The 72,089-nt window shown below is 40.0% G+C and overlaps 1 protein-coding gene across 1 annotated transcript; it reads right to left on the bottom strand.

The window, feature by feature from the left end:
* Positions 1 to 22,233: 22,233 nt before the first annotated feature.
* DEUP1 (deuterosome assembly protein 1) lies at positions 22,234 to 69,761 on the bottom strand. Its single transcript, XM_086473674.1, has 14 exons — positions 69,687 to 69,761; positions 69,109 to 69,173; positions 58,936 to 59,107; positions 57,482 to 57,577; positions 52,033 to 52,167; positions 49,327 to 49,440; positions 46,437 to 46,649; positions 41,427 to 41,572; positions 40,695 to 40,800; positions 38,944 to 39,141; positions 37,837 to 37,923; positions 35,116 to 35,315; positions 28,962 to 29,262; positions 22,234 to 22,404 (listed from the first exon to the last, which is right to left on the bottom strand). The coding sequence occupies exons 1-14, from the start codon at positions 69,759 to 69,761 to the stop codon at positions 22,234 to 22,236; spliced, it is 2,079 nt and encodes a 692-aa protein (XP_086329800.1).
* Between the last annotated feature and the right edge of the window lie 2,328 nt (positions 69,762 to 72,089).

The raw sequence follows: 72,089 nt of genomic DNA, 5'->3' as shown, positions 1-72,089 counted from the left end.
CTGCATCACAATTTAAAATTTTTTTTTTCTTTCCCCCCACTGCATTAAACTTCCTATCTGTGGTCTTGTTAAATGAAATAACAGCAAGAGCGATTGGTGTTGATGTTGTAGATACCAGGATGCCCACAGCCCAGGGTGCAGCCATTAATATTCTGTCTGTAAGCTGTGGAAGACAGACTCTGAAGAGATGCCTAAGGACATGATTCCTCAGCCCCTCTGAAAGGTCAGACGTAGGACTTAACTTCTGTACTGTGCAGTCTTAGCTGTCACTTGGTGTTCACAGGCACTTTGATAAGATTAAAAACTAATATATCCCCATTTTGAGAGAAGGTCAAATAATACGTGATCCAAACCCTACGTCTTCTGGATCATGGGCAGGCGAGTGCCTGGTGTTGCATTGACAAGAGAGATCTACTGAATATGCCAGAAGACATACTATCGGATGTGGCTGGTGTGAACAGTGAAGCAAAATGAGTTGTATTTTTAAGAGCTGGTCAGCAGCATCTTAATAAAAATGGGGAGTGGCAGGAGAACCAAGTGCACCACAAAACCAACAAAAAACCCACCAAACTCCTAAAGACAAAAAAACCCACCCTAAAACCCAAAGACAAAAAACCCCAACCAAACCACCGAACGGCTTGGGGCAATGTTTCTTGAAATTGCTCTAAAATATGAAACTATTAAGACTAATCTGAATTAGTCTATACAAAGCAAGGAAAGATACTTGCTTAGATCTCAGCAGCAGCAGGTGCTTTCAGTATTATAAATAGAAAGAAATACAAACTGAGGTGCTTATTAAATTTGCCTTTATGATGCTTTGAAGAATTGCAGCAAAAGAGAGAAGAGAAATTACCACAGGCTCTGGATTAGAAGGGTGACTTAAATAGCTGTGCTGCCAAAGGAAACAGAACATAAACTAGAATAAGTGATAGACTTGTTCAGAAAAGGTTATCTAACAGCAGTTTGTCTCTGGCATGGAGAGTTTGGCCAAAAGCTTTGGAGGGATGTGATTGAACATGGGAGGGCTTGATTTTTTTGGTCAGTTTTAATACAGTATTGAGTTTTAATATATTTTATAGGAGATTGCACTGTAATCCTTTCTAGCATTTATGTTTCTCAAGTTTTTCCTTGTTTCCCTTTTCCCCTTTCCCCAGCTGACAAAAGCTAACTCTGCAGGAAATGTTCATGTTCGGGAAATGGACTTGTTCAGAATTTTTGCTCCCTTTTTGGATGAGGCTCTCTTGAGGATCCTGTATGTTGTTCAGCATTTTCTAAAATTCTTGAAACACTCTGGGGCCTCTGCAGAGAGGTGGCTGAGCAGAGCAGCTAACAAGTCGTCGAGTAAACCAGATCAGAGCAGTAGGCTCAACTGGCAGAGAGACTATTAAAAATGAATCAAAATCTGCAATGTTTTTTTCTTTAATGAGATACTCAAATTGATTTAATTTGGCAGGGAGCATACCAGGAAATTGTGGCATGGGAAAATCGGTGCTTTGGGGAGCAGTGAATTGCCCTGCATGAGATCCGAGATCCTGCTTTTTAATGTAGCGAAGCACAAGCACTCTTGCTGGGGAAGAGGAGGGCTGTGGTGGCACAGTGTCGCTCCTGCACCCTTCTCATCTCAGTTATTCTCTTGGAAAATGCCTGGCGTTCAGTGGAGGTGTCTAGGGTAGAAATGGTGATAACACACGTGCACACACAGAACAGGTAGAGTCATTATCGCAGAGCGAAGGGGGTAAGGGAATGCATGCGGACAACAGAACTCCTGGCGTCCATGCCCAGATCTCCCTGGCACTGCATGTATGGGCTCACATGAGCTGAAGTGGACTGTGTGCCACACCAAGCCTTTAGCGTATTTTACCTGTGGTTAGGAACTCAGTTGCATCCATATGCTTATGAGTTGCATGAAAAAGATGACTTAGGCAGTGCATGAGCATGGCTAGCTACCCTTGGAAAAGTTTGGATCTATTCAGTGGGGAATGAAGCTGGTATCTTGTGTGAAGTTTATTGGGGTTAATGCACACCTTTATATCATTGGTGACTCAGAGACCACTGTGAATATACCAGATTGCTTTAAAAACAACTCAAGTGGAAAGGGAGGCTGTATAGGAATAAATGAGAAAGGAGAATATGAATGCTGTTACGTAGGAGGATGTAATGTTTTGGTCTTGGTAAGTGCTTTAGAAGAAGGTCACTTGTACTTTACAGTGGTTGAACTATGGATAGCTGTTTGTTGAATGGCGTAGAGGAACTTCTGAGACATCCTTCTCTGACTGCCTGGGCTCGTGATGGACTTTGTTACACAGACGACTCCAGAGCATTTGCTTTTGCTTCTGAGTTTTTGAGCTGGTGCAAAGTCCTGGCAGTAGGGCTGTAAGTAGCAGTACATAAACAGGTGGTGCAAGAACCAGTTGCAGAACTGATTAGGCAAAACAGCGTGTGTTTAGAGGGTGGCTTTCCTGGGAAACTCCCTTTGGTTAGACTGCAAAACTTTTTTTCTTTCTCTCTCTAATTTTATTAAGTCTTAATTAAACTTTCTGCATTTAAATTAGTTTACATTAATGTCACACTGTCTTATTATGTATATATTGACAGACACTAACAGGGATTTGATCAGCCTAATCCAGCTGTATGTAATTGTGTACCTTCTTAAATAATTGCAAACAGTCTATCAATCATGTGAGGAAAGCCTTCTGCTTTATTATAAGGTGGGATTGTTTAGTGAAATGTAGTAGCTGGGGAGTAAACAGAATGAGATTTTAATGAGACCAGTGATAGGAAGAAAAAACTGTCCACCCATCCTATGTCTCAGTTCTTATCTTCACTTGCCTCCCTACAAAGGTGTCCTGATTGCATTGTTATCGCACTGGTGTTTACATTGCTGTAATTTGAAAGGAATTTGGAAAAGGTGCCCATTTCTTGCTGCCACAGGAAGAGTTCTAGCCTAAACTTGTGGTGCTGTTCCAATGTAAGGTGGAGGTTTTTATTTCATTCATTGATATCTTGGTTACGTGGATCAAATGAGAGCGTGTAGAAGGCAACAGAGGTGGGAATGAGAGCTGCCAAATGGCGGCACTGCATAAGCTCTAAAACACCTGCCCCCCTTGAAAAACAAGGGAGTTACACAGGCACCCACTTCAGTGATTGTATTTGGGTTCATTTCTGTGTGATTTAGTCACTCACCAGTGTCATGCAGTCCTCCCCTGGCATGTGTATAAGCAGGGAGAGATAGGCAAAGTGCCAGCAGTCTTTCCTCAGCCCTCCTACTGGAAAACTATCTGTGCCAAGAAAAGCTTGAAAAACCAGAACTTCAGACAAGCCCTGAAGTGGGTAGTTTGCGATCTGAACCCCTTGTTCAGCGTGCTCTGGCATTGCATCCAGCTTGCTTTAAATCTGTGAGTACCTCCAAGTTACTTCATAAAATAAAATGGTAGTTGCAACTGTCGGTGCAGTGCTGTCCGTTTTCCCCTGCAGGACTGTCTCAGGAGGGATTCAGGAGTCCACATTCCAGATCTGTCTTGCTTTCTCCTGTGGCAGATAGTTCTGTATCTTGAGCTGGAAGAGGGAGATTTCCCTTTGTGCCTTCTTGAGAACCAAACTGTTTTACAAGTAGTATGAGTCCAGCATGCGCAGGTTGTCTTGTGGTCCCGAAGTACACTGTCGTTTCTAGATGTTGCCCTGGTATCTTGGAAGCTGTTCTTTCAGCTTTTCCCTTCTGTGAGTCACCCGCCATCGTTGCCCTCGCTGGTGCACACGCACACATACACACGCACCCCTGCTGCCCCAGGCTCATCCCCTGCCTTTGCGGTTTTTGTGAGTTTAGATTTAACAATCCGTTCTCGCTGTGGGCATGGATTTTTTTTTTGCCTGCCAAGCTTTAGCCTGGACTGAATTTTCAGAGCCAGATTTTTAATGACAGTAGAATTATAATGAAAAGCAGTGACAGTCCCTCAGCTCTCCTGTACCTTACAAAACTGTAACATCAGGCTTCTGACTCGCTGGCATTCTGCCTGGCGTGTGTCTCGGGGATCTGTTTCAAACACGTTTATAGTGGTGCTGTCTCACAGAGTGACTGTGTTGGGAACCTGGTAATTTGAATGGGAGAAGTAACAAACAGACCCCATGCTGGATGGTAGGAAAAGTGTGTTTCCCATCTAGGTCATCACCAGCTCGGAGGATGAGCGCTGCTCCCCTCTGGTGACAGTTCAGCTTGTGGTGTGAATTAGCAGCGACAGTCCAGGTCTCGGTGGGCTTGTGACCCTGACGCAGCTGTACTGGAAAACAGAAATGATATTTTCACACTGGATTCCTATTGCTGCACCTTCTTGCAGATGTCAGACACTTGGGATTGGTCTGGGAAAGCACCACATAAATTTTGAAGAGCACAGGCACCAGTGACTCACTGGTTTATTTTTATTTACTTATTTAGCATTGCTACTTAGAAACTGACTGAATTTCGGTAAATACAATGGAAAGATAATGTTTTGTTTCCAAAGAAATCTTGTCAGGAATGGCTGAGGAAATTACTTTTTGAGAAAACAGCTGAGCAAACACATAATGTCAAGTCATATGCTAGGTGGTGTGGTTTACTGCATTTATGCGCAAGATCATCTGTAGCTGTATAGATGGGGAATGGGAAGCTCTTCTTTTACAGCCTCCCCTAGGAACTGAATTCATGTGGTGACAGAAATTATGTGTTTGTTTTTCTTGTGTTTTCCATAAACATTAGTTGTATTTCTTCACTGGACTGCCTGTTGCAAAAGTTGTCTTGATGCTGGTTCTTTATCTTCTAAGAAAAATAAGGGTTATTTATCCACCTGTTCATGGAGCAAAAGTGCTGGCCTTTTTATTTATTGGGTTGTTTTTTTTTAATTGAAATCCATTCTGTTTCTTCGCTGCATTCAGGGCAGACAGGATTGCACTGCAGCGCCATATGCACCAAAAGTCTGTCGCCTCTTCTCTGTTTAACAATGCCTTCCCAGATGTAGAGATCTGTGGCTTTTTGTTTCTAATACAGATTACTCGCTGTATCCAAGTCCTCAAAATTGTGAAAATCGGATTGAAATAGCTTTCTGCTTTGGCGGCCTTGCTCCCTCTGACTTTCTGGCAGCGTTCAAAGCTGGCTTTCATTTTCCAAATGCTGTGAGTAGTTTGGAGACTCACAGTAAATGTGATATTACGGTAATGATGGGTCAATTCAGATTTAGGTCTGTAATTTGAAAAAAAGCCACCATCCCTTACTGAAAAATAATGTTGAACCGACCTTCAAACAACATCTTAGTAATTCCATATTGTTATGTGTGTAATTAAAAGCTTTTACCCTTGAAAACAGGGTTGTTTTGATTTGCTAGTCATAATTCCTTGCTACAGTCAAATAGACTGAGGTAAATTGTTATGATACTAAGAATTGGCCTCGTGCTGTAACGTGAAAATCCATTTTTCACAGAGCAAAAAAATTTCTCTTAATACTTTTCTTTGTTTTTAGCACAGTCTGAAATCATGACAGTGTCACTGACATGGATGATCTCAAATTTAGCATTGGAAGCATTATCTTCAGCTATGCATCAATTCTGCTGTGCAGCTTCGGTTTAAAAGTAATGAGCTGGGTGACCCCGAGCCTTTGACAGTGCAGAAGTTACTTGTGTGGCTGTTCCTGCAGAGCCCTTGCTCGCTTGGGTTGTTCTTGTTCTGTTAGGGGTATGGCTTGTGCAAATTCAGTTTCTGTTGTAAGCAGGTGATAACCATTTCCCCTTGTTAGTGGCTGGGCTGGGCTGTGTTTCGGTACCAAAAGGAACTGTCCTGCAACTGGAATATTGGCTTCATCGTGAAGGCCGCTTTTGTGTTGGTGAAAGTGGGTTGGCTGGGGAGGTTTGGGTGGAGGGAGGGAGGGAGGATGTGACTGAGATTAAAGTGTTTTGTTAATCCTCTGGGCAGGGTTCAGCTCTCTTAGTCAAATTGGCAAATCTCTGCTCTATCCGTCTTTGTCATCCACACAAGTGATTACACAGAACATTTTGCTCCTTTAGAGCCTGTCGTGTAAAGATTTTTTTAAACTATCATTTTACATTTAGTGTTTAAAATAGAGAGTAATAATTGTGCTTGAATGTGATGGAAATAGTGCTGGACAATCACTGCAGTTGATAAAAACTTGGTCAAGCTTTTTTTTTTTTTTTTTTTTAAAAAAGCCCCCTCCTCAGAGTCAGGTTTGCAAGGCCTTGGATGCCCGATGTGTCTGACACAAACACAGGAGCAGGTTAGCTTCTGTCTTGGCGTGGGAGTTGGGTGCACACTGGTCTAAGTGCTCCTGCAAATCCTACCCAGGTAGCAGCCACCTCAAGGTATGAAGGTTTTCTTCAGAGAAGATGGAAGGATTGTCATTTTTCTCTTACACCTGCCAGAACTGAAACACAAATTAAAAAACAAGGGACAGAGTTGGACCCGTGTGGGTGGAAAGGCTGCGTGCAGAACCGAGGTCTCTGGAGATCCCGTCTAGAGCTCTGTGCACAAGTATTGCTGTTTGTCAATCTGACCCAAGCTCCCACTGAAATTCTTTTTAAAATTCCCATTTAGCTGCATCTTGAAGCTGGCCACATCTCCTGTTTTAATGATGGCTCAGTGCTGAGCAGTGGTTCCCTGCTAACCAGGCTTCCTCTTGCCCCTGGGGTCCTCACTGCTTGCTCCTTCCATCTCTTGGACTCGACTCTTCTTCCAGCCTCCATACAGTAGCTCTGGCTGCAGTACCCTGAAGTAATCAGCCCAGCAGCAAAAATAAGCAACAAGCTGATAAGCTTGATGGTTTTAGTTCTTGACTCTGATGCTGCTGTGTCCTGGGGATTGGAAACTACTGATTTTGGGGCTTTTTAACACTAAAATAATCTGAGCAGTATTGTCTGCTTAGGTGCTTGTGTCCTTTTTCCCTACTGCTTGCAGGCAGTTTGAATACAGTGTGTCCTGATTGTCTGCTGGTTTGTTGTTTGTTTTTATTTTTAATGTCTCAGTAACATCCATGGCCCTAGGGGAAAATTTAAATTATAAAAATTAATTCTTGTCAGATTGTTTGTATGAATTTCAAGATGTTTTGCTGTTCCAGGAATGTTACAGTGTTAGTAGAGGGATCATGAGGCCGGGTTAATCCAAATTGGCTTGCAAACACTTGTAATTTTGGATTTGGAGAAAAATTATTCATCTTAACATGGCTGATAGGTTCGTGCTGTAAGGTTGGCGATAATAAGTTCTTTAGACGTCTAGACGTGTGATTACACTAAGTGCAGATGAACGAAATCTGTGCATATGTTGCATATAGGAGATGCAGAATTGGAATATTCGGCAAGCTCTGGTGTAGCACGAGTCAAGGCTGCTGTTCCTGGCTTGCAGGAATAGTCATGTGTGGTGTGAGGAGCTTTTAATTGCAGGTTACTAATGGTCAGGGTGAATTTAAAAAAAAAAAAAGAGAGACAAGAGGGTTGCCGTAAATTCTGGTTGGAAGATTGTTGATATGTTGTGAAGGATAGCAGTCACCGCAAGTTTAACTACAGCCTTCTGATACAAAATTATCCCTGCTTAACTGCGGTTGGCTTGCTTTAAGATGCTGGCAAATGCATCAGCATTGGTCTGAGTGACTTCAGCAAGTCCACTGTTTGGTGCTTTTAGATTTTGAGGTTAGCTCTGCAAAAATGATTCAGAGTAACTTAACCCGGAAGTAGAATGAAGAGCACTTTTAGATATAAAAAGCAATTTGGATGATGGGCAAGGAGGAATGTAATTGCTCTAGACATCAAGCCAGGGTACTAAATTTGTGAATTTTTATTATGTTGAAGAGTTACATCTTTAGGTTTGTCTTCAGTAGCTCGAACTTTTTAATTTTGTTAATAACTTTTTGTTACACTTGAAACCTTGGCTTTTCAGTGTCGAGTTGGAGCACTGTGGTGTCAGAGAATAAGTAGGCTCTGTGAAATGGATGTTTCAAACAAATACACCAAGTCCACACTCATTTTCTTGAGTTGGCAATTGAGATGGTTTCTTTCTAGTCAGCAGGTTCCTCCTGCTTTAGGGGGAAAGTTTGCTGTAGTGAACTTAAAATTAATATCATCACCCCATGCAATTTTATTATCTAATTTTAAATTGCAAAATTAATAAAAGGAAAGTGAAGTTACAGTCTCTGGCTAGTGCCAGACTCCTGTTATGCTGTTGTGGACTACGGATATTGCACTTTGGCTAGAGTCTCTTAATCCTTTCTGTTGCTGTTCCTACAAAAGTCCTCCCAGTTGTGGGGGTTGCTGACTTTCCAGTAAAAGCAGTAGTTGAACTAGTTTGGTGATCATTTTCAGCCTTGGCAGATGCTTGGGCCAGGTTGAGAAATGGGAAGCAGTTAGGAGGACGCGCCGGAGAGCGCGCAGCAGGGGCCATGGTGACAAGTTCCTGCCCAGCGCCGCAGGCACGTCTCCCCTGTGACTACCCCACCTTCCCGGGTGCCCTTGCAGGGTAGGCATGAGGCTCTGCAACTAGAACCGAACAATAACAAGGACGATGGTTCATCTAGCTTGGAGGTGTCACTGAGGTTACATTGGTCTACGTCCTACGTCAAAACTGCTTCCATAAAGAAAAAGAAGATGGGTCATTGTCATAGGAGAGTCCGTTCGAAGGGAACAGAAGGCCCAATATGCAGAATGGACCCACTTCTTGGGGAAGTCTGCTGCCTCCCTGGGGTCTGGGTTAAAGATGTGAAGAGGTTTCCCTGGGATGGGCATGCTCTTTACTGGGTAAAAACCAAGCTGGATGGCCAGGCCCAGAGAGTGGCGCTGAATGGAGTTGAATCCAGATGGTGGCCGGTCACAAATGGTGTTCCCCAGGGCTCAATACTGGCGCCAGTTCTGTTTAATATCATTATCGATGATCTGGATGAGGGGATTGAGCGCTCCCTCAGTAAGTTTGAAGATGACACCAAGTTGGGTGGGAGTGTTGATCTGCTCAAGCGTAGGAAGGCTCTGCAGAGAGACCTGGACAAGCTGGATCGATGGGCCAAGGCCAATTGTATGAAGTTTAATAAGGCCAAGTGCCGGGTCCTACGCTTGGGTCACAACAACCCCATGGAGCACTACAGGCTTGGGGAGGAGTGGCTGGAAAGCTGCCCAGCAGAAAAGGACCTGGGGGTGCTGGTCGACAGCCAGCTGAACGTGAGCCGGCAGTGTGCCCAGGTGGCCAAGAAGGCCAACAGCATCCTGGCCTGTATCAGAAATAGTGTGGCCAGCAGGACCAGGGAAGGGATCGTGCCCCTGTACTCGGCACTGGTGAGGCTGCATCTCGAACCCTGTGTGCAGTTTTGGGCCCCTCACTACAAGGAGGATATTGAGGTGCTGGAGCGTGTCCAGGGAAGGGCAACGAAGCTGGTGAAGGGTCTGGAGAACAGGTCTGATGAGGAGCGGCTGAGGGAACTGGGTTGTTTAGCCTGGAGAAGAGGAGGCTGAGGGGAGACCTGATCACTCTCTACAAGTACCTGAAAGGAAGTTGAAATGAGGTGGGGGTCGATCTCTTTTCCCAAGGAACAAGTGATGGGACAAGAGGAAATGGCTTCAAGTTGCACCAGGGGAGGTTTAGATTGGACATTAGGAAAAATTTCTTCACTGAAAGGGCTGTCAAGCCTTGGAACAGGCTGCCCAGGGAAGTGGTGGAGTCACCATCCCTCGAGGTGTTCAAAAGACATGTAGATGTGGTGCTTAGGGACGTGGTTTAGTGGTGGAGTTGGCAGTGCTTGGTTAATGGTTGGACTTGATGTTCTTAAAGGTCTTTTCCAACCTAAATGATTCTATGATTCTGTGATGTGTCCAGTGTCCTGCAGTGAGCCCTCCTGTTCGGAGACTAGGAATGGAAAGGAAACTCTCAGCTTCCATTTGAGGAGAAAACGTGAGTTTCCAGTTCTTCTGCAGCATGAGGTCAGCTGGTCATGAAGGACAGAGTTTTGCACAAGATTGAAGTACCCGTGGGACATCGCTTCCTCATTGCCCTTCTGACAGCGACTTGCTCTGAGATGGTTTAAATGGGTGGTGCTAACTAGACTGTTAATTATGCCCATCCCAATGCTATGTTATTTCCTCCCTTTTTTTGCTTGAGTCAGCCTTCCCAGTGCACAGGCAGGGTGGTTACTGGCTGAAGGAGGATGTAGCTCAGTAATGTGAGATAATTTGGTCTCGTGGGCCGTGCACGCCACAGGGAGCGAGACCCTAACGTTGTAATCCCGGCCCTGGCACTGACTTGCTGTACCTTCTGTATCTGGTTTTCCTTTCCATAATTGTCAGTAGTCACCTGCCTTCCAGTGAAGTCCACGGGTGGCTGGTAAGAGGCTTGGCAGTGGAAGGGGATGGCTGTGGCTCTTCTGACTCTGCTTACACAACATGGCCCATAGAATTTTGTCTTATACAACCGAGCCCTGGTTTTTAAGGGCTGCTTCATACCAACATGAACATAGCAGCATGTACAACATCCCAGACCTTTCCTGTGGGGGAGCGTTGTCTCTTGCCATAACTGTCTGATGCTGGCAGTCGTGTCCAGGCTCCTAGCGACAGCAGGAGCCTGGCAGCAACTTGCAGAGGTTCACTGCTTCCATTTTATGCTTCAGTGAAGATGAACCCTAAGGCTCATCTCTGAAAACTGTGGGCCAGTTTCTGTGCAAGTCCATCTTTGCCAAGTAACCCAATCTACTGGAAACGGGTTTGGAGATTGATGCCAGATTCCCAAACTGGAGAGCATCGCCTTGCAATTCAAGTGGTGCTGACATTTGCAGGAAGGCTTTCTGTTCTAAGCCGTCGGATGTTAACTAGTGTATGTAATTAACTTGGTATAATTTTGCTTCAGAATGAAATATTCAAAAGAGACTTTAAAAATCATCCTGATGTTTTTAATGTCTGGGCAGCAAGTGATGCCACGTAGAGCAAGGCATACATTTATTGTCAGAGAGATTGGTTTCATGGCAACTCCTGTTTGTTACTATGGTACACAGAAAGTCCCAAAGGCTTTCACTGTCCATCACTTCTTGGCTCTTGTGAGTGATCGAGATACAAACCCCACTGACGTACATTAACAGTGGAGACTGAAAACAATATGAAAATACTGTAGCCTAAAATGCTCTGGTTGTCTAATTATCCCAAAGGGCAGATGTTAAACTTTATTTTGCATAGTAGATTTCTAGAGTTTGGTAATAAAGCTTGTGACCAGAGCAGGAGGAGAGGGAACAGAAATGGAAGGCGTAAACCAGAGGTTTCTTTTACCTCAGGAAATTCAAGAGTTAGAGAAAAGATAAAACAACAAAACCAAACCAGAAACCCGTAGCTTGCAGAAGGTGGAGTACCAAAGAGTCTGCCCTGAATCAGCAAGAGAGGTGAGGATTTGCTGAGAAGAAACAGTTACAAAAGTTTAGAAATGAAGTAGTCCCATTTGATTAAAAGACTGGAACAGGGTGTAGTTGCTCCATCCAGTTCCTCTTTACCTCCCCGTTATGAAGTTCACTGACCACTTCTGGTCCCTCTAAATCTGTTACATATTTTGATTCTAATGCTCCAGCTTGCTTCTAGGAATCGGTTCTTTCTAAGACTTGAACTTTATTGTTTCTTCTTTTGAAAATAATCCCAAGCACCGTTTGTGCTTTATCAAAACAGAAACGAAGCGTTTGCCTCAGAGTGCAGGTTGAATTTGCAAAGTTTACGATCAGAAGAAACAACTGCTTGAAAGATGTGTGGGATGCATCGGTGAATCCAGCTGAGCACTGAAATCTGTCACACTTGATTTTTATTTATTTATTTATTTATTTAGATTGTATCCAGGAAGGACCATGTAAAGACAGAAACACTGACACACTGATTTGCTGTTGATTTCCCAGTACCACATGGTTGCTGTGATAGTCTGGTCACTTCCATAAATTCACATTAGCAGTTATTCCACATTTTACCCTAACTGGTGCAATGTCTCCCCAGCCTATTGGCTGGATGAGATTCACAGCAGGCAGCTTGCTGCTGTTACGAGAAAGGATGAAAACTCCTCTGTGGTTGCACATCACCTATAGGTGAGGATTCTTGTGTTGTACATGAGCATTTTAGTTTGGTTTTGCTTCCGTAGACAGGCTGACAAATAAGGTTGAGTGCTAACACCAACAGAAAGCATCCCACTTTTCAGTGAAAACCTTTGCTTTTTTAAAAAAGTAGTCATAAGTCAAGGAGAAGGCTGAGGGGAGACCTTATCACTCTCTACAACTACCTGAAAGGAAGCTGTAGTGAGGCGGGGGTCAGTCTCTACTCGCTAGTAACAAGCGATAGAACAAGGGGAAATGGCCTTAAGCTGCACCAGGGGAGGTTCAGGCTGGATATTAGGAAGAATTTCTTTACTGAAAGGGTTGTCAGGCATTGGAACAGCCTGCCCAGGGAGGTGGTAGAGTCACCATCCTTGGAGGTGTTTAAGAGACAGGTAGATGTTGTACTTAGAGACATGGTTTAGTGTGTTGACAGAGCTAGAACAAAGGTTGGACTCCATGATCTTGAAGGTCTCTTCCAACTGAAGTGTTCTATGATTCTATGACAACTTGTAGCATTGACCAGAGATGACACAACAAGAGGAAATCGTGTCTGTGGTGAACTGAGCGAGTTTTGCTTGTTGACACATGCTTGTTGCCTACAGCAACACTCTAAAATCATCTTTATATGTTGATATAAAGAAGAGGGAAAGAAAAGAGGCAGTTACATTAACCGTCTAATTTTTACATACCCTTTATTTGCAGTACGTTAGAGAGTAATGGAAAAACATCGGTTCATAGTTTGCTTTCAGTTCAACTCAGTATTTAACACCAGTAATGGTTACCCTCCAAATTTGTGTTGAGATGCATGTGGCCTGTGTCCAGCTATTGTGCTGCTGCAGAAACGGGGGATGTGGCAAAGAGCAATAAGGCCAAAAAGTTGGCACCCTCCCTGCCCCGCACAGTCGGTGAATTACACGGCTGGAGGCACCTTAGGGGCAAAAAACCTTAGGGCATGGGAATGTTAAACACCTACTAATTCTCCATGTTTCAGAGAGGCTTGGTTTTGTTAATCGCACTTTACAGATACTTCTGCTTTTAAAAACTGGCCTGGTAGATACTTCAGAGCGACTGCCTTATTAATGGCTGCCTGCCTACACCAGTGATTTGTAAGCTGGCTGGTTATCGCTTGGGATCTTTTTCTTCTAAAAATGACAGCTGTGGTAAGAGTGACAGCACTGAGTAGTGTTATGATTTAGACGTCGTTCTTCGGCAGCAGAACCAGGAGTGTAAGTTAAGCAGCCCTTTCCCCGCATTTCTCCCTGTTAGAACACCCTGTATTCCAGTCAGTACCTGGTGCGGGTGAGACGCTCAGTGCTTCACCTCGTGGCTGGGCGTGTGCTCGCCCGTCCTCGCTCTGCGCGTTTGCGGGGAGCTGCTGACCTTTAGCTGGGAGCCTGCTGCTGTGGCAGGAAGGGGCAGCTGCCGCTCAGTGTTGACGCGAGGGTAATTCCTATCATTTTCACTAAGTCTTTAGCTGTGTTACCTTGGGTAAAACGTGTGGTGCTGGGCTTTGTTTCTGGCTTCCCAGAGTGCGAGTTCAGCGCTCTCCGACAAAGACGCGCACCGCGATGAACGGCTGTAGTTTTTGTGGGGAAGGGGTTAGCGATGAGCTGAGCAAGCGCATTGCGATTTTGTTTCCTTGGAAGAAGCTGCACAGATATTGGTGCCAGTTGGATAAAAGAGTTGCCAAGTGGAGCTGCAAATGGTTTTAATAACTGGAATATGTGTAGATCGTGCTCAAAAGAACTGTTTTTTTTTCCCTTCTCTTACAGTTCCTTGCACAGCCAACCACTTGAAGGAGAAGGAATTCTTCAACCCCTTGTTTCAAAGGACCTTGGACTATTTTCTGCTGTTCAGCTCCCTTCGCTCACCCATTTCGGTGAACAAAAGATCCTAAGAGGAGGATGAGGCAGCTAAGAGGAAAACCCAAAAAAGAGACCTCCAAAGATAAAAAGGAGAGAAAACAGGCGATGCAAGAGGCCCGGCAACAAATCACCACAGTCGTGCTCCCCACGCTGGCTGTTGTAGTTCTGCTGATTGTTGTGTTTGTTTATGTAGCGACTCGTCCAAATACAACTGAATGATGCAACTTTTCAGACTTTCTAGCTTTGGGGTAGTAATAATTTTACCAAGAGCCAAAAGGAACTCTCTGCCACTCTCTTAGTACTTTACAGAGGAACTTGCTGGTATTTTCAGTCTTTCTCGTGGTTGGGGCCCCGCAGATTCTCTGTAGGAATGTAACATAAAACGTATTAGTGAACGTGCCAGTACGTTTTATGCTCCAGTTCATGTGCCTTTCAGACTTTTAAAATGGTGTTTTTCTTAAATCTGTTTGAAGCTCTATATTGTAAAAGGAAGTCGTGTTCTGCTATAAATTTGTAAAAAATCAGCTTTCAGCGTTTATTACTGTTACAGATAATGTTGCTCCCATGAGCTCTGGTATGTCTGTTTCAGAACTTCCAAAGAAGTACATTTCTTCTTTGTGCTTAACGTCATACGATTCAGAAAGGATATATTTATTTTTTGAATAAAAGAGAGAAGTCTTACTTGGAATCTTGAAATTATTTTGCAAAAAATGTGATTTATTCTGAAAGCCTACATTGTGTAATAATTTTTTCATTAAACGTTAGATATTTCACTCAAAAAGAATTTCTTCTTGCTGTGAGATGCCAACATGCAAAGTGAATACTTCAGGATCCACCGGAAGGAGTCTTGCAGAAGTTGGCAAGGGAGATTCTTCCAGTTTATGGTGAAGTAACTAATGACAGATTACATAAACACAGATAGTTGTTTATCCGAATGTTCAGTATTTAAATCTGTGTAAGTGGCAATAAAAAGATGATTTTGGATACAGCCCTTGAATATTTTTTTTTTTTTTGAAAGGAAGGAAGAGTAACATTAGTATAACATAGGTCTCGATTTGCTGAAACGAGCTGCTGTCCTGTGACATCCCCCTCACTTAAAGGAAGCTGTGAGCACAGCTTGGGCAGTTTTGTTCCGGGAAATCAAGCTATAGATTCTGATCAAAATGCTTCAATGATCCTGTATTCTTCTACAGCCGTTTCTCATCCAAGTATTTTAAGGCACTCAGTAAGCATTAACCTTCAGAAGACTTTGGGGAGGGAATTTGAGAACTCTTGACTGCTGCGTAAAGACAGGCCAAGCAAGGAAGAGTGTGATGCTACAGTGCACTGAAGCGTAGCAGGGAATATTTCTGTGCCAAAACTCAAAGACCCCTCGGATCTTCGTTTGACGTGCCGTCCTGCGGCCCAGGGACGCTCCCAGTGAGGTCAGTGGGACTGTCTGTACACGTGCCAGTGGAAGACCGTGCCTTGCATTCCGCATTAGCCCGGAACGCTGCTGCCAGCCGGGGTTGTTTGGCAAAGCAGCGGTTCAGGCAAGCAAACGCGATTCCCTGCGCCAAAACACTGCCCCAAGGCCCGTGTTCCCGCAGCGGGGTGAGCCCATGGCCAGCTGTACCCTAACCCAGTTCAGAATGAGACAGATACCCAGTGATGCTGGGGTGGGCACAGCTAGTGACGCTCGCTGTCGGTAGTGCCTGGTATTAAACTGGCCCTGCAGACAAAGATGTTTTTGAAATACAAAATTTGCTAAAAACTAAAAGGAAGAGTGGATGAACAGTTAGGTTGCTTATGTTCTCCCCCCGCTCGCAGCACGGTTGGGATATATGCACAAGGAACTACACGGACAAGATGGTCATCGTGGTTTGCCCACCAGGCAACCAGCGGGAAGTCTGCTGCTGCGGAGCCCCCGTGCTCACCGAGCCGTGCACTGAGACTGGCAATTGTCTGTGCTTTGGTCCTAAGAACCGCTTGCTTCAACTGGAGAGATCTGAAATGATGCCTCTGTAAAAGCAATTGCTTGGTCTGTGTCATCTCCCAGCTGTTTCTCCTCTACCAGGTGCCAAATCCGTCTTGTCCTAATTTTATCCTCAGTCAGGGATGGCTGCGATGGAGCTCTGATAGTTTGCCCCTTTTTGAAGGGTGTTCAGCTTGAATCAGATCTGTGCCTGGGGAAGTGAACAAAAGCGTGTGTAGTTTAAATATGTGTGTTCTGCAGGGTGCTTGGTGTCTTGGGCATCTGGAATAGAAGCAAGGCTTCTGCTAACCTCCTCTGTAGATTCCTTCTCCTCATTGTCCCCTTCCATAGATTCTTAACCAAGGTTTTCCTCTCCCTGCTCGTTCTGTGATACTCTCTGACGGCTCTAACAAAGTCCCTGTGACTTGCCCATCTCTGAGTAGCAGGTTTATTTTAGTCCGTTCCACCTGCAGGGCTTTTTTAAGCAATAATTTTATAATTTGGGAAGCCTTCCCTGAAACTATTCAGAGTCCTTATGTGCGTTTTTTCCCCCCTTCAGTTTCTGCAAGAGTAGAGTCTGTGACACGGAAGAGCAATTAACTGGCTGATAACAACTAAATAGGCAAAAGATCAGTTGGGTTAGATAGTATTTAAGATTACTTCTCTAATCAGATGTTTCATTTCTGCTGCTTTTTCTTATGCCCTCCCTTTGTCTCTTGTCATCTGCAAATTCTTCAGGTCACAGTAATAATCTCTTTGGAGTTAAATGTTTATTAATATGAACCTATAGCTTAATGCTAGTAAGGGACACTGTGTATTTCAGTTCCCTGAAATGTGCAGTTTTACTGCTAATTGAGAGGAAAATAGTGTTACACATCCTCAGTGTTCCTTATGCAGAAGCTAGAACTGATTTCATAATTTGACTCTTAAAGAAAAAGAAAATATTTTTCTCTGGTAAACAAGTTAGAATCTGACATTTTCTACCAAATTCCCTTTTGCTAGTATTGTATGTGAGAATGCGCATTTGGAAAAATGGTATGAAGCCTCTGTAGACAGAAACTGTCAAAAATCACTGGGAAATAATCGGGAAGTAAATTAATGGCAGTTGCCCAAATGTCAACTCCTGTGAACTTCTCAGCTGAAGGTGCAACTGTGTCTCTGGTTTTTTAACTGTATGTATTACTACAACTGTCAGTTGCCTTCAAAAATGTTTTAGAAATAGGGTTTCAAACCTTTTCCCAGCACACAATAGCTTGTGGGCAAAATGGAACGATTTATTATAAGTGTTTTACCAGAAAACTCATGCTGAGATACTTCTTCAGCAGTGTCTTATGGTTTCCAAGAGTGCTCATTATCAGGTGAAGTCATTAAAAACCTGCCATTGCCTTCTGATAAATCAAGTTACAGAAGCAATTTTTTTAAACTAATTTTTCAAAGCATAAATCAAATCTGAGTCAAATACTTAAAGATCAAGGTTTGAATGGAGTTTTATAAATGTCTTCGCAGTGCTATGAAAATAAAGGAATTGTGTCAAGTATTCTTGCAGTGGATCAGTGCCCATCTGTGTTACACATGGCCCCAGCTCCCCAAAACCACGTGGGAGAAGCCAGCGACGCTGCCTGTGGTCTCAGGGAAGAACTACACATATTATCAGAACTTGGAGAAATTGGCTCTCAGTCTTCTGTTTCAGTCCATCTACAAGAAAATGTTTATGTATTCCCATCCTGCTGTTCAGAAAACAGCACTTGTAAATAGGTACGGCAGAGAAAATGCACTGCTCTTTTTTCAGACTCTGTTTGGTGCCCAGATGGTACATGAACAGGTTTGGATGCTCCCGTAGCTCTGAGAGGTGTGAACTAGAGCCTGCACTTTGATTCTCTGGTTTGGATCTATGTCGCAGAGATTTTTCTTAACAGAAGTTTCTTACCAGGGCAGGTGGTTCCAGTTCACACGCTGTGCACCAGTGAAGTCCTGCCATCCACGTCCCAGCTGAGCGTCTTCATCATCGCTACAGGTGGAACCACTGGCTGATGTTGCCTTCTGTGCACCACCTTTATTTGGCTGAAAAGTTTGAACCAAAAAAGTTCTTGTTATGGTGCTTATGTGGGATACCAAGAACTTCTGTAGGATTTCTTCCTTCATCTGAGATTGCACAAGGGTTCAAGTCAAGTAAATCACAGAATCACAGAATGTTAGGGGTTGGAAGGGACCTCGAAAGATCATCTAGTCCAACCCCCCTGCCAGAGCAGGAGCACCTAGAGTAGAGCACACAGGAATGCGTCCAGGCGGGTTTTGAATGTCTCCAGAGAAGGAGACTCCACAGCCTCTCTGGGCAGCCTGTTCCGGTGCTCTGTCATCTGTCACAGGAAACTCAGTGACAGGACGGTTTAGGAGTGTTCTTTGCACACAAACATGTTCTCATAAGGTACCTGAGCAAACACATTGTTGAGAGATCTGTTTCAAAGCCCCTGGCGGTTTGGTTAAGAGCAGATTAGAGGAACAAACCGATTGGTTTGTTGGTTTAGGAAGGGACACTGGCGCGTGGTGTATCAGCGTCTAGGAGCGTTGCTCAATCCACTAGCAGAAATTTAGATGCAGTACCTGCAATTACAGCCTATTTATGGATTTGAGGGTGCCCAAGTGATTAAATAGTAACTCAGGCACAGTGAACTTTGAGATTTGAACCCTACAGTGAGGAAAAAACAACACACAGTTCCCACATTGGTTTGGCCAATTCAGCCGAGCTCTGCTATGAGCAATCTCTAACCTAGCATTTTCTCAGCAGACTGCTGTGCATGAGAAGCAAAAAAACTTACCTAGCACAAGGCAGCTGGTGTGGATAGCTGTTTGGGATAGAATTAAATGGAAAAAAAGTGATCGTGAATGATATAATTGGCTGTGGTAGGTTGTAAAGCCAGACGGGAACATAATCCCATCATCTGTACGACACAGGCTAAGGACCTTCCCCCTCTGCCTCCTTCCTCTTCTGGGACACCCCCGGGCAGAAGGCAGCAGGGCTGAGCGGAGTTTGGCACATCCTTGAGCTGGCTGCGTAAACACAACTTGGATGCCTGCCGTGACATGCCATAGATGTGAAATCACCCGGGGCTCAACTCGTTAGACAGTCTCTGTTGATGACGCCTTTCTCATTCCCACTGGTGGTGTTTCGTCGAGTTCTGCACCACTAAGTGGCGGCAGGCTTGAGTCTGCGTTACTGTACCACTGCTAAATCAGGAATTACAAGCAGCTACACTACGATAAAGCCAGAAGAGTGAGGCTGGGGGGTTAGGCACTTTCTGTAGTATCCCTGATCACGGCAGAGGTGTGTTAGCCTTTGACTGGGTCAGCTAAAGCCATTGTTTAAGTCTACCCATCGGAAAATCAAGAAGCCGTGCCTGTGATCCTTCGTGATGTTAGTCCGTTTTTGTGTTCATTTGTGTTTTGCTGCTGTTGTTTGCATTCCTCCCTGCATGGTTCAGAGTACCCACCCTCCCACACTCTCCTGTTCTTATGCTCTTCGATTTCCCATACAAAAAAGGAGAGCGTAAGAAATGGTAGGAAGAAAATGTGCTAAATGCCCGACTTTCATGTGAGCCACTTTTAAATGTTTTTGTTCAGTTACTGTCGTTTCACTGACAGCCCCATCAGAGTAAGTTTCGGGCAGTGAATTGGACAGCAATGGTCTGGCAGCTCTTACACCACCAACTATTTCGAAGTTATATCTCGATGAAACATGTTGGCACCTGTGTGTACGTGACCTCTGTTTTTCCTTCAGTGACAAAAGCTGGTGGCAGCCTGAACCATTGTTCTTTTTATTTAAAACAAGTCTTTCAACTGGGAGCCAAAAAAATGCTTTTCAGTAAAGCTTTGAAAAATCATAAAAGCAGCCCAGCAGCTTACAAGAATTTTCCATTGCCCAGCTATTCACAAAGGAGAACAGAATTTTTCTGTATGCTTTGGGTGATCTGTACATTGCACCTTGTCCTGTCAAACGAATTTATGAGTAATATTTTTTTTTTATTGGTGCTTTCAGATATTTATTGCCTTGGACCCTTCTGATTATTCATTTTTTTTTTACAATATACATACATCCCTGTTCATAAGTGTATCATTTCTCAGTGTTTATTAATTTCTGCTGTCCATCATTCTTGAATAAGTTTTCCAAGTAACTTGAAATGTGATATATGTTGGACAAACTCTTCTTGGCGTGATGACATCAGGGATACAGATCTTCCTTCAGAAACCTCTCACCAGCTCAGTCAAGTTTCTGCCTTGCAGTACAATTCAAGTAGTCAGAACCCGCGGTGTGGCTCTGTGCTCCGGCAGCCAGGGGCTCGTTTAACTTGGGGATTGTCAGATGATGATTTTGCCGATTTTGGCTAGCAAAGAGAAGGGTGACCTTTCGGGTAAGTATGTGTGAAACAAATGGCACTTTGAGCCACGCTCTCTCAGCACATTTGTGGCATAATAAGGAAAGAACAGTAACCAAAGGGCCTGTGCAGGTACAGGTACTGTGCAGTCTTCAGTGCTTTTCACAGGGAGTTCATGAGATGGCGTTGCACAAAAGCCAGGCTGAAACTAACTCTGATTTCATTAGCCAAAGTTAGTAGCTTGGCCAGATCCTAAAAAGCTTTAGAAAAAAATCTTACTCATTTTTTGATAATTTCAATCATTCATTCTATATCATCACAGAAACCTGTATCGTGAGAGGGATCCTCAGGCCTGGGCTGGACTCAGACACAGCCATTTCTTTGAAGATCTGGAGCATACATACTCTCTCATATGTTTAAATCTTGCAGTGGCAAAACAAATCGGCTAACTGGCTAATAGCCCATATTTTATTTCTCTTGCCCTTCTGAAAGACAACATTTTGCTGTCTTTGCTTCTACAAATCTTTTCCAGCTTGAAATTTAGCTTCTTTTCCAGACGTTCCTAATTTTCTTCATTAGTTCTTTTAGAACTCCCAGATGCATCTCCCGTTGAGGACACATGTATATTTAGTTTGTTCAGATGTCCTTCCATCATCTTCTTATTCAGCCCTCGTTCCTCCAGCTGAGTCTAGTAATTTTCCTGAATTTTTCTGTAAAAGGTTCTTTGATGTCCTCATTTTCATTACTCATTTTATTGCAAAAAAGCCAAACTGGTATTTAAAATCTTGGTGTTTTGTGTAAGTGTGATGTAGTGTATTTTGTCTTAATGGAAATACAGCTTCCAAAAACAATTTACATTTTTGCTGTGGTCTTGAATATTAATAAGACTGCTTTCACTCACAAACTGGAGCTGTTTGACAGTCTGGTATTATTTTTATCCAGATTTTTCCAGGAAGTTGGCAACAGTATATGCTGGAAAGCAGTTCTTCAGTATCTCTTTCACTGAAACTGGTTGTTCATCAACACTGTCTGTAATTTCTGTTTCGCTTGCACAGCAATAGAATTCAGTATGAATTGCAAATAAAAGGCGTCTCAACATAATGCATTTTTTTGGCACATGAAGTTGAATTAACTCTGTTCAGTTTCATAATTTTTTCCTATGTTGTTGAAAAAGATAAAGAATTTAGGCCCTTACCTAAGACTGACCACAAGTTATCTGAAGTTGAAGATTTTTTCTCCGTTCCAGTGCAGTTAAATGATGAGCCAACATAGTATCAAAACATCAATACCAAACCAGGTGCTTTTGAAGACAGGATTTAAACATTGTCAAGTGTTAACGTGGAGCATGTAAAGCACCTGAGATCAGGCTCTGCCCCCGGTGAAGTCTACAGGTCTGGTAAAAGGGGTAATATGGGTGGTTTCAAAGTACGTGCTCTGTCTGTTCAAGCTCCTCTCATGGACCTGCATGGCTTAGAGGGTAAGAAAGAGCGAGCTCAGGCTTCTCATTTCGAGGGTTATTTCTCCCAAGGGTTATTTCTATAGCCAAGAATAACCAGAGCATAGATAAGCTCTTTATGCTAGGAGCTATGACATGGCTAAAGGCCCCTGTTATTTTTGTTCTGTGCAATCTAGAGAATTTCTTTTGGCTGATTATATTTTCAAGGGGATAATTCCACTTATTAGCCCTCTGTACCTCACAGAATTGAAAGTATCTTACTTAATTTACAGTGCTGCAACAGGGTCTCTGCTGCCCACAATTTAACTATGCAAAACCAACCTGTATATTTTAGAATATGTTTAGAGTACGATAGTCAAGTTACAATATACCTAAATCTGTAGGATAACGATTATCTTATTGAAACCTTGGTGTTAAAAATACATGCTATTGGCAATGTGCCTAAACACATTAAGAAGCTTGTTGCAGATTTTCCTTTGAAGAAACTCATGGGTGATTTTTGGGTTTATTTTCTTAATTGTGCGACTGGCTTAAGTATGCCTGCTTTGCTGTATCCTGACATATTTTTTTAGCGTATTTTCAGAATGCCTCTGCAGTTCTTCAAGGTGTGAATTTAAACGTTCCTCAAACTCCCTTGTGTGTTTCTCTTCCTCTTGAAGGAACTTTTCTGTTGTTGCAAGGAAGGACATCTCAGGGGGTGACTGAGCAATGAACAGAAAATCATGGTTAGTAAAAACCAGCAGGTACTAGAGCATGTTTGCATTATCAAATTTTAGATTTGAAAAACATCTTAACCTATAGCAGCAAATAACGCTGTAATGCTTTATAACTCTCCATGAAAACATGAATTGGAGCATACATTTTGAAAGGTATTCAGGTGCCTAAATGACATAATGTGAACATGATCTTTGAATACCTGTGATATTCACAGCATTAGGATGTAGATTTACCATTTAAAATTTTAATATGCCATTAGACAGAATTAAGCTGCTTCAGAACCTCCAAAATCTTTGGATCGGCTAAAGATTATGTTTGTCACTTGTATAATTTAGACCAGGACAGAGGACAATAATCTGGCTTTTGGAATTACAGAATATAACTAGTGTTGGGTACTGCTGATTGCCTCCTGTAATTTTAGCTCTCTGCTTCTGTGATGTGATGCTTTCTGAGGAAAGGAAGAAAACCTATGCTCATTTCAGTACTGTCAGCTTCAAGCCCTGCTAGTTTGAAGAATGCACTAAATTTTATTTGCTGCAAGTAGTTCACTGAAAAATCTTTCCATTTAATGAGCATTTAGTAGACTGAGACACAAACCATACCAAAATTGGTCTTAAAATGGTTGTCATGGGATGCAGAGTTGTATAAAGCAAAGGACATGAGTGAGGCTTTGCTGGAACAAGTTCTAAATTTTTAAGCAGCAATTTTTAAGCAGCAATTTTTGTTAATTCTTTTTGCTAGTACATAAGATGAATTCACAGAATTGCAGAATGTTAGGGGTTGGAAGGGACCTCGAAAGATCATCTAGTCCAACCCCCCTGCCAGAGCAGGTTCACCTGGAGCAGGTCACACAGGAACGCATCCAGGTGGGTTTTGAATGTCTCCAGAGAAGGAGACCCCACAACCTCTCTGGGCAGCCTGTTCCAGTGCACACAGTGAAAAAGTTTTTCCTTATGTTAACGTGGAACCTCCTAATTCATTGGAATGTCTTTTTCAAAAGAAATATGAAATATTTTTTCTTTGCCTAAAGATAGTGTGCTTGTTTAAATAAATTGAATGTTTATTTGCATAGATAAATACAATTTTGTGACGTGAATTTTAAACAGTCAACTGAGAAAAAACTTAGTATAGAAGCTGTAATAACGAGTAACAGAAAGATAATTTCCTGTCTTTATATGATAATGTATTGAGAAAGACGATTGTAATTTATTATCTTAATTAAGCCATATGTTAAATAGTTTCAGATTGAGTTATTACTCTAGAATCTCTGGTTTTGTTTTTCCTAGATTGTAAAAAGGAGAGTTCATCTGTCAGCACATCAAATAGAAATGGCTTCAAATGATTTAAATATTCACATATTTTGTGGAAAAGGCCAGTTCTATTACACCTGTAAACTTTTATTCTAGGCTCCATTGTATCAGGATGGGACATTCCCTATTTCCACGGCAACTAGAGGCAGATTTGGTCTTTGCTTTCAGCCTGGTTTAAAACCACCCTTTAGCAGCTTTTCAGGCCAAAAGATACTAACTAGATAAATGCTTTAAAGCACCGTTTTATTCAAACTCTTTGCAGCAGGCCTTGAGATGAAATTTAGAGATTCCCTATAGGAAACCTCTTTTCTTTTCCAAGTACATCAAGTATACGATAGCTGGAAATAAATTCTGAATGCAATACCATCCTTCTAGAGCAAGACTGGCTTCCTGATGTATAGGGCTCCTGAAATGAATTTCAAAGATAAAGCAGAATCTTCCTTTTTTAAGTCCTTCCAAATTAGTATTTTAATGGGGCAGGGAAGAAAAAGTGACTTAATTTGCCATGTAGGAACAAGGAACCCAAAGGTATTGGATCGCTTTGTGCCATTCTTCTGCCAGACCCTGCACTAGCAGGGATAAGAAAGAATGTTAATCTTCCAATGTTTGAGAAGCTCTGGAGGGAGATCACCCGACTTCTGTTTTTCCTCAGAAACACAGGCATGATTTCCCATCCATAAATCATCACTGTTTTCACATGAAGAACTGTTCCTCAGATTTTGAATGCCATGGCTACATGCACATTTATTCCTTCATAGGCTAGATCACAAATGTGTCTCCTTGTGACACTTGGATTCACTGATAGAGTTGGCAGTACTATTTTGAAGTATTTGAAGAAGGCTTTTGTATTATGAAGAAGACACTGGATTTGGAGGCTTTACTTAAAGAATCACTATGTGTTTCGCTTACTGAATACCAGCTCTGAAATCACCGATTCAATACTGAGCAAATAAAATACTTTCAGTGAGAAGTGCAAGAAACTGGGAAAATGTGAATCTGAAATATGAATTTAATAGGTGTCATCACCTGGAGAAAAAAAGTCATGTCGGCCTTTTCCATATGGACAGCAGATTTACATGGGTGCTGGTCTTCAGAAATGTTATATCAAGCTATGACAGATTCTCAGAGATTCATAATAACAATGTTTACAATTGCTGACTTGTCGTTGGAAACATACTGGCCTCATGATCAAGCTCTCTTCCTAAAATGGTAGTGTCCTTTGCTTCAACCGACACTTTGATGTGTTTTTTTCTTCAAATACACTGTAAACGCCAAATGAAGCATTTCTGCATTTCCCCAGAGTTGAGAGAAGAATGTTTACCACTTGGAATAAGCAGATCAGGGTTCCCTACAGCTCCTTACCTGAGGGTCAGACATCACTGGCTATCATTTTAGATAGATCCCTAATGCACTGGGGTTTATGTACTTTGAGAGAAGGTTGTATCTAAACAAGTCTAAAAGGCAACATTTCTTGTTGGCAGCTAAGCTTTGCTTTCCAAGCCTCTGGTCTGTTCTTTCACTATGTTCTTTATTGTCTTTTCTTTCAGTGCCTGAGGAAGAAAAACCATAAAGAAACTGCTTTAATCCATGTCTCAGATGAGATTCATGGTCCCTAGTTTTGAATTTCTTTTCCTCAGATAACACTTCTTTTATGTCTTTCGGTTTTCTAACTGGAGCTGGGTAAAAATGGGTTCATTGGTAAGCTTTGAGCCTAACTCATTTGGGTAGTTAGGCAACAAGGACTATAATTTTTCATTTCTACCGTGTCAGCTGATCCCATATTTCTTTGGTGTATACCGGTAATGATAATCACCTGTTTGCCTCATCACTTGCTGGAAGTGAAGGAGATAGAGATGCATATTTCCACATATGAAATATGTGCTAAATATGTATTTTCCTTAAGCAGGAACTACCCAAAGTGCTTATGAATTAACTCTGGGTTCCTGAGGAGAAGCACTTTGGGAAGCTGGGTCTGTTCTCTCTCACAGACTGCCTAATTAATTTGCCTGCAGTTAATCTCCTTCTTGCCCTGTGAGTTGTCCCAGCATTCTTGGATGCACCTTTAGCAGGGCAGTAAGAAAGCTTTCACACTTGCGATGTTTTAACTTTTAGTGGTTAAATCATGAGTGGTCAAATCCCAGTGTTAAAGCCTTCTCATGTTTAGCCCTGTCAAGTAGAAAGTCCAGGAAAGTTCTTGTAATACCAAGATTAGAAATTGGTCTGGCTAATTTTAGTCTTGCTGTGATTAAACCTGGGGGCTTTTGGGAGTAGTTTCCTCTAACCCTACCCTGTAGTACATCTCAGGCAGCAGTACAGATGCCTGCCTTCAACAGGCTTCTGCTCAATGAAAACCAAAATTGAGACGCCTGGGAAATTGCCAAGCGATGTAGGAAGGCTTTTAGAGGGCCTAAGTACCTAACCGGCTAGGTAACAGTAATACCTAAGAGAGACATAGACCACAGCATGCCTCAGGGCAGGATCAAGACTGTCAAAATCATTCCTAATAATGCCCAGTGGTAGAATTTCCACAACTTCCTATTGCAATCTATTTATTAAGCAATTTCCCATCATTAATGTTGGAAAGTTTCCTAATGCCTAATTTAATTTTCTCTTGCTACAGCTTAAGTCTTTCTGTCTTTCCAAGTCTTGAAAGCAAGAACAGACAATGTCTGTCCATGGTCTGAAGAGAAACATGAGAAGGTATTTGTGACTAAAAGTTAAAGATCCAGATCAGGAAGCACAATGTATATAACTGCCTGCTCCAGCCGAAATGAAGAAATGGTGTAGATGTGGACTCTTCCGAAGCTGCAAATAATCTTATTGGCTATTTTATTTATTCATTTATTTATTTATTTTCTGAAGCTGGACATTGGACTGCTCTATGGAATAGTCTTCCCAGAGACTGGGAATGGATCAGGCAACCATTTTCTGAAGTTGTTTTTATTTCAGAAAGAGAGCACAGCCCAAAGTACTGTTCAGAGAAAAAGTATTTCCCTAGATTTTTGGAAAGCCTCGAAACAAGAATTTTTGGGCTTATGGGAACTTCCAGCTCAGCTTTCTAGCTTACTCTAAGGCAAGAGTGACTTTCTCTGCACATGTAACCTCTAAGTAAGAATATGAAGGGACAGAGGTTCTAGTGGAACACTTACTAAGAGTCTCTATTTTCCCTCTTCCCTAAATACCAACAGAGTAATTTTGGTAGGTATCAGGACATCACCTGCAATTCCAATGTCTTCTATTGGTGCTTCAAATATTCTTCAGAAAAATGGTCCCTCATAACATCTTCAGAAGTTTTTAATATACTGGAGATTTTACTTAGAGGAAACATCAGTTCTGAAAGCTCTGTCAAAGAACATACTGTACGGGGTTTTTTTCCTCTTTCTCCTCAATGCAATGGCCTTGCATTTGAATGCAGAACTGTAGAGTAACAGACTGTTGAATCCTCTCTTCACTAAAGCTGTGGTATCCAGTGTCAGTCTGAGTGATGATTTCATTTTGGCTAACTTCTGAACTTGTACCTGCTTCGATGCCACTGATTTGGACTTACTCTCTGTACGAGAAATATCCCTTGGTTAATAGTTTCATTACGTACTTTGCCCACACACCAGCCGGAAACCTTTTTCCTTATAATCCAGTCAACTGTCTTGGCATTGATCCTGTCCTCAGTGCCAGCTGGGACACCCTTTTCCTGCAGCTTGCAAAAGTGTCTCATAACGGACATTTCCCCTGGGCTGTTTGGAAACAGAAGCTTTGCAGTCTGGTGTCTGTCTGACACTTCAGACAGAAGAGAGGAGGAGAACTAGTGTCTATCAGACTCTCCTGAAAAAGTCCAAACAATTCTTTTCACAGGTAGCAATTTAAAGAGTAAAACTCTCAAGCCATGAGAAACCAAAAGCCATTTACTTAGAAGTCCTGTGAAGCGTAAGAATATAAAGATGGAGGTGAGGTCGAACACCCAGAACTATGTGGTTCTCACTGTTTTCTGACTATCGTGACATAGCTGCTGGACCACGGTCAGCGAAGGGCTGCACTGCAGTCCCAGCATCCCAGGCAGGCCATCCCTGTGGTGCTCCCTTGTCATCAGTGAGATTCCGGACTATGAAGACAGCCTTCCAGCAGCCACATCTCCGATAGGAAAGGATGTGTGCCCATTTCTGAAGTGGACAGCAGAACTGGGCTACGACCACCACAAACTGCTTGAAGATGATTGTTGGTGTCATGATGCCTCTTCTCTCCTACTTAAGGTGACAAGTGGCAAGAAAATTGTGTATTGGTTCCCCTCCAGTAAATGCTCAAGTCTTCCCCCTTCTCTCTCTAAAGGCTCAGCCACACACCTGCAGTTCAGGATCTCCTGGGTACAAAGATGCACATATCACAGCTGGTCAGAGAGATGGCTACAGTCCATTCCTTACTAATCTTGTTAGTTCTATTACTTGGCGATGGTGTGGTTGCATGGTTTGATGTCTGGAAAATAAGTGCTAAATTTTCAAGTGGAATAAAATAGTGGCCTGTAGTGGAGGCCTAAGGAAGAACAGAAGACACTAAGGAAGAGGATAAAGCTCAAATTTACAGAGAGATCTAAAGTCAAAGAATTATGGGAGGTTTTTCCTAAGAAGTTGCTCTAGGCAAACTGAGATTTATCCCGCTTGTCGTGGACGTCGGTAATCTCTAGCCTGTGAAGACTGAAAGAAAGAATGCTGTGCTATTACTGTTTCATCTCAAGAAAAATAAGGATTACAGCAGTTATAATTTCTTTTCCATTTTAAATACAACAGCTAACACACAGAAGATAGTTGCTGCGATTCCTCTAATTTCATTCATCTACCGAATGCCGTAGAAACTTGGTTTGTTGAACAGCACTTAAGGCAGTACGTTTTTCAGGCATTATGGAAATAGACTTAAAGCAGAGTGCCCTTACACAAGGCAATATGAAGCAGAGTGCCCCAATATAGGAAGTAATGAGCAAAAATGTAGAAATCTCTTTCACAGTCACATAATGCAGGTAATTATCACCATCGTTATTAGTACAGAGGTATGGCCCAGTAGGGGAAGTTTAATCTTCAGAAAAACTGCATTTATGCCAGGATAAGGTATTTCCATTTTTGCTGGGCTAGCACTGTATAAATAATAACGACAACAGTGGTGATCTTATTTTTGGCTCCTCCAGGGCTGCATTTGCTCCACAGATGTACCTTTCAGAATGTATGTGTTATAGGGAAACAGTTACTTACTGATAAGTTTATTTCTTCTGCACTGTGAGCAGGGCTCAGTAAGCTGCCTGTACGGCCCTTTTCAGGAAACAGCCCGCTGAAGCCCAAAGGATACCCCATCGGTGGTGATGGAGATTCATCATCTGTTTTCTTTTCATGACCTCTGTCCAGTGTATAAGAAGATAAAGTGCGATCACTTTTTGAACCAGTGATACCGCCTTGGCCGTATAAAGCAGGACTAGAGTTTCTGTGGCATCCACTGGCTGTGAACACAGCAGTCTGTTGGCGTTCCTTTTCCCATGCATCTTTCTTTTGGAAAGTTCTGAGAGAGAATAAAAAATCAAGGTATGAAAACTGGTTAAAATTCGAAGCTATCACAGCAAAGCCAAGCTTTTTTATTTTTATTTGTTTATGTGATTTTGATTACTTAGCTGTTCAAACTGCTTCATGCATCACGTTATGTGCATCAGATTAAGCATTACCAAGTTGCAGCAATTTAGCAACTTCCCACCTAAGTTCCTGTAAATGCCGGAGTGTGCATTCTTTGTCTGCTTCAGCTGTGACTTAAGCTGTGACTTAAATCACACTAATTTAAGCCCTTTCACTGCAGCTTAAGTTGAGTAACCTTGCCATACAATTGTGGCAGGACAAGAGCTGAAACACAAACCTCACTTCAGGTATCGAAGTTACCAATACTCTTCAACTGTTTGTTACCCCTCCTTTGCCAAAGGTTGTCATCCCTTTAGCTGCTCCGTGGAAGAAGCCACGTAAGCGCTCTTCAGCCAGGTCCTGATAACTCGCTTTACAGCATGACGGGAACCAGGCTGAATTTAGCCACTCAGATAGAGGGAATGAAATACAAAAGTATAAGTGAGATGGGAAACAAAACCTATTATTAGTAGTTGGATAATTAGTAAATTTTTATCTAATATCACCTTAAAAAACTATGTTCGAATAGCTAGAATTAGAATAAGTGCTTAAGTAAGTGACATTAAAATATAGTACAGGAATCTTCGATCCTGCATTTCTACTGCAACACTAATTTTTACGGCCATACTATTACTGATCTAATGATAACACATTGAAGATTAAGATGAGAAATAAAGAAATTTTTAAAATACACTTTTAAAATTGTACAAGAACATGCTTTTGTAACAATAAGTGGAATCTTCATGCTTACAAAAGAATTTTTAAGTATTTTGTTATGATGTTCCATAACTCTTGTATCCCACTTACAGTGATCGGAATGGATGTGAAAGCATGTATTTGCATTCATTTGTAGTTCTGTGAAGCAAAAATTACTATGGTTAACAGCACCTTAAAAAAAAAAAAGCAGCAAGCTATTTTCTTCCCATACAAAACATCTTCTTTTCCTGACAGCTAATTGAACAGTTCTGAAACCATATTGATAAGAGCAGAGAATTTTGAGACTAGCTTGCCCAGATGTCTGCTGAATTAGACTAATTTTCAGTTGCATCTTTACTTGTATTATCTAGCAAAACATGCAAAACCCATTTAAATTATTTCAGATTTTATTACATTTTTGTTACAATATTTCTGACTGAGGTAAAATTTCCGTTGTACTGAGGTCTTACGATAAAATTGAAATGTTAATCTTGGGAGGTAACTACTAAAACATGATAGCTGTTTGAAAAGTTCCTATCATTGCAAATATCCTACAAATATCCTAAAACACTTTGCTAATTTGAAATGCAGCTATAAAAACTTCTAGGGATCTAAAGCCTCTAAAATATAATTATTATAAATATTCAAGAGTATGCAGTGCTGCTCAGATCCAAGGAAAACAGCTGCTTCTTTTTTTTTCTTTTTTTTTTCTTTTTTTTTCTTTCTTTTTTTTTTTTTTTTTTTCCCAAATAGAAAAGAAGACTTTTCCAAGCACAGGGAAAGGACAGTGTTCTCTGCAAGAAGATCACACCATCGTTTTCTCATCATGATTCTAATATATGGTGTTGGGAGAAGGTGGCTGTGCATTCTTAATAGGCCCTGCTTGTACATAAGCCCTGAAACATGAAACTGAGTACTCCAGAAATGGACTGTGCAGAACAACTCAGCAAACGAATGAAAAACGTATTTTTCTCTGCTTATAAAAGAAGTAGTGACTAAGATACTCTGAATGCTACAGGAAAGCAAATTATAAGCATGATAGTACAGTATTATTATTACTGTAATAATATTATTATACATGCTAACATAAAACGCTCTGAGAATACTCACCAAACCTTCCAGTTTTCTAAATCAGCTAAAGTGTTTATCTTTTGGGGGGCAGAGTTTTCTCCTTTCTTTCATGCTTTTCTTGAAAGAAATACACTCTACTCTTTGGGCAGAGGAGAACGATTTTTTTTCTTTATTGCCCCCTGTTTTAAAGTCCATGCCATCTATTGTTTGGCTGAAGGGCACAGTGAAAAAAAACTGCCACAACTGTAGATAGATGGCGTGAATAATAAAATCACGGATTTTCTTTTTTCATCTTGTGTTCTGACCTTTTTGGAAGCAATTTCCTCTGTAAACCCACAGTAAAGTCTATGTGATCTGTGTTCTTTTTTTCCCCCCAGAACTGCTTCTCTATGTATTTAATAACAGTTATTACTGTTATTTTATAGCTTACTTCACTAAGAACAGAATTTTCAGACTTGGGTGCCTACAGCTATGGTAGCTTTTAGATAGTCAAACCAGACACCCCCTGAAAAAAAGGACCGATTTTTTAAAGGAACTCTGCTTCCTACTGTAATCCATAGGATTGCTGGGGCTGTTTGCTATCTTGGAAGAACATGACAGCTACATTTAAGTGCTTTGATATGGATACTATGCCTTCCCTTCAGACAGATTTCACAGTTGGGGTTTAAATTTCTGCCGGTTCAGTGCAAAATAATATCTAAGAGTTCTACTTTGAATACAAATGTAAAGGTAGGCAAATACCTGCCAATTTGTAAAAAACTCCATTTGTTAACACTGGCAGTGCAAATACACTACAACTGCAGTTGAATAACCTGCTTTCTGTGGGTTTACTATCCTAGAGTATTTAACATACACACACACACTTCACAAAAATAATATCACTGTTGACACGGCGACATGGGACAAGAAGTGGAAGAACAATGTCCTTGCAAAGGAATTTATGTAGACAGGATTGATCTTTCCAGACTCACATATAAAACCAGCCTGGTCCCTATGCGATCAATGATTTCAGTGGTGCAAAACAGACTCCTTACACAGCTTGTGCTGGTTGACATATCTAGTCTTCAGAAAGAAAACAACAGACCTTTAATGACCAGGATGCCTTCAGAGTTTATGTTGAGCTTTTACCTTGCAAGTGGAACTGCTAGCTAGATTTTAAAAATGGTGAAAAAGGATTTTCCTGAAGAGATTGTTTTCTCTGCTTCTGGTTTATCTGTTGCAATAACTGATACAGTGGTGAGTCTGACTAAGAGTGTGTGACCTCCAAGGGGTAGTGAAATCCTCCTTAAGACAGATACGCCACTGTCAACACAGATCCTTTAAGAGATCCCCAGCTGCCTTAGCAGGCATCCAGCCCTAGCCTTTTCCGCCTCGCTTTTGACACATGATGAAAGTGCACTTTGGCTTGCCCAGTTACCTATTTTGTGTATATTTTTATGGTAAGTAACTAGCCTTTCATTTGGGAACTCACGTGCATGTTTTAATTTTCAAAGAAACAGGCTAAACACATCAGCTTCATCAGAGAGAGCCCTCTTCAACAGTGCAAAAATTTAAATCAACTGTGTATGGCCAGGGTCTAAATAAAGGATTGAAATCTTGAGGGTGGGGAAAGCTTAAGTAATTGGCAATTAGAAGTAAGTCAATCATCACAGATGAGAACAGTAATTAATTAAAGTGGTTATAGGGAGGATGTGGGCACAGTTTTTTTAAGCAAAAAGATGCTACTCCTGCATATCTTACTTTGTAATATTTATAACTTCACTGTGTACTGCAAGACAGAAAGAAGATACCATGCCCCTCTAAACGGCCAGTGTAACTTCCTGCAATTTCCTGGATTTTCTCTAGAGGTCTCCTATCTAACTAATGGCTGGCCATGACTAGGATTCTAGGACTTATTGTGAGCTATGCCTGAAAAATATTATAGAATAAACTTAGTTGAGGACATTCTTTTTCATTGTGCAAACCTTTCTGGGTTTCTGATGGCAAATAGGAAAACCAAAAAGCACAGCTTCTGAAAATTACTATTTAAAACACAAACACACCCCCCTTGCACAAGCACCATGTTTTCTATTTTTCTGCTATGTAAAAAAAGTCATTTTGCCCTTCCTCCAGTGCCATAATTACCATGGAAACAGAACTGCAAATTAAAACAGAAATTACATGATCTATGCTCACAATAAAATAAAACATACCCCAGAGTTCAACTCAACCATTGCCTGGTTTATCTGCGCACATTTGATGGTTGAAAATTTAATTTTAGTTTTCTGATAAAACCTTGAGGTAGATCCCTGTTTGGGAATAGAGAACTGACAGTATAGAGAAGGCCCAGTCTTAAAATGACTGGCTGGCTGATGTGTATGTACAGTACATGTGAAATTTGCACATTTTATTAAATCTGTGTATGTATTTATTTAGCTAAATAGCTTTTCATTTAGGAAATCAAATGCATGTTTTAGATCCTGAAAACCATGCTGAATATATCTGTTTCATCAGATTAATTAGAATCATAATTTAAATTGTGTTCAGTAGTGTGGTTGAGATTTCTGTCATAAAACTGGTTAGCAATCCCAGGTTTCTCTCCCAATTTTGGTTTAACATTGGTCTTCAATGGCTATGAAATCCAATTACCTGCCTAGTTCTACTGTCTCATATTCACGAATGAAACATCACAGTTCCTGAGAAAATGGGAAAAAAAATCTTGTACTCACTCAAGGAGAGTGAAAGCATGAGCAAAAATTGCGCTGACCAATTTTTGGTGAAATTATGAGACCTACAGGTGCAGAATAGTCTGTATCTTGGTTTGTAAATATTTGTCTCAACAAAACCTTCAACATAATTTGAATCTTAGTAGGAAAACAGCCATACCTCCCACTTCCATATATATGTGTGTGTGTATTATGTATATATATGTATGTCCACACATATGAGAGATATGTATTTACATACACATGAGTATTACCTCCAACACTAAAATCATATTTAAAAGGAAATTTTAGGTAAGAATGTAGCTACATATACTGGGATGTCTTTCTGTTTTGCAGCAAGAAAATCACTTTAAATTCTGCCAATGACTGAATGTATGAGTTTAAAACCTTAACCTGTGAAATTTTGTCTCCAGTTATCTAAACTTTGCTTCACAGAACTTCTACATTACTGGTATCATGGAAGTTCTTTATTACAAATGATCAGAGTATTTAGCTTCCTATTAATGTTTACTCTCCTGTACTGTGAAATACTGTTTATCAGGCAGTTTAATTATCTTTTTATTACTGCAACGCCATGATTGTAACATGTTTGAAGGTAATTCAGTGCTTCACTGAATACAGGGAAATAAGAAGGAAGTCATCACTACAATGTTTTCTGTGAGTGAGTATTCTTAAGTCTCATTATTTTTCCCTAACAAGAAGTTTATTGTAGTAATGATTTATTCAGGGAATCCGAAATGATGTTTATTTTAAAAATCAGGTCACCCAAGAACACCAAAACTAGACAAGGCATTAAAATACATTTAATGAAGCTTCCAACAAATGAAACTGGCGGGACACAAAGCTTTTCAGCAGGGCTTGTGGTTCAAACTGCTTATTAAGATAACCTCCTGTGGAGCAGTTTACCTCTCATGTTGGTTTTTATATCCTTTCCTTGTCTTGTTTTTATTTGGCAGTAAAAATACGTTCTGTATTTGCAAAACCTGGAACTAAGGATAACTTAAGCAGCACATAAAAAGTTTTTTAAGTTGTTTCATGCGATAAATATTAAACTAATGATCAAACATTTCTGGGACTTCATTTATTGCTAAATTCAGTTAGCTGCCCAGAAAATCGTAGGAAATGCTTACAAAGATACTACCTAGGTCTGGTATTGATGTTGGTGGGAGTTCTGAATGAACAGAAACAGAAAAAACGCTTAACGGTTTGGCCCAGTTAGATGCTTCCACAAATCTTACAGGAAGTTTCATGTATGTGTACAATCTAAATATTACCTGTCTTCCTTTTGTTGCATCTTTGAACGGGTTTGGTAGCTGTGGTCTGTTTCTCCATATGTATCCATGCCACCCAGTATCGATGTTTCTACGTCATTTTGTAGTTTAAGATGCCTGTTTTGTAATCTTACATTCTCATGTTCCAGTTTGTGAATGGAAGCTGTGAAATTTCCATGTTCTTTGTTAGATAAATCTATACTCTGGGAAAGGAGATAAAACCATCGTTAAATAGTTATTTTTTTCCACAATGAATGGATGTTAGTATTTTTAACAAGCAAACACAAAACAATGTACTATGCTAAAGAAAGACCGAGCTGCCATATAAAATCATGAAGCACTTAGAGCAAACCAAGAGAACTGCCTCCAGAAAAAAAAACCCACGGTAGACAAATGGAAAAGAAGGGATAACAGCCTCTATAACATAATAAAACAAATTAAAATTTCTCAACAAACATGCATGCAAAATATTATTGTTGTAAATTCATTGCTTGCTTTGTAAAACGTAAGACATAAAAGCAACCATAACAGCTATAGCCGTAGACTGCATTGCTCCCTCCAGTAACAATTCCAGAAAAAATAACAAGAAAAATTATAGAAGTGCATTACTATGGTAGATACAGGGTATGTCTACAGGCATAATTTAATATCTGTGTTGAGACACAGTCACCTTCAGTTTCAGAAGCAGTAAAGTAAAGCCACATCAGCACAGCACTCTCTGTCTGTGTTACTAAACCCTGCTTCTCGTTGGGTTACCCACATGGAATACAAGTCAAAATACCGAGAGTGCAAGCAACACGTGCACTGCGACCAGGGGCTGAAGAGGCCCATCCACTAGGCTATCAAGAGGTGAAGGTGGAGATTAGCTCTGGAAGTTGACTAGCCAGGGTGCCCTCTTTGTTTTTTTTTGTCTTATCACTTATTGCATAAAGCCTGTGCTGCGTACCTGAGCTAGCTAATTTGGAGCTACCTCTCTGCAGAATGCTGCATTGCTTTGTGTAAATAAGTTTGCAATTACAGTATACTGTCATCAACAGAAAAGTCTCAAAAGATTTACCAGGTTACACACAAAAGATTAAAACTCCACACATTTTATTAAGTTGTGCTTTCATATATTTCTAGATTTATGTTATTCTTTTGGAACCCAGTAACTCATGAGTATTAAGGATTTGGTTCTTAGTATTCTGCTAGCACAACTGGGCTTCTGCACCTGAAAACTTATCTATTCCTTGCACTGACTGCTCTGATGTCATCTCTTCCTACAAACCTAGCCTTGCTTGGCTAGTTTTATGGGAAATTTATGAGCCAAGCTGGCATGGAAGTGCCAGCAAGTATAAGAAAATTCAGTATTTTGTGCAAGGATGGGGGGCAGGGGCTCAGCTCTGTCTCCCAAGCAGAGTGAGGTGGCAGAACACAGGAAGAAAGAGAGTGCTAAGTCACCCTACCCCTAATAGCTCTAGAATCAGCAGCACAGCTATAATGGCATGAACCCCAAAACTTGAGCTGGCACAGCTACATTGCTTTTGAAATCTAAACCAGTAACCGTGCCTGATGATGCACTACCCCATACTGACTTAGGCCGGCACTGGTTTGAGGGGTCTGTGTAGTGCTCTGCCGTACTGCACAAACACATCTGTAAAAATCTGTCCGTCCCTCCAATCTTAATATCAAATACCTCACAATCTTTAATGTTAAGATCCTCACAATACACTAGTAAAGTAGGAAAGAATTATTAATTCCACAAATGCACTGAGTTGTGTAGTGACCTGGATATTTCTAGCAACTGGATTTTACTGTGAAAATTTAACAAACATGGTGCCTACAAGGATTCTTGTCAGTTCTTCTCAATGTTCATGAAGAATATCACTGTAGAGAAGAGCTAGACATGCATACACACATCCATCTATGTTTCCACACTAGTATATCATATATGCACATGCATATATCCAAAATAGGGTATATGTATGAATAGGTAATACATCACTGATAGACATATATACTATTTTAAGGGCGTGGAAAAATGACATTCTTTCATGCGTTTGTCAGTCTACAGTAAGATAACTGACAGGGTAGAAATCCCCCAAAGATGTATTTACAAGCAACATTCTGGTGTTTTTTCTAGTGATAGATACAATAACTGCATATGTTCTGTAAGCAGGGGATGTTTAGAAGCTTTTTGTGGAAGGCAGTGTATATAATATTCATTACACACATATAAACTATAGTTCTACAGGACATTATGGCACACTTATAAATTAATCTTTAAGTATTCCCTGTTTAGAGAGAAAGAAATACTAAACTCTGAAAATAAGCTCGGTGTCAGTTGTTTACACTGTTATTTAAATATATGAACAAAGGGATAAAATAGTAAAAAAGGAACATATTTTTGCACAGTGAGAATGATGACTAAACCCAAATATTTTCTGAAGCAAGTGATGTAACTTAGAAAAAATAGGCTCTCATAAACTGTTTAGTGTCTAGACAGTTACTGAAAAATTTAGCTTACTTCTAGTTTACCACAGTTGAGGTCAAAATTATTCCTAGCTATAGCCATCTTCAGGCTGTGCGTGAATACCCTTTGGTTTTGATTATGTCACACACCTTATTTTTCTTTATTTATTTTACACAAGCCAGAAATCTCTAAATCTGCCATGATCTCAATCGACATTTTCCACAAATATAAGTAACTGTTCTGCACATCTCATAGATTAAAAAAAAAATTACCGTGCAAGATTTACACTCCTGGTTTTCCACCATCTCTTTCAGATGTGTGTTTTCAGATTTGATAACTTTGTATAGGAAATCCAACAACTAGGAGAAGATTCAATTCTTGGTTAAATACAAGAATATTACTGTTAACTTGAAATAACACTGGGCATAGACACATGTAAGTTTAATTTTACAAAACATACATAAAGAATTATGAAACTAACTATAATATTCTTTTTTTAAATACAGCAATACTAAAGCAGAAAGAAGTCTTAAACCCCCTATAAAAGATACACAAATGCAATGCCTCTGATTTTATTTACCTTTTTGAAAATAGGGGAAGTATAGGGAGTTCACATGCAGTTAGAAGACACAAAGAGGAACAGATTTTGCAGGCCCTTGAAACTGGATGAAATCCTAGTCATGAAGCCTAGGAATGACATTCACTCTTTTAGTGATACAATGGGGAACATGGCCCGGTAAAGAGTGCCGCACAATAGGAGACATCTCTCATTTTCCCAAACACTAACTTTCATATTGTCAAAAGTAAAGTATTAGATTAATCATAAGTTTCAATATGCAGTGACCCACTCAGAAAATCCAGAGATACCCAGAAACCTCTAAATATGAAGTTTCTTTTGGTTTACAATACTAAGTCATGAAGAGAGCATACTTGTTTTTAAAACTGAAATGTGCCGTTAAAACACTGGTATCTAACAGTTTTCAGCTTTAAAACTACCAGAATTTTCTAAGCAGATTTGAAAAAAGCTTTAAAAAAAACTGGAAAAAATTAAGAAATGTTCTAGATAATCTAATAAATGGTTCTAATGATAAAGCACATATAATAACAACCACCTCGAAGTTCTCAAGATCTTTTGCATGATAAAATGGTAACTACATTGGGCGGTCAGAATGAATTGCAATTTAGATGTACGGCTGACATTTACCGGTGCTTTCTTGTTCCATTATCAATTTGGCTGCTCTAGTAATACTTCACAGATATTACAGCACTGCTGATGAAAACTACAGCAAGAAATGTAATGTCTTTTTTCACAGATAGTGTATGTCATTATCAACAGCGTGGAGTAAAATGATCTAGGCTGGTTTTTCCTGCTTGCATACCTGTTGTTTTGCTAACAATTTGTCTTTTATCTCTAACTCCATTTTTAACTGTCTTTCCAGAAGACTAGCTTTCTCCATGATAGTTGCTATAGTGATCTCCTTCTGATGAAGCTCTTCTGTCAGGTCAGAGATTTCTGTCTTCGTTCTTTCCTGCTCAGAGCGATGGGACTGCTCCTCTCGATAAAGATGGTTTCTTATCTGTAGCAAATATGTTCCACAGAGAAAAAATGTTGTGCAGTAAATATGATTGCATCACTTGGTACCTATCAGTGACTTTTTTTGCTGTTGCTTCCAAGACACTAACTCTTCTAACTGAATCAGAGATTTTTGAGATTGTATAATAAAACATCTTCATAAGTCAGTGGACACAGCTTTATTTATTTTTACATCTTTTTTCAACCCTTCTTTTGTGCTTTCATTTGCCTATTTAGTATTAGAAATTAACAAAATACAAGGCTTTTAAATTAACATTTAAAAAGAATGTAATAAAAAGAATGTTAATTTTAAGAACTGGAATTTATAGCACACAATATCCAAGGAAATATCCATTCAATAAACCTAAGTATGATTTATTTATGTTGCTCCTAAGTTAATTTAGGTTTAAAATAAGTTTAATGCAGCCTAAATTAACTTAGGAGCTATATAAATGAATCAATCGAGAGTCTTTAATGAGAAACTGTGTTAGAAATAAAGAGTATATACGGTAAATCACTCTATGAGAATTATTCCTGCCATTATATATAACATTTCAAGCTTTCTGCACTATCTCCTTGCAAAGAATCAACACAAAGATTGTTTTCATAATCTTTCTACTATACCCAACAATTTAGTACTGATAGATTTTTATATTATGTAATAAACAAAACTACAAAAACCAGCACAACAACCTTTGAACCCATTTTAATAATTCCTTACAGTACTGTACACAATCAGTGACAGATGGCATTTCGTTTTTCTTTATGCAAACTACACAGGAACACTAGAATTGTAAACAAATAGATGTAGATGCAAAAAACCTCAGAGCTAGATCATGACTATCATACCAAAATTGCTGCATCCAAGTCAGCTGCACCCAATTAGAGAGATTCCTGCTCACATTGCTACTCAGCAAAACCACAACATGCCTCTAAGAGGAGTTCTGAGCATCCTCTACTCCCCAAGTGCTTTGGCCTGCCAAGCCAGATGCCATTCCACAGTGCCATGCCACTCCTGCTTGCACCCAGCACTTCTGAAATGTGCAATGCCATGTGATGCATAGTTCAAACTAAAGAGCGCTGCCCTAGACTGTGCAGGAAGGGACTGATTAAGCTTAGCTTTGTGTGGGTACCTGCCACAGCGACCTGTACCAGTTGATCTGTTAGCATAACTTACATCTGAGACCACCTACAAACTACTACTGACTTCCTATAGCCTATCCATTGCTCACAGCCTTGGAGGGTTTATTACTTGCATGGTATTGTGTGAATGACAGTGCTGCTTAGGCATGGTCTCTTCCATTAGTGCAATAAAGTAGCTAGCTCTGTTGTTAGTGCACAGAATCAGAATGTCAATTTTACAGCTATACACCTTCCTCCAGAAATGCAACCATACATGAAAACTTTTCCATATATGAAAACTTTATGCTCTCCTAAAACCACAATTTATCCTGCTCTCCTCTGCATATGTACATACCCAAGGTCAGTACTTTTTGCTTTTTTCTAAAAATCCTGTATTGCAGTTAAGATCTGGAAATTCTTAAAAATATCTAGTACCTTATTTAGCTCTTCTTGTTGGTGTTCTTGACTTTGTGCCAGTAGTAATAACTCAGCGTTTTTATTTTCTAGTCGGTTAGTAAGTTGTACACAAGGTGACTGATGCCTTTAAATAAGAAATAAACAAAACATGAAACAAGCAGAACGTTCAACAACCTTTACCTTACAGTATCCTCTCCACAGTTCAAAACTGTAGAAGGCCTGCTTGCTAATGAAAAAAGAAACAACAAAAGATTTAGCCTAAACGAGGTTGGACCTTGGGAGATTTCTAGGGATTAAGGACAGTGCAAGTGCGTGCAGAAAGAATCTTGAAATCTCTTGTAGATTGGTATTTCATATAATCTCAAATAGCTACAGTAGATTAGGTAAACCATAAAAAGACGAACATTTTACTCAAAGGAGGTTAGGGAGAATCTTAATTGCACTACTTCTAAAGTGTTGTAATGCCCAGAAAATGAAAGAGACTGTAAACATACAAATTGAAATATATGAAATACATTGACTTGCAAAGATCTAGGCAGCATTAAAGCCTTTGAACAGAGCCTGCATCTATTGCCTGCAATCTTGTTATATATAATTGCCAATGAAAATGTTTATTCTAAAACTGTTTAGAATCTGAACATCTGAATCTAGAGTGTCTTTTTACACAGACTTAATTTAAATCAAATGTAAGAAACAAGTTATTAGCTCAGAAGTACTTGTTGATTTAAATGTTGTCTTCAACATACATACTTTATTTGAATTTCCTGCATGTCTTTATACTCTCTGACTTTCAACAATTCTGCATGCAACTGTTGGCATTCCAGTTGTATCCTTCTCCAGAGAGCATCTCGTGACTGCAGCTCATTTCTCGTTTCTGAAAAGCCTGCCTCCATGTTCTAAAGAAACAAGCAAATACATAAATAGTTATATAAAATTAGATGGCTCAAAATGCTGTATTTTAACACATCATTTTTGATACCTGTGTAATTTGTATGCAAAGACATTCAGGCTTTTATTTTGAGGTTCATTGCTGAAAAAGGCATTGCTTTCATATCAGTTCCTTTCTCCAGAAATGTCATCTGAAAATCAGATGCTGAATATTCTTTAGCTCTTGCAATGTTCCAATGCATCTGTTACTGAAACTATGATAGGAAACATCATTCAGAAGTTCTTTATTGTACTAAATGCACCTAAAATACATTGTTCGCATGTTTCAGCAGGTTCTGTCCCCTAGAACATGTTTCACATGCAAGAACTAGTGCCATAAGTAACTTCCATTTTCTGTTTTCCTAACGGCATTTCCAGATTTATAAGTTTGAAAACTACAAGGCTATAGAAAGGCAGGATTGGGTGCATGTCTTCATTAAACATTGCCTGGAAGCTTGGAGCAGATACATCTAGACTTATGTACTTAGATAAGATATGTGCTCAATCATCTCCAAAATCCAAAACTAGTTCTATCTGCATGGAGTTAATTGCTTATTTAAATGAACATCACAAAATTTTCAAACAATCACAAAAAGATTTTTCTTAGGGACTCAACAAATGTCTCTATTTACCTTTAATTTTTGATTGATAATGTGATAGACAACCTGAAGGTAACATGGCACATTTGGCATCATAAAAAACGAATTCCCCAAAAAATCAGAATTTTCCCCAAAATATACTGAAAACATTCTAAAGATAAGAACTTGGAAATATAATCACAAACAACAAAAGTAGCAATAATAATCAGATTCTTGCAACAATATCCAGAGAATATTCATTTCCTCTCACCCAAGATCCAAAAGCACATTCAGATTAAAAAAAAATGATTTTCCAAGGATGTTGATCCTTTGCCTTTAAAACTATTACACTAAAAGCACTAATATTTTTCATAATTCTTCATTTTATTTTAATATCCTTTCCAAGTTTAAAAGCAAAAATAAAGCCTTTAAACTTTCAAAAGACAACTGGAATCCAGAAATGACACCGCAAGCACGGAACTTCAAAGGCTTATTTCCTTTAGAGCCTCATATGAGAATGACCTTCCTTCGATGAAGCCTGTGGTTTTCCTCTGGCTGAAAGGGCTGCTGAAGACAGATATGAAGTGCTTTTGCGTTTTTTATAGGGGCTGTATATACGGATACATCCATCTTATCCTTTGTTAAATTAAGGCTGAGAGCGCTTTTTTAAAATCTGAAATGCAAGTCTGGGCATATTAAGTGAAATAAAGCTTAATGAACTGTTAAAATTGTCTGCAAGATTTCCTTATAATCATCTTCATGACTTCAACATTCAAGAAATAGCCACCGTTATTTTATAATATACTAATTTGGGGGAGGTTTACCCCTCTGATTTCATTCTGGGGTGGATAGGGGAATTAATGCTGCACAATTGTGTGGCAGAAGTCATATCATCTGTGGCAGACTGCAGTCATCATACTTATTTACATAAATTGTATTTTCTTTTGTGAATTATAATAGCAGGAACTACAGCAGCCACAGCAGCAGCTGCAATAATAACTGAAATAGAAGTTCAGGTCAAGAGTTTGACATGTCACTTCGTTTAGATATGTACTACTTATTATTTTAGGAAATAGCTATTGCACCTAGACAAAGCACTAAAATGATAATTAGTTTTGAACCAGAAAACTTTAGGTTTTGTTTAGAAAATATCTAATGAAATACAACTTTTAAAAGAGTCTGTTTCAAGTTGAAAAATCTACCAAATCCCCTCTTTTCTTCTGTGAAAAGTTTTGCTTCAACTAGCTTGCTGCGTTTGATATCAAAAGGAAGTCTCAGAAATTTCCTGATGAGCTCCTGTTCTAATTCTACTTAAAGCTGTTTGTGCTGGGTTGACCCTGGCTGGATGCCAGGCACCCACCAAAGCCACTCTATCACTCCCCTCCTCAGCTGGATGAAGGACAAAAAAAATATAATGAAAACAAAAGCCTCATGGGTCGAGATAAGGACACGGAGATCACTCACCAATTACTGTCATGGGCAAAACACACTCGACTTGGGGAAATTCATTTAATCTATTGCCAATCAAATCAGAGAAGGGTAATTAGAAATAAACCCAAATCTTAGAAACACCTTCCCCCCATCTCTCTCTTCTTCCCAGGCTCAACTTCACTCCCAATTTCTCTGCCTCCTCTCCCCGAGCAGCGCAGGGGGATGGGGAATGAGGGTTGTGGTCAGTTCATCACATGTTGTCTCTGCCGCTGCTTCCTCCTCAGGGGCAGGACTCCTCACACTCTTCCCTTGCTCCAGTGTGGGTCCCTTCCACAGGTGCAGTCCTTCAGGAACAGACTGCTCCAGCGTGGGTCCCCTACAGCGTCACAAGTCCTGCCAGCAAACCTGCTCCACCGTGGTCTCCTCTCCATGGGGCCACAGGTCCTTCCAGGAGCCTGCTCCAGCACAGACTTCCCATAGGGTCACAGCCTCCTTCGGGCATCCAACTGCTCTAATGTGGGGTCCTCCATGGGCTGGACATCTGCTCCACCATTAACTTCCATGGGCTGCAGGGGGACAGCCTGCCTCACCATGGTCTTCACCATGGGCCGCAGGGGAATCTCTGCTCCAGTGCCTGGAGCACCTCCTCCCCTTCCTTCTTCACTGGCCTTGGTGTCTGCAGACCTGTTTCTCTCGCATATTCCCACTCCTCTCTTCTGGCTGCTGTTCCACAGCGAGTTTTTTTCCCTTCTTAAATACATTATCCCAGAGGTGCTACCACCGTTACTGATGGGCTTGGCCTTGGCCAGCAGCGGGTCCCACTTGGAGATGGCTGGCTTTGCCTCTATTTGACATCGAGGCAGCTTCTGGTGTCTTCTTGCAGAAGCCACCTCTGTAGCTGCCCTGCTACCAAAATCATGCCACGTAAACCCAATGATCAACCTTTTAAATGCAATTATATGCTGTATTTCTATGTAAATTAGTGTCCAGCAGCTGACTTAATGCAGACTTCCAAGAACCAAGCCTCCTTTGTGATGTTTTCAAGCTGCCTCTCATGTATGGCTGCAATTAATTTTGTCAGACAATTCATAAGGTAAAGAAATACACTGCAGTCTTCATTTGGATCTTCTAAAGTTCATAATTTCTGTAGAGCCAACAAACGTGTCTTCCATACATTTCACTTTATCACTGTTTCCTTGCTAATTAACAGTATGAGAGAAATATTTAGAAGCTGACATAAAATGGTCATAGGCATAGAAGATATATAAGGCTCAATACTAGGCTTGCTGTCATTGCCATCAGCATTCTCTCCACCAAGATTCCTATCTGCTCTTCCCTCTTTCACCCACATCAGGTCCAACTATTCCCACCCTCCACCAAACCTGGTTACTTCTTCTGGTTGACAATAGGCTTTGCACTTCCTTCTTTCTCACACAGACATTCCTAATAAAATATTTTCCCTGAGCTACTCCTTTTCACCATACATTGACTTTACACCACTGTTTCCATTCTGCAGGTATTTGCAAATGGCGGCTTTTCTAACACAGCTGTATTCCACACCACCAGCACAGTTGTGCAACTTTCTGCCCTTTAGCTGATAATGTTATGTACATCTAGCTCCACTTCTACTAAAAATGTCTTTAGTACTTCCTATAGCTCCTTTATTCTACTCACATGACTCAAAAAATCCTCTTGCATGAAGATTTTCTTAACAGCTACAGCACAATGACATCTGCTCTCTCTGTTGCACAGCATCTATCCACCTTCCAATTGCCATGATTCATTCCACTCCATATTCTAGTTGCACTGCTCTTGATGGCAGCCTTTTTAACAGGCCCCAAACCAGAGGTTTTTACTTGCATACTGGTAACTTGTATATAGGCAAATGACTCCGTGAACTAATGTGCAAAAGAAACGTATAACCATCACATGCGCTAAACTTGGCTGTTCTGACAGCACCTGAAATTAACCTCCACCGCATACATGGTAATTCCTATGAAGTATATTGCATATGAAGCTGTAACTCTGCAAGGTTGTCTACAAACAGAAATAGATTATCTTTCTCCAGAAACAGTCGCAGTTACTATAGGCCACCCAATACATTACTGAACCTTGTAGTGCTTAAATAAATAAGCAAAAGCATAATTTATACATTTTACCAGAAAAAAAAAGAGCAATGAGCATCTCAGTCCTGATCTGTTTCGAATGTAGCTAATAAAAAAGGCTGTAAGGATCTTGTATTATCTCAATCTTGTCAGAACTCATACATCATGACAAACCAAGAGGCCCAAATGGCTGTCTTCATAGATCAGTGCTATGTTGAAAAATGGTAAACTAGGGATAAGATAAAAACTGGTGGTTCTTCACATGGCTGGCAACTTAAAAATTCATTGACTGCAAAATCTCCCCTCAATGATAATAAAGCATCCTATACACTTTTCCATATACTTATTTACTAGCTATATGGCACAGTGTACAACAAGGTGTAAATCAGATAAAGAGATTTCATAGAAGTCATTTATATACAAGGAACCAAGTGAACTAGGCTGTAGATGCCATGGATATAGGAAAGTTACAAAACTCCAGATAAACAGACAAGAATAAAATACATTACTACATACCAAACATATTTCTATTTTCTCTTTAAGCGTTAGTCAAAAAATTGTGCTGTTCACATCTCATTTTGTGTTCCTGCAAAGAATATACCTAATGTAAAGATCTTTTATATACACATCTCAGTACAGCTTTGTAAAGTATACTCCTAAGTAATTAATTCTTCAACATTAATTCCACAGTCATCATGAAAAAGAGAAACTATTAATACCTGGCACTGGTTTTGGTACATTTTTAGATCCTCCCTGAGTTTCAGATTTTCCTCTTCTAGTTTATTCCTGTTTATCACCATTTCATTCACAGTTGCCTTTAGCTTTTCAACAATCAACTTATCCTTTTCACTTTTGGGCTGGCCATAGGTAATTACCTCTTCTTGGTTTTGTATATTATTGCTTATTTGGAATTGATAATTCTGGGTCTGCTTCTATAAAACAAGAAAATCTTTTAAATAAAATGCAATAATTATATGTAAATTGCTAGGACCAAACCATTACTACTAAAATCATAAAGCTATTTCCATCTTCACCAGGATTTGCTTAGAAAATATGGCACAATGAGAACAGTTTTACTATTTCTCCAAAGGATACTTCCTTTTTTCAGTCTCATGTTCCCTGCCCTCAGTAAAAAAAAAAAAAGTTTCAGAAACTTTCAAGGGCACAGAATTTTTTCAGGGATTTTTCTCCTCTGCTGCCTGTTTCCCTAGCACTTAATGTTAATTAGCCTCAAATGTGAAAAAGGTGATTATGATGACCTACTCAAAGCAGTTACCTATCAAAAATAATTTGAAAGAAATGTTCTTCTTTGATTCATTGAACTCAGTAGTTGTGCATGTGTGTGCCTTAGGATAGAAATTAACCTTTGACTAGAGGGCTAGCATTACATAGGCCAGGTACAAACAGCTCAGTTACTACAGGAACTGTACTTCTTTGATATCATTATCCTTAAGCTTGGGGAAGAATCATTTGCGCATTCTGCAGAGTCCCACACTCCTTTCAGTTTCTTGTACTAATTAAAATCCTAAACCCAAAACTTCAGACAATTGGTATTGCCAGTATTTGTGAATTCACAGCCATCGTGAAGAAGCATAATTACTATGGCAACTGTTTATGCTGTTTAAAAAACTATCCACAGGGATCCCTCTACTGAGGGATTAACAAGCAGCCCTAATCTTTCAGAAAACTGAGAATTAGCTAAAAAATGACAACAAAATTTAACCTGGAAATGATATATTATGTGCAGAGATCAAGTTGAGCAAGAAAACATATATTAAAACCAAATAGGGTTACAAATACCATATTTCATTGACAAGGACTGCAAAAAGGCATGCTTCAGACAGCTTTTGTGTCATTGACTATAGTCCCATAATTTGTGTTGGCCGAACACCTAAGCAGAACTGACCACTGGCTGCATATCAAATAAAAAGCCAAGAGAAATTTTCAAGTAAGTTTCATTTCTATAGATAACAAATTAAGGTCCTCTTGACATGTAATTTATGGAGTCTGAGATACCAAAATGTCAAAGCAGCCTGTGAAAAATATAGTGCAAGGCTCCAGCTGGAAATCAAAGACCTCACAAAAGAGGAATTTGAGACAGAGACACAGGACCAATTAATGCTTTTGAAACAGTTAAGGGGTAACAGTCCATCAGAGTTCTATTAAATACATTAGTCGATGTTATGTTACAGTTGTGAAGAGAATTGTCTTCAAAGAAAGCTCACTGATGGCAGTGAAAGCCTCAACAGAAAAATGTGGATGATCACCGTGAGTACTCCATTTTGACTCGTCTAACTACATAATCAACATGCATCAGTCAGTAGTTTTGTCTAGTCAAAGCCTTGCTTTTTTAACACATTTGCATGGAAGTTCAATAGTTGCAATATAATGCTTTCAGCGTCTAAACCCAAAACTTAACTATCACACTTGGAAACTCAGGATATGGGCAAAGAGAATCATAGGAATTGTTAAGAAAGTGTTTCACTAGATTAAGATCCAATGAGCTTAATAACATTGGAAAAGGGGATTACCAGTCAGCAATGTAATTGGCTTCTCCTTACTTAATTTTCGAGCTGTCTTGTGGACCAGTTAACTTGTAAAAGTTATTTTCTAGTATTTTTTTTTCGAGCAGAATTGGTTGTCAAGACATCATTAAATCAGTGTTTTGTTCTGGATTGGAAGGACTTAAAAAAAACCCTGTTAGATCAATAGGCTATGTAAAAAAGTATTAAGCAAATTGGCAAGTAGAAAAGAATCACAAAGTCAACCCAGGACTGAACGGTAACTTGAACATGAGGAAAACCTTCTTTACTCTGAGGGTGATAGAGCACTGGAACAGGCTGCCCAGGGAGGCTGTGGAGTCTCCTTCCCTGGACGTACTCCAAACCTGCCTGGATGCAGTCCTGTGCAGCCTGGTGTAGGTGAACCTGCTTTAGCAGGGGGTTGGACCAGATGATCTCCAGAGGTCTCTTCCAACCCCTGCCGTTATGTGATTTTGTGTGATTCTGTGAAAGCTGAGAAATACGATAAAAAGGAATAAGTGATCCAACAAACAACTCCAAGTGTGATTTTAGAGTAGCATATAGAAATCCATTTTTCTGCATGAATTATATTAATATATATTTATGATCTTCAAAAAAAATGAGGGCTATCTTTGATTTGAGGAACCTTATATTTGAGTCAACATAGTAACAGCATGTACCACTTATTTGGTAAGATAGTTCTAAATAACTTGTCATCACAACTAATTGCATATTAGTAAACAGCATAGAAGATAAAAGTATCTCCACAGTATACTTAAGAAGTAAAAAGGAAAATGCACCGCTTTTTGCAGGTCTTTTACAACAGAACTACTGTAATTTTCAACATGATACTTATTCATTTTCTCATTTTCATGAGAAAAATAACATTAAAATAATTGTATGTATCATTAGATCTTTCAGTATGGGTCTGCCTCACCTAAGGTAATGTATTCACTACCAATATATCAATGTATTGTCAGATTCAGTATAAGTTTAGTGGTGTTCAAATGTTTTAAATTAAGTTAAAATAACTCTACCTATGCTAACAGCTCATTTTCTTCCTAAAGCAGGAAGGTAGGAATTTTACCTGAAATAAACTACGTTTCTCGGACAACAATTTTTGTTGAGCATCTAAATAAACAAGATAATTTTGGCAGATTGTCCCCTTCTTATCCCATTCTCTTGATTTTGCCTCAAATTCCTGAAAGACAGCAAAACAAGGCTAGTAAACACAGGGAAAACAAGTTTTTTCCTTAATCAAAATAACTTTGTAATTTGTATAGTTCTAAGAAAAATCTAGTTTTTAAATTAATACATAACCTTTCCATAATTTTGGAAAGAAGAAAAAACAGAACAATGATATAAACCAGCCACCCAGTCATCCCAACCAGAAAAAAAATCCAGTCTTAAGTGCTGTTAATCTGAAAAAAATGGGTGGTAAATATAATCATCGAATACAAATTATCATAGAATAGAATCATAGAATCATTAGGTTGGAACAGACCTCTAAGATCATCAAGTCCAACCGTCAACATAATACCACCATGCCTGATGATAAAATACTTTAAATCACTTCCATTGCTGTAGATCTTAGCTGTTGTGAGAACTTCCTTTTTCACAATGGAAATGTTTGTTCCAAAAAGATATATGATTTTTTACAATTATCCTAAACTGGCATATTTCCCAAATTTAAAAAATACAATTTTATTTCCTACTGAAACAAAATCAAATGCTTTCCAACATAGATTAATACAAATCTTCTCTTACAGCTTTCCTAGTGTCTGCTTTGGCACTTAAACCAATAAACATCTTTTACAAAATATGACACAAATGGAGTTTCAGACTACTTAATGAGGACTGCAGGTTCAAGGCCTTACTAAAGCACTGCTGAGCTTAGTAGATTTTCAACACAGTAATTATTTCCTGAATACTAGAATTTGCTGAATATATTCCAAGCACTCATTTTTCATACTGCATAATTAATCAAATTATAGCATTGTGTTACATTATTTTCACATTTTAATCTTAAATAAGGTCATTCTCAAATTAGCTGGATCAGACAGTTTCACAGTAGTGATATATTTAGTCAATGATAGATGTATAATCCATTTATTATTCCTGTAGTAGCGGATGTTGGCAGCTGTGCTGCAGTCCAAAACATAGTAGCTTTTCTGATGGTAAGGACTCTTCCATGTGGAAAAGACAGCAACATTATGTAGAGCTAGGATGTGTCCAGGATGTGTCCTGTTATGTAGGAACAGTCACATGAAGGTTGCAGAAGTTAGTCCTATACCTTATAGAATAACATAGAAGATAGTCCAAAATAAAGATCCTAAAACCTTTCTGAATTGCAGCTTAAGTGTGAAAGTATTTAATATCTATTAGATCTTAAGTTTTCGATTGTAAAGTTTTCAAAGTGTCTAAATAATCTACATCACAAATCTACACGAATCTACATCATAAACCTGTAAGACTTCACAACGCTTAGCAGCTAGGCAGCTAGCTCACCCTTTCATCTGGTATTCCTCTGAGTACTTTCCCTACAGGACCCAGTTTAGTAAACGCTCGAAGCACACACTACTTTACTATGCTCTTTACAAAAGGATGGCCAGAGGAAATGTAGATTTTTTTGTGATCCTCCTGCGCTTCATTGGACTAGTGGTTAGACTGTTCCCCCCATACATGGAAGACTCAGTTTAATAATCTTCTCCAGTCAGAATCTGAACCAGAATCTTCCCATGTTAATTTTCTACCTAACAAACAAATGTTATTTTCCAGCAGGCTCCGGAATTCTTCCTTTTGAAGTTGTTCCACTTTGCACAGGACACGAGCAAATTTAGTGGATAAGTAGAAAAGAGGAGGCAAAATTTAGTACAGCTAGAGATTACATTGCTCAGTTATAAGAAATGAGACTGGATAACAGTTTCTGCACCAGTGACTGTAGCCAGAAGAGTATCTGGGGAGAAGCCACCACTTAGAGGTATGCTCTCTATATGCCAGTTCTCTGAGCTAGCTCTAACTCTCCTGTTGGCCCAATAAATATTTGATTATTCCACAGATCATATCATAAAATAACTTCTGACTCTGAGAAGTCAAGGCCAGGAATTATGATCAGAAATCAGTATCTTCCTGTATCCAAGAATAAATCGGCTAAAATCCATTCTGTGTCGAGAGGGATAGGGAATATGACCAAATCCTGTCCTTAGCATCTCATAGTATCTAGCCCCCAATCAGCATGCTGGATTCTCTGCAAAGTGTTTTTAAGTTCCCAGTCCTTCCTCATGTGTTACCCAGGGAAACTAGGCACTGAGGTCAAGGTTGTGGGTTGCCTCAGGCACACGGGTGCTGACAGGATATGCGTATAACAAACATTCTTCCAATCCTAAATCCTTTGTCTATCTAGCCCTACATGGTCAAAGTTGTCCAGAGGTCTATAAAACTTGAATTAATGGTAGGTATTATGTGACAGTATCCTGCATATGTAAACGGTCTCATGCCTCAACAGGTTACATTAACTAGTACACATATATTAATGAGGAAAAAAGTAAAATTTATTTATAGTTACACTTATGAAGAAACTTACCTATATTAACTCATAAAACTACTAAAAACGCTAATAAAACTTGGATGAAAGAACAAAACCTGACCATTAAGCTACGCACTTTTTCTTGCCAGAGCAAGAAAATGATATAATTTTTGTAGAATAATCAGGAAGTTAGAGTTCACAACCGTAAACCACAAATTAGTTGTAAAGGCACATTAAAATTAGAACATAACAACAAAGTATGCTTACCTCTAGTTTCTTGTATAAATTGCTCAGTTCAGATGGTGTCTCTAGGCTTTTCTCACATTTTTCTCTACCTTCAACCTTTTTTTGTTTTAACCGATGTGACTGCAGCTTTTCATAACTATGTGTCAACTTTGAAAACTAAAAATGAAAGCAGAGTTGAACATGCAGAATCTATCAAAGATGACCATGTGGCCAAAGTTTTCTTTAAACTAGAATCACCAACTGTAGCTTCAGCATTCTAAAAATCTAATCACTGCCAACAAAGAATCAATTAATAAAGTTAGTTTCTTAGAGATGAACAAGACTAAGCTCTCATATAAATGTTAACTAACTGTTCAAATGAGTTGGTTCGACAGCTACTTAATTCTGCTGAAGTTCCTTATGGCACCGTTACCCATAGTGTCATTCCCTCTACAATGTTTATACGAAATGTTCTATACTTGTTTACTGCCATCTTGTGTTGACATTTTTAAAGGGTGATTCACTAGCCAGAATGAAGGATTATCATTAAAGTATTTTAAACTTCTGTTGTTTCTTTTTTATCATGAAAATTGTTGAAATCTTATGTTTGTGATGTTTGCATTCTTCTGGAATCATTAAGTACCAAAGAGTGTCTATGAGAATCAGACACTAAATACTGTTCTGCCTATTGATCTTGCCGTGAAAGCATGTCTTAGGAGTCAGAGGCAAAGCAGTCAGAGGCAGAGAAGGGAAGGTACCAGCAGAAGTACCAGCTCCCTCTGAAAAATGGCTGGTCTGATCAACAGTTAGCTACAGCACACAAGCAGAAGGGCTAGTGGCCATTAACACGTTTGATACAGCAAACTAACATTGTCTGGTAGAGATATGAACACCTGGTTTTGAAAAACAAAAAAGGAAAACCAAGGTTATCGGTAAAGGAAACACTAAAAATATTGTCTCAAGGGAAGTTGAGTGAAAGAACTTTGCAAAGGATGTTGAGTAGAAAAGAAGTTTACAGCTATGAATACTGATCATGTCTCTTGTTGGTTTGTTCCTTTAAATTCAGGTATAGATGACTTAAAAAATTCTGACTCTAACATAAAGTTCTTTGTCTACCCAAACAAAATCCATAAAATCTTGTATTTTTGTTAACTGATCAAGCAAACTACCCTCTGGAAAAGAAGTTAATTCCAAGGAAGTAACTGGGAATGGAATGGAACCCTATTGAACCAATGTGGAATGAGCAATTGAGGTCTGTGCAGACAACAAAGAGGGCCAAAGAAGTCCAGAAAAGATACAGAACAGAAACTGGAGTTAAAAAATCATCTGGGAACTTCCTAGAGATATTTGAGATGATTTTGGGAACTCATAATATGAAACAGCAAAAAAGAACTGAAAAGATGACCAGAATAGATTGTCCTAGACTAGAAAGTGTCATGAAACAGAGAGGTCCAGGAACAGATTTGACCAACTTGGAATTTCTGAATAGAAATCCTGTAACATGGACTTACAGAGCTGAGATGTCATCTTCAAAACAAAACAAAAAGTCTTGCAGAGAAGCTGCCTATATTTGAAATTGACCTTGCCAGAGAACACAGTTAAGAGAAAAGATTTAAAATGGATCAGAGTATCCAGGCTCAAACAACACGGAACTCATTGCCTTTGGAAGAAAGATACTCTTTCTCAACGAGAGTTCTTCTCTTGAATATATTATGGCATATGCGAACTGCCTGGGAAGAGCAAACTCAGATGAAGACAGGTATTAGACTGCTCATGCTAAAAAGGCTAGGAATTACAGGATCTAACAATTCAGCAAATAAGTCTAAAATGGAACAGAATGGCCAAAATGAGAAAATTCAGTTTGAATATTAGATGTTTAACGAAAGTAGGATATTTCAGACAGATTATAGTCTGCATGTTATCATGACCAAAAACTAGACTAAAAGCCAAAAATCCTTCCACTTAATGCTAGATATATGATTTAAAAATAAGGTCCAAGTTGTTCTATTTGCAGGTTGAACAAGTAAAAAAAAAAAAAAAAAAAAAAAAAGAGGCATTTTAATGAGTTCTGGAGTAGAATTCATCAAAGTTTAGATTTCTGAAAGTTAGACATCCAAGCCCGAGCTACTCTGCATTAGAAAAAGCTGCCTCCCAATGCTTAGTCATTTCAGCCGTCTCAAATTCTCGTCATATACTGACATGAATTATATTCTAGGGGTGTCCATTTCCCTCCATTGATTCTAAAGGGAGCCTGAGGTAGCTCAGATGTAGCCATTTAGCATTTAAATGTAGACATTTAGTAGTGAGGCAATTAGTTGCTGAAGTGCTTAGAGCAAGATTGGTTTTTTTTGCTGAGGGATTTCTGTCATTTTCAAAATGAGAATAACTACTAAACATTAATACAGAAAAAAATGAAGGAAAAAAGTAATGAAGATGAACGCCTACAGTTTTTCCTATTTAATTATGACAAAATGTCATACATTTGAATGAGTGCAGCAGTATGGCCTAAGAGTTTCAGGTTACGTATCAGGAATGATTTCCCTAATACAAGAAAAATACAGGGTTTACTGCATTCGACAGGCACACAATCAGTTCAGTGGGAATGTTGCTCATCAAACAGCTGCTTTTATCAGTAGCAAGGGTAAAAAGCAGGGAGGACTACAGAAGCAGCATATCAGAGAGAAATTTATTCTGAGTAGCCTCGCATTCTGAGAGCTAGAAAAAGCGATCCTTTCTATTTCTAGCAAGATTAAGAAGGAACAAAAATTGGGAGAGATTTTAAGAATACATCTGCAGAGAAAGATACAAGACTACTGGTAAATAGTAACACTCACACCATTTGTGCAAAACTAAATTGTAGCTCTTAAGATTATACAGTGTAGAAGGAGGCATAACTTTCAAGTGAGGATAAGAACCAAAAGAAGGGAGACAAAGGAGATGAGGCAAAGATTAATATCATCAGGGAAGCTATATATTTTAAATATGAGTTTGTGCAGCTAAGAACTGGGGACATTAAGGTCATTCTATTGTAGACATCGCAGCACTGTAATCTAGGAAAGAAACTCAATAAGGAGATGCGGTAAAAGCTAGAGGAGCAGGGTGGGATAGTCCTACTGTCCTAGGTGCTTAGAATTGTTCTGACAGGCAAACTTTCTGTTTATCACATAGAGGCAGGCCTCCTAACTTAGGCACTTAGCAGGTCACCTCTTTGGTCAATATGTACTGGATGGCTATTTCATGAAGAAATACAGTTTGGTGAAAGGAGAAAATGGGAACTCTAAAATGCAAACAGGATCAGTGCTGGAAACGTTGCTAAAATACATAGGGTAACTGAGAAAGAAGGAAATGTTTGGAGGCATAGATTGGGAAAGTGACTTATATTCTTAAGAGCTAGAAATCCAAACTGCTTGCATAAAGATAAAAGAAGAAGCAATCAGGAAACTGAAAGAAAGGTTAGGTGATCCGAGCGGTAACTAAAAAGGAGAATCTTGGCAAGAAGTATAATGAGGTTTACAGAGAGAAGCTTCTAGGTTAGGAAGTGGCAGATTATTTAAAAAAAAACCACAAAGAGAAAACATTGTATTATCTTTATGAAAATGACCCGGAGTTTCAACTTCATAAAGTGCAATTTCAGTGAATTTCTTAGCAACAACATGTAACCTAAACCAGTCATTTTTAGCATGTGATAAAAAAAATTAAGAAGTGAAAGATATTGCAGCAAATGTGAAAAGGGATGAGAAAAGAGAAATCTGCTATATTTTGGGGGATAGTTCTGCATTGCTAAAGGTACCTCACAACTATAGGTAAAAAATCACACCGTTTTTCATTGTATGATGTCTATCTTCTCAATAATCATGCTAAGATGTTTCTTTTTCTTTTTTGCATAAATTATAAAATAACTTCTGCTTCTAGCTACTTTCCCAAATGATTAAAAGTGTTAATTACATAACAACCAAAACATTCTCTGCTTACTCACAGAATTGTTTGTCCAATCCATTTCTATATGTAAAAGAAAAAATAAATTAAAGACAACATAACCTTAAAAATAAATTATACATTTATTCATTTGATAGATTTGGGTGGTGGTGTCACCTCTAAGTGAAAATAATGATATCCAGTTTATGCAATCCAAGATGATTCTATGATGTGATGACTGGAAATTTTAAATTATAACACTAAATCTCTAGCAGGAGAATCCAGTGAAGGAAACAGTAGAATAGCAGAATTGTGAAGAATTGTTTATATTAACTTGTTAAAATCTGAGAAACAGAATAGACCAAAGTTCGCTAAGAAATTAGATTAATGACTGAAGTGGAAAATAATGAAGAAACAAAAATACGGGCACAGAGCAAACACAGCCAAGTAGAATCATAGAACCATATAACAGTTTGGGTTGGAAGGGACCTTTAAAGATCATCTAGTCCAACCCCCCTGCCATGGGCAGGGACACCTTCCACCAGACCAGGTTGCTCAAAGCCCCATCCAGCCTGGCCTTGAGCACTGCCAGGGAGGGGGCAGCCACAGCTTCTCTGGGCAACCTGTGCCAGTGCCTCACCACCCTAATCGAAAAAAAAAATAATTCTTCATGCACAATCTAAATCTCCCCTCTTTCAGTTTGAAACCCACGCCCTATCACTATACTCCATGATAAAAAGTCCCTCCCCACCTTTCCTGCAGGCCCCCTTTAAGCACTGGAAGGCCTCTATAAGGTCTCCCCAGAGCTGCCTTCTTCTCCAGGCTGAACAACCCCAACTCTCTCAGCCTGTCCTCATAGAGGAGGTGCTCCAGCCCCCTGAGCATCTTTGTGACCCTCCTCTGGACCCACTCGAGCAAGTCTGTGTCATTCTTATGCTGGGGGCCCCAGAGCTGGATGCAGTACTGCAGGTGGGGTCTCACTAGAGCAGAATGGAGGGGGAGAATCACCTCCCTCAACCTGCTGGCCATGTTTCTTTTGATGCAGCCCAGGATATGACTGGCTTTCTGGGCTACAAGCACACTCTGAAATAAATCAAGCCAAAACAAATTCCCCATGTCAATAATCCAGGTTACTATAGTTTTGATACTATTTTCCCTCATGGAGAGCTATCAGACGACTTTAACGATCCCTTTAAATAAGGCAAACTAAAACCAGAAAAAATTATAGCAAAGACATGATGAGAACAGTTTAAGTAAGTCTTAAAATTCCTAATGTCCATCAGAGTCATATTAGCACGAGTCTAATTATTTAGTTTATTCATTCACCAAGGTTTTCATTTATTAGTCCAAAGTCAGGAAATCGAATCTTCATAACAGATGTCACAATCACGTTAAAATCCATCGAAAGAATTTGGACATGTCAGTACAGAAATGACAACAGAGCCTGGTAGGAAGCTGTAGTCATCATCATTTGTATGACACGATTCATCTTTCCCAAATCTATAAAGGTACATCTATACCGTTAGGCATGTAAAAGCTCTTTATACTGCAATAATGAAACTGACATTTTTCTTACTTGAGATTGCAGTGCTTGAAGCTGAGTTTCATAATTCTGAGCCATTTCATATTTAGTTTTCTGTAACTCTTCCAGTTTCTGTCGAAGTAGTCCTACCTACAGTTAGAATAAGCATTCAAATTTACCTTTTCTAAAGTGTTCCAAAATAGGTTGTTTTCAGAATAGTAATTTGAAACTTTGAAAGAAGACCGTTGCTTAAAGGATAGACATTATAAGTATAGACTTATTCAGTAACTTAATAATAAAACTGAATGCCACAAACCCAGATTGTGTCAACATCAAGTTAGGGATTTTATGGTAAAAAACCTCATTGTATGCTTACGTTATGATTTAATGATAATACTGTATGAGTTTGTCACGAGAGACCATTTAATGAAAGCTTTTCTGACCCAACTATACGAATGAACTGCTGTGCCCCGTTGCGAAAATTTTGCTTGAATGGCTTATATAATCATATAAATGACTTTCAACTACTTATGTACAAATTATTGGGAGACACTGTAGACTCATTTCAGCTCCCTAAGTACAGTGCCATTTGAGATATCTTGAATTATTTGAATTTGATGGAGATCTGAGAAATAAGACAAAGAACATAAATGACACCTATGTTTTTCTGGAGGGGCAGCTGGAAGCTGGGTAGAATATGCTAAAATATTTCAGAGGTCTCTGTACAGGCAAACAAATTGATGCCTTAAGGACTAGGTATCTGAATAATATTCTCTTGGCTCCTCTGACCGCAGTGACTAAGGGCTAAGTTCCTAACTACTCATTAGGAAGAGTTAATTAATTTTCAAAACTCCCACTGGCAGTTTAGACACCTAGCTCACCACAGATACCCATGTGTAAACACCTAACTTCGGCTGCCTTGAACTAGAACTGAATGCTGTGCTAGGATTTACTGATGCTTCTGAATGAATATTTGGCAGACAAGACTGTGAAGCACAAACAACATCAAGTACACTGGGGCTTTCAGCTGGATAAGCAAGTTTAAGTGGTAATACGATTTGAATCTTCACTATTAATAATAAATTATCATACAAAGACAGTATATCATGCAAAATTATAAAAATCAGGTATAAACAGGCATTACAAAGACATAATTTTCTGAAACCTTTTGAACCGTACATTTCTGTTCAAAATTCCTGATGAAACTGGGCGTGTCGGCATTTACAAAAAACATCAAATTATCTTTTTACAGCTAAACTGAGAATATTTGATTTAGACTTTAGGGAAATAGAAGAAATATGAGACTTTCAATGACATTTTTACAACCACTTTTCAGAACAGAAGCACACTTTAAAACAAAACACTAAGGATAATTAGTGACCTTTAGAGCATGTTTGGTATTTTTATGTGATAGAACAAACAGGTCTCCTTATAGAGCACGTAGAGCACACTATTAACTAACTACCAGGATAAATGCTTTCTTTATAGAACATGATATTCCCAAATACCTCTTGACCTTTTTGATCCAGTTTGCTTTGGGCACTTGCTAATTCTTGATCCTGGATATCCATCTTTGCTTCTAAAGCTTTCATCTTCCTTTCCCATTCCACCTTCTTCCTGTTTACCATGATGACAATTTGATGCACTAATTCTTGAAGTTCAACTTCACATGGAGAAGCTCTAATAATAAAAAAAAAAGATTGTTTTTTTCAAATAAAGAATAAGGGAGAAAACAATTTTTTATTTACACTGCTAAGATTTTATTTTAATTCTGACGGAAATAACCAATTTTCAACATTGGAAAGAAAGAAATGGCAAAGTTAAATGATGCCTTCAAATGTAGGTGGAATTGCACTTCATCTATCTTAAGTTTGCCCGAAGTCAAAGTCAGAGTATTTACCATATTCTGGACAATTTCCTAGCTAAAATGCTGTTTGATACCCTTTCACTCTTTCAGGGATGAACTGTCAAATGAGCATAAGTTGAGTTGAAAGTATCCAGGCCCAAACCTCAATGGACAAGAGTAGGAGAAGCTGAATATTAAGTTGCTTGAGGGCACGGGACTTCCCACTGAGGGTACATAATGATAGAAGCAGAGTTTGTGGGAGGCCGTTATTAAACAGCTGGCCTGAAAGCAAGTCACAATTCTTAATTGCTAGTTCAACTTTTACACCCTATTTTCCCATTCTTTTTGTGGAAAATGGACTTAAATCACAAGGTGACTTGTATAATAATAGTAAGTTTTAATTCTACTAGGAAGCACAGAAGGGAGTGCATTTTGAAAAAGAACTTGTCTTTGAGGGACCATGTGCTGGATTTCATAGAGATCGGTACAATGTCTGCAACATCAACATTTGATTTTTCCCAGACTTCTGAGATTAAATGTAGAATATATCCTTTACACTATGAATGACTTCATTGGCAGCAGTAGATAATGTTTTACACTGTTGCTTTAGGAAGATGATGTGTCCTGAGTAACAAAATAATGATATATGGTTAATTTATGGTATATTACAAGAGCTATCAGAAACTGAAAACAGACAAAGTTGCCCTCTTAGTTGCCCTCTTGTACTCTTATATATTAATTTTTAAAAATGAAACTTTGTCTGGGCAGTGTCAAACAACGTTTAAATCAGCTGGTATATATCATTTAGCAGATATATATGAAGTATCTTCATTTTAGTATGGAGATTTCTTTCCTTACCCATTCCAACTTTGTATTTAACGACAAATATATAAAAAATTTGAAATAAGAAAGATACAGATTATAGAAAATTTGGCTATGGATACTTTTTACTTGCATAGCAAGAAATCGCATAATTCTTTCTACGCTTTAAAACTTTTTATTTCTAGAAATTATTTCACATCAAAATTATACAGTCCTTCTAGAGTATATGAGATCTTTTTCCTGAAGTATTTTTGAGTTTATTGCCCAGTTATCCTCGACTGTTTTGTGAACTGAAGGCTTCAGATTTGCAAGGATTTATGTAAAACTCAGAATCTTTCTAGAACTCACGGATCCATTCAATGTTCAGTGAAACAGTCCAGTCATTAAAAAACGATATCATAATTTAATAAAACTGTTTATTGAAATGTTCCTGAACATTTTATTTAACTGACTTAATGCTTCTTACCCACTTAACCTAGGATTCTTGGGTTTGGGAAAAAGATAGAGGAGACAATGTACAGGCCTGCCTAAGTCCTCCTGCCTAAGAAGGGGAATTTTATTCCATTAACACTCAGAGCTGCTTTTGGACTGTACAAAGAAGAATTAGCTGTTGAACAAATTGCTTAACTATGTATGTCAGCCCATAAATTATCTATAAAATTTAATTTTCATCAAGTCATATGGAAAAAAATCAGCTTACTTAAATTGAGATACAAGATCAGAATTACTTAAGACACTATTTTTGGTAAAAGCCTTAACGAGACTTACCACTATAATAATGTCAATTAGTGAAATAAAATTATTTTTTATCAACGTCATGATTTTTTTTAAATACTACAACTTCTAAGCATTTTTAGTACGTTCAGAGCTCGTAGAATGTTGGATGTAGGTATTTTTATACTAAGTACCAAAAGGGGCATATATCTCACTGAAATGAAGGAAAACCTTTCACTGACTCTTTTAGCCAGCGGAATACTGTGTTGAATTTTTAAACTTTTGAGGAGTAGCATCTCTTTCACTTTACTTTCTTGCTGTAAATATTTACTTTCCACACAACTTTTTTTTAGTGGCATTTGTTATCTGCATATCGTGTTCTCATATGAGTTAACTGTTGATAAAATTTTCTACTTTTTCACTTCTTTTTTATACCTTTCTTGTTTCCTGTTCTAGTTTTAATTGCTTTATATATATTTTTTTATAAATAAGAAGCAAATAAGAAAGCAAAGCCAGGGACTGGCAGAATGAAGAACCATCCACTGTAGGAGAAAATCAGGTCTGAGACCATCTAAGGAACATGAAGGTGCACAAGTCCATGGGACCTGATGAGATGCGTCCATGGGTCCTGAGGGAACGAGCGGATGAAGTGGCTAAGCCACTACCCATCATATTTGAGAAGTTGTGGCAGTCTGGTGAAGTTCCCGCTGACTGGAAAAGGGGAAACAACCCCCATATTTAAAAAGGGAAAAAAAGGAAGACACAGGGAACTACAGGCCAGCCTGTCTCACCTCTGTGCCTGGCAAGATCATGGAATGGATCCTCCTGGAAACTATGCTAGGGCTCATGGAAAATAAGGAGGTGACTGATGACAGTCAACATGGCTTCACTAAGGGCAAATCGTGCCTGAATAATTTGGTGGCCTTCTACATGGGGTTACAGCATTGGTGGATAAGGGAAGAGCAACTGACGTCATCTACCTGGACCTGTGCAAAGCATTTGACACTGTCCACACAACATCCTTGTCTCTAAATTGGAGAGACTCGGTGTATAAGGAATTGGCTGGATGGTCGCACTCAAAGAGTCACAGTCAACGGCTTGATGTCTGAGTGGAGACCAGTGACAAGTGCTGTTCCTCAGGGGTTGGTATTGGGACTGGTGCTGTTTAACACCTTTGTTGGTGACATGGACAGTGGGACTGAGTGCACCCTCAGCAAGTTTGCCGACAACACCAAGCTGTGTGGTGCAGTCGACACACTGGAGGGAAGGGATGCCATCCAAAGGGACCTGGACAGGCTTGAGAGGTGGGCCCACACAAACCTCATGAAGTTCAACATAGCCAAGTGTAAGGTCCTGCACCTGGGTTGGGGCAATCCCAAGCACAAGTACAGGCTGGGTGATGAGTGGATTGAGAGCAGCCCTGTGGAGAGGGACTTGGGAGTGCTGGTGGATGAGAAGCTCAACATGACCTGGCAATGCACGCTTGCAGCCCAGAAAGCCAGTCATATCCTGGGCTGCATCAAAAGAAGTGTGGCCAGCAGGTCGAGGGAGGTGATTCTCCCCCTCTACTCTGCTCTGGTGAGACCCCACCTGCAGTGCTGCGTCCAGCTCTGGGGCCCCCAGCACAAGAAAGACATGGACCTGCTTGAGCAGGTCCAGAGGAGGGTCACGAAGATGCTCGGGGGGCTGGAGCACCTCCTCTATGAGGACAGGCTGAGAGAGTTGGGGTTGTTCAGTCTGGAGAAGAAGGCAGCTCTGGGGAGACCTCATAGAGGCCTTCAAGTGCTTAAAGGGGGCCTACAGGAAAGGTGGGGAGGGACTCTTTATCAGGGAGGGTAGTGATTGAACAAGGGGTAACGGCTTTAAATTGAAACAAGGTAAATTACACGTTAGGAAGAAATTCTTTGCTGTGAGGGTGTGAGACACTGGCACAGGTTGCCCAGAGAAGCTATGGGTGGCCCCTCCCTGGCAGTGCTCAAGGCCAGGCTGGATGGGGCTTTGAGCAATCTACTCTAGTGGAAGGTGTCCCTGCCCATGGCAGGGGGGTTGGAACTAGATGATCTTTAAAAGACCCTTCCAACCCAAACCGGTCTATGATTCTACGATTCTATGATTCTATTTATAAATTAACCTAATATATAGCTTTATTACTTTCTTTAAAAGTCATGCTTTTATCTTATCTTTATAACATATTGGAATATATTGAAACGTGTTATCTTCAGTCATTGCAATGTTATCTTGGCCATGAAAAAAATATTCTCATTTAAAACTTTCAAATTGCTCCTCGCAATGGTATGATCTGATCATTGTAGAAATTTCTGCATTTTTCTCTCTGTAACGATTTAGAGATTAGTGTATCCAATTACTGCCATATCTAAATGAAGGTAGAAAGAAAACTGATGTTGTTTCTCCACTGTCAACTCTCCTTATCTGAATCAGTTATACTGTTAGTAAACCGCTAGTGGTACACCTGCTTTCTCTTCACTTTTTTTCACGTGTCATAGTGACTACTCATTGTACAACTGAAGCTTAGTCTGCATTTAATTTCCATTTCCTCATACTATTGCATAATTTTCAAGTCTCTTCTTTCTTTTTTTTTTTTGTTTTGATTAGAAGTCTGTATTGAATTTACTGTTGATAAAGCCAGCAATTGTACTTTCACAAATTTGTTAACTATCCCTCCTGATATCTAAACTGATGCAAAAAGTATCTTGTAACCTGTTACTTTTCATGATAATAAATTCAGCCTTCTGATAAACAAGTTTCTTCACTTAAAATAATCTAAGAATGCTATGACATTGTTTTGAGCTATGACATGTTCCATTTTCCTTTTAATAATATTACTTATCTCATTCACATTTCCCCCCAACGTAAAAGTGATAGCCACTGGTTATAATTTAATTGGTTCTTTGATTTATAAAAATCTAAAAGCTATGTATTCTCTTGACTGTTGATGTACACACCTCTGTGTGCACATAAAGTGCTTTTATGTTCGCTAAACATTTTGCAGCCATTCTAACATCTCTACGACATGATGGTTTGTTAAAATGAGCAGAGGTATTTCCTTGAAAGGAGCATAGCTATTATTTTATGAAATAATTGCCATAGAGACAGCCACACAGAGAGAAAAGATGGTGCAGCAGCTGAATAATGTTGCAGCAACCTACAAAAGGGTTAATGATAAAAAGCACAGCAGTATGCCTGTTACCACACCATCCTAGGAAGCATTGGAGAGGATTTCAACACCCAAAATTAGCACAGAATGCCATTTTGTGTCACAAACAATACAATCTGGCATATGTTTTTGGGGGACATTGCAACTGAGAATGTGCCAAGCAATTAGGAACTCTACATTAGCAGAGCCACTTTTAGCCAAACACAAACAGAGCCATGAACTCAGAGGTAATATCCCTATTGCCAGTGAGCCTTCAACTGCTGAGCGTGCTGCCAGCACGTTGCTGAAGAACAGCAAGCTAGCTAACAGGCTCCTCTACTGTAAATGACTGTGCAAACTAAGCCTTAATACAAGCAGATGCTTTTACTCCTGGTAGTTGATACAACCATCTTGTGTGAATGCTAGCATGAAAATGCTTCCTTTCTTTTCTGGTGATCTTTCACATCCCAGCTGTTCAGCCAACGCTCCAGATGTCTGCCCTCCCAGTGCCCATGCAGACACACTGAAGACCCTTGCCTGTAGTTTGTGCTCCGGGTCAAGCACTGGTCCCACGCACTCTGCGTTCCATATCCTGCAGGCTCACCTTCTGATTGCACTACACTAAAAAAGGGTTCCTTAACATAGAATCACAGAACCACAGAATAGCTTGGGTTGGAAGGGACCTTTAAAGGTCATCTAGTGGATGGATGGGTATGTGTTTATGGAATATCTTTTTTTTTGGTGCTTAAATGGTGCATAACCCTTGTTTGGATAATTATTACAGGAAATTGGAGCAAATGTGCTAGATTTACAATATCATAATTAAAACTTAATGTGATTTTTTAAAAGTAAAATTCTTTAAAACTTTTTTATATCAACAAATGCTTGAAACTTTTAACATTATCAATGTTAAGCTTGGAAAGGCTTTTTAAATACACACATAAATCTTAATGCCTTTTTAATGTTAAAACTGTTAGCAATGCCATTTTAAAATTTAATGAGTGACAGAATGATAAATAAAGTGCAAGCAAGTAGTACACTGTGATGTACATATCACAAAGCAAAAATACCCCCCTACCAAGTGCCTGAAACTCATCTCAAAATAGCATTAACGGTGCAGTAGACTTTGATTCCCTCTGGGTGGAATATAAAATCTGATTTTAAAAACAGAGGATGAAGCGATACTGCATCAGGACTACCTCCTTTGATACTGCTGTAAGGACCTGCGCCTTTCCAGCCTCGTGTAATGTCAGGTGGCAACACCCTGGTGAACCAGCAATGACTCAGCTATCTGATTTTACCCTTCAGAAACAGGCACTTTCTTTATTGTGTGTCACATGGATCATCTAAATATTGTTATGCAAGTGCAAATGCAACCTCTAGCCTGGATCATCAGGTTACCCTTTCAGATCCACCATGGCTGACACCTGTCTTTCAGATCATCCCACACAAGGCATGTTCTGCAGCTGTTGCTAGAAAATTCTCTCTCAACAGTTCTTGCATGCTTCTTCAACCTACAGTCACCAATATATAAAAGGGAGCTCTTAAAGGAAAATGCCTTCTGAAACAGCTTCTCAGTCTATCTTCACCATGTCTGTCTCTGTCTAATTCCTTACCTAGATCCTCTAGGTACACATGCGGCTGAAAAAGGAAAGCTGTACTTGAAGCTCTAAATTCCTGCTGCTGTTTTACTACCAGAACCACTCTGCATTATGGCTGTGGTACTACAAACATTTGCATCTCCACCTAACAGCACAGAGGTACGACTAGCTGCTCTACTACTGTAGCCCATTCACTGTTTTGGAACATGACACCAAGTTGGGTGGGAGCGTTAATCTGCTTGAGGATGGAAAAGCTCTGCTGAGGGACCCGGTCCGGCTGGATCGATGGGCTGAGGTCAATTGTATGAGGTTCAACAAGGCCAAGTGCTGGGTCCTGCACTTGGGTCACAACAACCCCATGGAGTGCTACAGGCTTGGGGGTGAGTGGCTGGAAAGCTGCTCGGCAGAAAAGGACCTGGGGGTGCTGGTCGACAGCCGGCTGAACATGAGCCGGCAGTGTGCCTGGGTGGCCAAGAAGGCTGACAGCATTGCGGCCTGTATCAGAAACAGCATGTCCAGCAGGACCAGGGAAGGGATCGTGCCCCTGTACTCGGCACTGGTGAGGTCTCACCTCGAATCCTGTGTGCAGTTTTGGGCCCCTCACTACAAGGAGGATATTGAGGTGCTGGAGCGTGTCCAGAGAAGGGCAATGAAGCTGGTGAAGGGCCTGGAGAACAGGTCTGATGAGGAGCGGCTGAGGGAACTGGGGTTGTTTAGCCTGGAGAAGAGGAAGCTGAGGGGAGACCTGATCGCTCTCTGCAAGTACCTGAAAGGAAGCTGAAATGAGGTGGGGGTCGATCTCTTTTCCCAAGGAACAAGTGATGGGACAAGAGGAAATGGCTTCAAGTTGCGCCAGGGGAGGTTTAGATTGGACATTAGGAAAAATTTCTTCACTGTCAAGCCTTGGAACAGGCTGCCCAGGGAAGTGGTGGGGTCATCATCCCTGGAGGTATTTAAAAGACCTGTAGATGTGGTTTAGTGGTGGAGTTGGCAGTGCTAGGTTAATGCTTGGACTTGATGATCTTAAAGGTCTTTTCCAACCTAAACGATTCTATGATTGTGTGAAAAGAGGAGAACTATCCCCCTGAGAATATGACCACTCATACAATACCACAATCATAAGAATTTATTTTGATCACTGGATGTGGAATGTGGAACACTCTGGTATCTTTTGTTTAATGTGCCATCAGGTAAACAAACACACAAAGAACAAGTTTATGCCTATGGGTTTTTACCCATATGCATTCAGCGTTCCCGCTTTGCTGAAAGCATACATCAAATGGATTCTTCATACACAGAAGTAACAACTTGTTCTTAACCAAGTGGCAGCTTTTTTTTTTTTTTTGTCATTGCATTTACTTTGAAACAGCTCAAAACACTTAAAGGTATCTCATTTTTAAAGTGATGTAGGCAAGCTCTTAGTCTTCTTTTATTCTGTCTTCATATTGGTGAAAACAGAGATGATTCATATTCTGCTGTCATTAATAACTATTTATCTCCATGTAAAATCTAGATGTTTCCAAATTTTGACAAACCGAAATCCGAATAAGTTTTCCCAACTCCAAGCCTTTATGAAAAATGCACAAGTTAGACCTTTCTAGCTCTATCTATCTGTCTTTTGCTTTGGAGTTCTGCACAGATTTGTATTTTTGTGACTGTTTCCTAAGAGACATAGAAAGAATATTATTGTCCATACACTTTAGAATAAAGTTGTAACTTAGAAACCGACATTTTAAGAAATGTTTGGTTCATACTGTCAGTCTCTACTTCATGCCTTCTTCCCTTATTACCCAGGTTTGCTGACAAATAGGAAAATATGTATGACCATATTCATGCAAACACAAGCAAAACCCACGCAGAACGTTAACAAAGATTACCGTCTTAGACAGGACATTCATTAGTTTTTGATCTTTAACCCAGCTTCTAGAGACGATATTAATTAATTTTATCTTCCTAAAACATGCTTTAAAAGTAGGAAATATACAGATCAGTTGCGACACAATAGTCCATTAGAATCTTCTACCCCAAAGTTCCACTACAACTAATTTATTTAATTACTAGTGAACTACAACTGATTTATTTAACAATTTTCACCCATACAGAATCATACACATCTCTGGATGGATTATCTGTGATTTATGAATTCTTGCAGCTGGGATGTAATTGTCATGATTTCCATCACCACTATTCAGCCATCTTCCCCGGTTTTAATGCTATCTGCATCATCTCTGGAATACCGTAAGCATAGACTGAAACGAATGTCTTCTATCAGTGGATGTGTACTCTAAACTACTCTCCCAGATCCTTTGTACAGTTAATGGAAATAAATAGCTACTGAGAATATCTGGTTTATGATGGGACAAATCACTCTCGATTCATCTGCAATGACCTGGAATTTCACGTATGTCGATTACAACAAAGGCCAGGCAGGATCTGAACTCTTGAAAGAGGCTTTTGATTTGTTAAAATATTATCCAAACAGCAATATTTTTATTTTTTTAAATGCAAGTTTTTATATAACTATATTTGCCAATTGTATCTCTAACAAAAAAAATGCCCCTCAAAGCCAAAAACAAGGGCCACATTGTTCAGAATATACTATTTTACTGCAGCAATTTTTTCTATCATGAAGTGCACACATAATTCTTCAGTACAACAGAACACACTTTGAAATCCTGTTAAAACTTTCTTGGGCCAGAAGAAGGTGTTATAGAATATGCGTGTTTCTGTTATTTTATGAAATACTTTTACACTTAATATGCATCATATTACCTTGGACTGCTTCTTGGTAATAATGATAGAAGAAACTCTTTTATATGAAAAATAGCTAATAAGTTTATTTACAAAGTATGATAGATAAGTATTCTATTTAGCTTATTATATGGGAAGTACTTTTTATATTGCTGTGTTCCTTGAACAGACTGGGTGGGATGACGTCCTACATTGAATCTCATCCATATTTGCACTTCTTTAGAAAGATTTTGTGCTGTACTAATATTTTTTTAGGTTAACGCTAAAGGAACTAAACTTCCATTCTGTCAAAAAAAGATGATTGTGTTGTGATGAAAAGTGCACTTAATACTTGGGAAGAACAATTGTGGTTAATACCTGTGCAAAATAAGACTAGGGCTTTAGCAATTAATAGCCTTGTTTTTAATATTTTTGAGTGTTTTAAGAGCTGTGATACGTAAGTTTATACTGCTGTAGCCTAGCAACTTCAACTATTTTTTAGAACAGTTTAAAATAAAATTTCTTAACATCTTAACAAAACCCCACATAGCTTTCATTTTTCCTCTTTTGTTCAGGTATGAAGATTTAAAAAATTTAAATAACAGAAACAGTCAGTAGATTATTAGCTAAAGCAATAAGATGTGTTGTCTTAATCATCAGTAACCTCTCCAGTTCGCATAGAAAGCAGCAGAAGAAATTGAGAAAGAATCGCATTTGCTTCTAAAATCATTAACACTTTGTTTCACATTTTCAATAAAACCACATAATTCAATTCATTATATATTCAACTCCCAGACACTAAGGCATTACTTACTCAGTAACAGCTTGTCCCTGAAACACTTCTAACTCCTGCTCCATATTACTGATCATTTTTTTAACCTGTTGAAACAACAAAAATCAAATCATTCAGATTCTTAAATGTGTGCATTTACACAGCTAAGTAGTACATACTGGATAGTTCTATGCTTTCCTTCCAATTTCTCTAATTCTCCCATTGCAATTAACAGGGACAGGGGAACGTAGCTCTAATTACAGGCTGGAATGAGCAGGACGGAAACTTTTGGAGTAACCTCAGCTTTCACACTTGGTGCAGCACTGAGCTACTAGAAGTGGTGCTAGCTCTAGGATAGCCCTGGATTTCCATGAGGAAGCTTGGTTTGGATCATTCCCTCTTGTGTGATGTCAATGATTTGCCAAGACACTTTAAACCACTTAAACCTAAATTTGTCATAGATCCATGGCTGCATTCATCAACCATTTCTCGTACCTTCACACACCCTAATTAACCTATCCCCAGGCTATAATTGCTCTCAAACACCATTTTGGACTCCTACTGACTATTCACTTCCTTGCTTAGCAGATGCAGCGCTGAGACATACAGCCCTCAAGTACCTCTGCAGAAAGATCAGAACAAGAGTGTTGCTGGGACCAGCCTGGTTCTGTGGGACCAGCAGGACACAAGGGCATGGGGCAAGCCTAGCTGTAGGCAAGAACAAGAACCAGCCACATCACAGGTGACAGGGTGGCACGAGACAGCCCTAATTCATTGTGGGGGTGAGCAGTGGGGCTCTCAAGGGCATGGGTGCCAGCACATGCAGATGTGTGTACACCACCACATGGCACTGCAGCCTTGGCTCCGAAGGGACCGGGCACCGGAGGTGACACTGCCACAGGGGCACTGGCTCCAGAGGGACCAGGCACCGGAGGTGACACTCCCACAGGGGCAGTCGTGGCTCTAACAGTGACCAGCAGCTGAGGTGACACTGCCACAGGACCACCACCCTTGGCTCCCCAGGGGACCGGCACCTGAGGTGACACAGGCACCGGGGCAGCCTTGGCTATGCCGGGCACCTGAGGAGACCGGGGTACCCGACGGCACCCCCCGGGCCCCCGCGGCCTGGCGGGGTCGCGGCCGCCCCCTCCCCGACCGTTACCTGCCGCGCTGCCCCCGTCGCTCCTTTCGCACCCGATGTCGCTACGGCTGCGGCAGGAGCTCCGCAGCCCGGTCACCCCCGCACTCCCATCCCGCCCCAGCTCCCGCCCGCCGCCGCCCCGGCCCGCCGCTCCCAGCCGTTGCTGCCGACAGCGCCGGGCGGCTTCTCCCGTCGCCGCGGTAACGCGGAGGGCGGCAGGGCGAGGCGGGAAGGCGGGCGGCCGGCTGGGCGAACGGAGGCCGCGGGGTGGGGCGGGGCGGCCCCCGGGGCAAGGCGGGCGGCGGGGCAGGCGGCGAGGCGGGGCGGTGGCCCGAGGGGGGGGTCACACCGGCGCCGGCTGGGTGCCGGAGGGGGCGGCGGGGAGCTGCCGGAGAGCCGGGGGAGGGCGGCGGGGCTGGGGCAGGGCCCTGCGGGTGCAAGGAGGGTGCGAAGGGGCCGGCGGAGCTGTCGGGGCGCAGGGGAGCGCCGCGGCCGTGCCGGTGACACTCGTGTCTTCTGCAGGGCCCCGCGTCCCTCCGGCAGCCGCCCACCGGTTTGGGGGAAGCTGGAGTGAATTTCACCTCACGAAATCCCACCGGGGTGAAGAACATGTACTTTTGCTTTAACATAATTTGAGAAATCAGTAGGCAGGGTGTGGGGTTTTTTCCCTTCCTTTTTTTTTTTTTTTTTTTTTTTTTTCTTTCTCCTTTAAAACGCTGTTATTACTAGATAATGAGAAGGCTGAACATTACCCTTTTCTTTCTGAACGACTACCTATGCTTTTGTAAAATGGCTTCAAATGATTTTCAGATTATTGTGCAAACGACCTAGGTTTGGATGACACTTCTCTACATTTTTGTGGGCTTCGTCTGCCTTACTCAACAACAAAACACTTTGAAGAATCACAGCTATTTCAACTTTTTACAGTAGTAATTTGTGCTTCCAAACTAGAGATCTCTTCAAACACCAGGGAATTTTTCTACCAGGACAGTACAATTCACTTTGTATTTATTGTCCTTAAATTGCATGGAGCATTTTCAGGAGCTGCTAGTCTATTTATGTAGACAAAGTGTCGAGATTTTGGTTTGCTTTGTTTGGATTGTTTACTTAAATTAGCCAAGTGAACTGCATATTTAATATCAGTTCTAAGGAATAATCTATTTCATTTGGTTCCTACCTACTGTGCTAAAGCAGATGTTTTTATGTCAGCAGAAATACTCTTTCAAGCTGTGAATTATGAAAAATATTTTTTTAAAATGAAAGATTAAATAAAATTACATGCAGAGTTTCAGGAAAGTTCCTGATAAACTTTACTTACTCACTCTAGAAAATAACTGGCAATTTGCCCTTGTAGTTTTCTTAAGATTACTAAAAATGTTTTTGGTTTTGATTTACACTTTTTTCATGGCTGTATTTCATTTCAGGATCACTTTAGACCATTATTTGTCAGGCAGCAGCAGGACAGGCTGTTGGGTGAGGGCTGGCAAGCTCAGAGCTGAGGGTAACGGTGAGGTGTAGGGCAGTGCTCTCCCCAACACAGCGCAGTCCCACAGCACCCAGCCCGAAGAGCAGTGAGGACAGGGATGGTGACCAAGATCCGCCACAGCCGGGCGATGGCCAGACCAGCCCGTGGTGATAGGCAGATCTGAGGCCAGTCTGGAAGGCAAGTCAGAAAATTTAGGAGCAGGGAGGTGCGGTGCTGAGCAGAGGCACAGCTACAGCATTGCTCAGACAGGGCCCAGAGGCACGGCTCTGAGCTGAAATGCTGCTCCTGAGCTCGGGGGCCCTAACACAGCGTCTCAGGGCTCTGTCTTGTAGCAGCCTTGACCTCAGGTTATGACTGCCCCATGTCAGAGCTGGCCTTGAGGACAGGCAGCCAAAC

Source organism: Leptosomus discolor, chromosome 1 (assembly GCF_034619465.1).
Source record: "Leptosomus discolor isolate bLepDis1 chromosome 1, bLepDis1.hap2, whole genome shotgun sequence".
Taxonomy (NCBI): domain Eukaryota; kingdom Metazoa; phylum Chordata; class Aves; order Leptosomiformes; family Leptosomidae; genus Leptosomus; species Leptosomus discolor.
The sequence above is the reverse complement of the archived record's forward strand: the minus strand, read 5'-3'. Positions and strand labels throughout refer to the sequence as shown.

Excerpts from the sequence above, each read along its gene's own strand:
- DEUP1 (XM_086473674.1), bottom strand. The coding sequence starts at position 69,761 with ATGCCCTTGTGTCCTGCTGGTCCCACAGAACCAGGCTGGTCCCAGCAA. Across the intron at positions 59,108-69,108 it reads CAGGGACAAGCTGTTACTGA|AGCTTCTCCATGTGAAGTTG; the intron begins GTAAGTAATGCC and ends TTTTATTATTAG. Across the intron at positions 39,142-40,694 it reads AACAAGAAGAGCTAAATAAG|ATAAGAAACCATCTTTATCG; the intron begins GTACTAGATATT and ends TATTTGCTACAG.